Genomic DNA, 60,000 nt, shown 5'->3' with positions numbered 1-60,000 from the left:
AACGATATACACGAGGTTACATTATACATACATACATACTATACACATTGCAATTTTGTGGTATCGTGTTTGGTCTGTCTCACTGCGAAGTATCTGGAGCAAGTGTCTTCTCCTATAGCTTCAGAAGTGTGACTGTAATTAAAAAGTTCGCTTGGCAGCCATGGGGTTTCAGTTTTAGTCACATTGCGCGGCAACCTGGGCAAGTGTCTTCTACTTTAGCCACGGCCGACCAATGCTTTGAGAGTAGATTTGTTAGGTGGAAACTATGCAGAAGCTCGTCTTGTGAGTGAGTGAGTGAGTGTGTGAGTGAGTGAGTGAGTGCGTGCGTGCGTGCGAGCGTGTGTCTGTGTTTATGCATATGTGTGAGTGTGTGTGTGGTAGGTCTGAAACTGATTGTCCACCCCCACCTTTTTTCTCAGTCTTGGCTCACGAGATTAATCTTATTTCTTCGTCCTTTTTTTCAATGACGGCGTTCAGCCTTGAACGAGCATGATCAAAAACATTCTAACTATGACCACCATTTCGTTTGAGGCAGTTTTATCTCAAACTATATGATCCATAATCTCTTTTATTTCTTTTCAGCATATTTTTAGGTCGAAGTGTGTATATTTTAGAGAGATTTGGTCGCTACTTCAAGCGGGTCAATCAATCACATTGAAGTTCGCTCCCAAATTATTAAGATTGTGGCTAAGCTGGGATAAACTACGAGTAATTATCGTTTCTCCTAACAAGATTGTGATGTACTTATTTGGTGTTAAGCCGAGCAGAGAAATGGCAGAGTCTGTTTTAGCTTAAAATTTATCCCGTCAAAACAAAGCTTTAATTTCTTATTCTTTTACTTCTTTCCGTGATCTGACTGCGGCCATGTTGGAGCAGTAGAACAAAATCGATCCCAGGATTTATTTTTTAAGCCTAGTACTTATTCTATCGGTGTCTTTTGCCGAACCGCTTAATTATGGGGATGTAAACACACCAACACCGTTTATCAAGCGGTGATGAGGAGACAAACACAGGCACAAAATCACACATACACACACACACACACACACACCTATATATATATATATATATATATATATATACGACGGGCTTCTTTTCGTTTCTGTTTACCAGATCCACTCACAAAGCTTTGGTCGGCCCGAGGCTATAGTGGAAAACCCTTGCCCTAGGTGCCACGCAGTGGAACAGAACCTGGAACCATGTGGTTGAGAAGTAAGCTTCTTACCACACGGCCACGCCTGTACGTATGTATATTATTATTATTATTATTTTTATTATCATTATTATTATTATCATTATTATTATTATTATTTTCAGATGCTAAGATAGCAGCTGGCAGAATTTGTTAGCACGCCGGACGAAATGCTTAGCGGTATTTCGTCTGACACTGCGTTCTGAGTTCAAATTCCGCCGAGGTCGACTTTGCCTTTCATCCTTTCGGGGTCGATAAATTAAGTACCAGTTACGCACTGGGGTCGATGTAATCGACTTAATCCGTTCGTCTGTTCTTGTTTGTTCCCTCTATGTTTAGCCCCTTGTGGGCAATAACGAAATAGGTATTTCGTCTGTAGCTACGTTCCGAGTTCAAATTCTGCCGATGTCAACTTTGCCTTTCATCCTTTCGGGGGTCGATAAATTAAGTACCAGTTACGCACTGGGGTTGATGTAATCAACTAGTCCTCCCCCCCCCCCCCAAAAAAAAAAAAATTCAGGCCTTGTGCCTATAGTAGAAAGGATTATTATTATTATTATGATTACTATTAAGGCAGTGAGTTGGCAGAATCGTTAGCCCTCTGGACGAAATGCTTAGCGGTATTTCGCCCGTAGCTACCTTCTGAGTTCAAATTCCGCTAAGGTCGACTTTGCTTTTCACCCTTTTGGCGTTTGTAAATGAAGTACCAGTGAAACACTGGGGTAGAGGTAATCGACTAGTACCCTCCCCCAAAATTTAAGGTATTGTGCCTTTAGTAGAAAGGATTATTATTATTAAATATATTGGGTTTAAAAACGCTAAAAGGATTAAATAGTTTTTTCAAAAAGAAAAGAAAAAGCAGTTGATACTGTCAATTTCCCTAGAAAACTATTACTGAACGACATTTCAGAAAATACAAAAGGATGACTTGTGAAAGGCTTCCTGACAACCTCATTGAGAAAAGAATGAAGCAATATGCTTAGTTTTGTGGATCGAGTTTATCTTTTGAAAGACAATGTCTAAGAAATAGAGTATACATACATACATAATACATACATAATACATACATACATACATACATACACATATGTGTGTATGTATGTATGTATGTATGTATGTATGTATATTGTTGTTATTTAATAGCTGAGTCATGGAGGGAGGGCGTAGTCTTCTTACTTACTGATGCTGCCTCGTGTAGCAGACATTCTTCGCCGAGATACGTTGCTTGTAGAAAATAGTTTTACTAGCACATGTAATTTGGTGAGACCTAAGATATTATGAATGAGTGAAATTGCATAAAGTCGTTTAAAACGAGGAGGAGGAGGGGGGCGGAGGGGAGGAGGGGATGGGGAGGAGGAGGAGGCGGAGGCGGAGGCGGAGGAGGAGGGGAGGAGGAGGAGGAGGGGAGGAGGGGAGGAGGGGAGGAGGGGAGGAGGAGGAGGGGAGGAGGGGAGGAGGGGAGGAGGAGGAGGGGAGGAGGGGAGGAGGGGAGGAGGAGGAGGGGAGGAGGAGGACGCGGAGGGGAGGAGGAGGAGGAGAGCGCGACATGATAAATTATATAATGACATGGGAATTTATTGCAGTGAAATTTAACGGTTTAAAACAAGAAGGAAAGCATATTCGGTTTTCATATTTCCAATGAATTTGCCAAAATTTACAGCAAAGAAGATTTTTGAAAATAAAGTATTAAAAAGAAAATAAAAAGTATAAAATCTATCAGATTTAAGGTCAGAATGTCCAAATCTTTATCAATCCAAATAACGGTGAATTCCTCCCATTTATGTCTTCATGTTCTTATAGGAAAAAGTGAAAACAAAACTTTTCTAACTGTGGCACACTGTCAGGAATTAATGTATGTTTATGACAAGACTGCATAAACTACTTTAAAGACCCTGCCTTCAGTGACCTGGCTAATACTAATAAAATACAATTTTGTCAATGCGAGGAGCCATTTCGTCGGTTTCTGTTAACTTATTTTCCATCCCCCGCCCAGAAGCCTTGCTTTCTAAGCAAATCCTCCTCTCAAATAAATTTCAGTTCTCCGACTCCAGTTATATTCTACTTTTCTTCCATTCCTTCTGTTGCTAGTGTAGTCTGTTACTCTAAATTTCTCGTTCCAGCTCTTGTCAATTCCAATTTCTCATAAATCTACACTCCACGTTTCGTGGCATAGTGGTTGTGATAGGAATCCCACCATACTGTATATATATATAAATATATATATACTTAATGCTAGTCTGTCTACTTGGTATTTTTTCCCTCAAACCTCTATCTTCACTCTTAGTCAATAGTACACTCACAAGTACGGCCCCGACTTTCACACTGGATACAAGAAATGCAAAGCAATACTTTAGTCTGGACTTAACCGCGATGGCTGAAAACAAAATAAAAGATCAGCCATAACCTAATTTGCTGGTTTAGTGTTTTCCGTAACTGAAGGGGAATAGTACAGCAATATCTCATAACATGGAGGCCATACTTGAAGGCTATCTTCGCATTGTAACATCGAAGACACACAGAGGTGGTTTATGTTGCCAGCTCTGGGCCCATAGATGTAACTAAGGCTCTGCATTATAAACAAACGAAACACTCCTCAGTCATTACGATGGCTTGGCGAGTAAATCTGCACTTCAGTTTCTGTTTTAGGTTATGCTTATTTCATTTCATTTATGCTGTTAATATCTTAAGAAACTCTTCCTCCTGTACAACTGTGCTTGTTGGCACTTTTAACAGTATTCACTCCAATGCAGATGTTACAATCCTTCATTCCTTCTTAACTTTCCGTTCACACACGTCATCCACATGCAACCCATACAACACAAGCCAATCCTGTATTGCCTCTGTGGATACACATCTCTAAAACATCTTTTAGTGGAGCTCATGACATTCTTGACTCCTTCAATGGCACAATCAGAAGGGGTATTCATATCAAGAAAATAATCTCTCTAATTTTAATCTCTCTGGTTTTGAACATCATGCATTCAAAATCCCTAAAGTCGCAACAAATGCCGGCCATCATAATCTGAGATAATCTCAATTGGAGATTCCATATAACAAAGTTAAAAAGCTACAACTCAAAGACAAGCCTTTCTCTTCAGAGCCAGAAACTGTTTCAGTTTTTGTCTCTCAGCAAAGATCAAATAAGATCCATGTTGTAACGTCGATCCGGGACTGTCTTGTTGTTACGCATACAAAAACATCTTTAAGGCTATGTAACTTAAATCTTTGGCCCAAATATTTGCTATTTCCTCTCTTGGCCTATGTTACGGTTACCACTACGGCCTCTGAACAATAAAGTTTCTCTTTCTTCATCAATCCCCAGTCTCACCTTCTAGGTTCTGTAATTACCACTAAACCCAATCCTTAAACAACATAACCATCTAGAAATCCACCACCACCACCACCACCACTACGAGTTATTTCCTACTAATGTTCATGTTGAACATAAACTGCATCAATTTTAGAATCCCAGAGGACCTCAGAAGGTCATGGTACAACTTCTTTCTTCTGACTAACTCATAAAAAGAACCCCTGAGATCTAGTGATTGGTGAAAATAAACCAAGCATGAAGTAACCCTCCCTTCTGCTGATTACAGGGGAAAATAATATCTAGCAGAGATAATTATTTATAGCAAGAGGAAATTGGCCCTGTGTGAGTTAACTATTTGCTAGAGACAGACATAAGCCGTACAAATGGAAGTGTAATAGCGACTCTGAAAATCCTTTCAGCTAAATTTCACTGAGTAATAAACTGATAATCTAAAATGTTAGATGTTAAGCAGCAAATTGAAATCAAAAGACACGATAAAGATTACACAAGCTGTGTTGTAGTTTAAACTCGGATCATCAGATTTATAATCAAAGGCATTTTATCCATGATCAATCCGTCTTAAATCTAATCTGCTCTTCCTTTTTCTAAAACAAAAGAGTGTGACTGACTGAGGAAAGTTTGGCTGTTATTTCAAGCAGATCAAGAATAAAAGTTACTTTTGTTGGTTTGTAACGTGTTTTTTTATATTGGGCCCCTAGACCCTTTTCCTTCCTTTCCCGGGCAAGTGCTCAGCGTGCCTGTGCCTTAAGACTTCACTACCCATGAATATACAGATAGATTTTCTGAGTCATAAATTATAATTATTTCTACACACACACATTATATACATTGTTGTGTCTGGGGAGAGTCATTCTCTTTTAGTGCCTTATTATTTAACATACTCATCGGTAAAGTTTCCACTCATTTACTTATTTATTTTTCCTATAGGAAGACACAAAATATGCTTCAACACACGAACTCACATAAAGAATCTTGGAAACCAAATCCAAAAACGAAGTATGTATATATATATCTATATATAATGAGAGGTATTGGTGTCAAGAAGACCCAAAGATGTCAGGTAATGCTGAGTAAGTGCCATGGACAGACTAATTCTAGCACTTCTTTATTTGAAGATTATTAAAACAAAAATTCAAAATTACTGAACAAAACTATTTGACTACTGTTGCTTTTTGTTAAATTGACATTAGAGTGCATAATGGTTCTGAGATCAATATATTTATGTTATATTGAACGTCTAGCTGATTTCAGAAGAACCATAGTTGCCTACACCAATGAAGAAATAGAAAATGAATAAAAGTTTGTTTGGCACGCTCTTCACGCGTTCCAAAGAATTGGTTCTTCTACCGTTCTTAAAAGATTAATGATGTAAGATCTCTCCCAATGGTTCATCTTTGTGATGGAGTTTAAATGGAGCGACGTATTAAGCAGTTCTGTTGCTTAGCTCCGTGTTAGCTCTGGTATTACAGGTCTACATTCAAAGGCAGCCATGGCCTTTTATGTAAATGTATCTCGTCTTCATTATCCAACGTGTAAAGCAGGCGAGTTAGCAGAATCGTTAGCTCGGCGGACATAATGCTTAGCGGCGGAATTTCTTCCGGCTCTTTAAGTTCTGAGTTCAAATTCCGCCTAGGTCGACTTTGCTTTTCGGCATCTCAGGATCGATAAAACAAGTATCCGTTGAACACTGGGGGAGGAGGGGGGCTCGATGTAATTGACTTACCCCACTCCCTGTGTATGAGTGTGTTTTAAGATAATGTCATTTGGGGGAAATTTGCTGCTATATTTAGTTGTTTGTTTGCACACAATATACGAGAAACATTTTATTTTACCTCATGACGAAACACGGTCGCTGTATTTATTATGACTTGTAGATTTCCTATTTTCTTGTTAATACCCCGCCCACTTATAGACGCCTCTGTAAATGTATACATGTGCAACTTATAGTCTCTGCTAAAGTTACAGTAATAAAATACAAAATATAATTTAAAGTGGAGAAAAAATTGTAATCATACAATGACTGACAGTTTACTGCGTTAGCGACATCAGATTAAAAAGTTTTGTGAAAATGAGAGAAAACCTTAGGTTGAATGAAATTTTGAGGCGAGCTGACAGAATCGTTTAATTTTTCGAATGCTTGTTCTGAGTTCAAATTCCGCCGAAGACGACTTTGCCTTTCATCCTTTCGGGGTCGATAAATTAAGTACCAGTTGCGTACTGGAGTCGATCTAATCGACTGGCTCCCTCCCCACAAAAATGTCAGGCTTTGTGCCTAGAGTAGAAAAGAATCGTTAATTTTTCGTCAGTCTCCGAGGTCGATTTTGCCTTTCATCCTTTCGGGGGTCGATGAACACTTCGGGCGTGGGGATAATGTAACCACCCCCCTATAGGAGAAACGAATATTGCGCTTCAAAAATTTATTCTTCGCCACTATTTCCTTCGGAAGCAATCACATGGGCATATGCAAATTAACGATAAAGGTTGGAGTCTACAGCTTGGGACTCCAACTTGCTACAGATTAGTAACCAAGACCGACCCCCAGTTGTAAAAAGGTGTGATACAACAATTAGCGAAGACTTTCTTAACTTGCACTGTGTGTTCTATCCAAAATCTGATGTTTCGATGGATCCAGATGAGTTAAGACGTGTACAATTTCTTTTGAATGTTAAGTTTAAAATGCTTGTATGCAAAGGAAATCTGAATGTAATGATGGCGCACAATGGGAATCAAACGGAAGTTAAAAAATCTACCTTTTTGGTTCTCGAACAGTGATTCTCAACCGGGGTCCATATAAGATTTTGGGGTGTACACAAACAAAACAGTAAACTAGAATCCGGAAAATTATTTTAAGGATCCATGAAAAAATTTTGCTAAAAATGTATTTATTGCAAGATACAGCTAAGTTTCTTTCTCAAACGTTTTACGTAGTTCAACCTACACAAGTGTATGTGTGATAAACAAAACAGGAATTTTGGAAGAAGTCACTTTAAAAAGTTTTTAAACATCAAATAGCTATGGGGTCCATCAGAATAGCAATCAAAGGGATCCAGAGATAAAAAAAATTGGTCGAGAAGATGCAGGTGTCCTTTATCTTCGATCACTTCATCTGCTGTCCCTTAAAAAACAAAACTGATAAAGGACGATACATTTTTTAAAAGTTTCTTTCGTTCTTGTTCAAATCTCATTGAAAGTCATTGATTTCATTGTTCCCTGGAAATATGGAAGTTATATAGAAATAAGTTCCAGCTAAGAGTAGCGATGTCTATTCTTTTATAACCTTTCAGTTGCCTATTTGTAGTGTTGTGACACTAAATAAGAAATTATTCTTCGGTAGCGAGAACAACATGAACGTCAATAATTCATTTTTCCTCCGTGACTGTGGCTTTGTGTCACGTCAAAATCCATAAACAGTAACAAAAAACCTAACCACCACAACATCGAATTTTCTCTTCAAAATCTGTGCTTAAGAAGACTCAAGTCAAATGAGATCGCAGTCGTGGCTGATGCTGAGACACGTAAAAAGCGCCCACTACACTCTTGGAGTGGAAGGGCACCCAGCCATAAAAACCAAGCCAAACCAGACTGGAGCCTGGTACAGCTCTCCGGCTTACCAGTTCAAGTCAAACCGTCTAACTTATGCCAGCATGGAAAGTGTGTGCTTTCAGAAATAAGCATACACTTCCTTTTAACTGCTCCAAAGAAGCATAAAGGATGTTGCAGAAGGACTCAGCTGTGAATGCTTCTTATAACAGAAGCAGCTAAAAGCAAGGTTGATTATACGACGACTCTTCCTTTATCACTTAATTCATTTTATACTCTCTACTCGCTTAACCCTTTACTCTGAGTTCTAACTGCTGCTTGCTCGTATCGTTATGCCCAAGTGAAATCACACAAACTTTGCTATGGTTGCCTCACTGGATAAAAGTTTCACCAGCGAAATAACTGATACTTTTTCAGCCATAAACAAAATATCTCGTTGATGAAACCGATCTGGAAGTCAGTTTCAAACAGAAATGAACGACGACGATGAAGCTAAACCTGACGTAAGAGTAGGGGTTTTGTTAGTACACTGGTTCAGAGCCCGGAGAGCCTCCAAGACCAGAAAGTTTTCTTCCAGCTTGCCAGATTTCTCCGGGAGGCCCTGTTTAGGGATATGTAGAGATTTTTGCTGCTGTTTTATTCTTCATGTATTGCTCATCGGCGTAAAGGTGAAACCTTAGATCTGATGAAAGAGAACAGTTAATTATATCGACTGTAGTACCAGACAGGTCACTATTTTAGCAATCCCGAACGATGAAAGGCAAAATTGACCCCCAGCAAGACTTGAACTCCTTCGTGTAAAATGGAACACAGAGATTATTCTGCGCTTGTTGAAAAAAAAAATATTTGCAATTTCGTTGTGAAGTCGGATTTCTTAAAGAATAATCATATCGAGTATTTCATGTTATGCGGACACAATTTTATGTAGCTTTCAATAAGACATTTACCGGCGGTAATGAATAGAAAATGTGTTTTTGAAAAGGTGCCTTGTGCGGCATCTTCAGCAAGTGTCTTGTACTTATAGCCTCGAACTGACCAATGCCTTGTGAACAAATTTGGTAGATGGAAACTGTGTGGAAGCTCGCTGTGTGTGTGTGTCACACCGCTTGACCACTGGTTTTGGCTTGTTTATGTTCCTATAAATTAGCAGTTCGGCAAATGATTCCGATAGAATAAATACCAGACTTTAAAATATGTACAAGGGTCCATTTGTTCGACTAAACCCTTTCAACGGATGCTCCAGCATGACTGCAGTTCTACAGGGTGTCCATAAAGTCTGGGTACATGGGAATTAACACATACTTTAAGAAATTATTATTTCTTATATTTATTTGTTTATGTTATGATTTTATTTACTCCATGTACCCAGACTTTGTGGACACCCTGTATAACAAACAGTTAAAAGAAGAAAGGAAGAGAAAACCGCGTGGAATATTATTTGCATGACAGGACCAGAATTTTGGAATGCGTGCTGTTGGTGTTATTAGAAGGAAGTTTGACTGCTCTTTCTTGCAGGCCAAACCACCAGGCAGAGATTCTGTCATTAATGTACTTTTTTCTATTGGCAGTCAATAAAGGCTGACGCTGACTCAAGTCGATGACGACAAACATTGAAATGAATTGTTACAGGTGACAAACAGCCCACGCTAACCTACTTTTTAAAGTAAGTTACAATAAATAATATTCCCGTTAACTTCCCTCACATCGCACTTAACACGCACTATGTTCATACGAAGGCAAGTTAAGCCAGTTAGGCTCCGCTAAAACTATTGTGCAAAAAAAGTGTTAACTTTTGTCCTACGAACAAATACTGCTTAACAAAATTATAAATCATTTCCAGTCGATATGCAAAAGTGTAGATTGGAAAATGAATAACATAGGCGAAGGCGTGGTAGCGTGCTTATTTCCCAACCACATGGTTCCGGGTTCAGTCCCACTGCGTGGTACCTTGGGTAAGTGTCTTCTACTATAGCCTCAGGCCAACTAAAGCCTTGTGAGTGGATTTGGTAGACGAAAACTGAAAGAAACCCGTCGTATTTTTACACTTACACACGTTTGTGTTTGTCCAACGACCACTGATTGACAACCGGTCAGTGGTGGCTTGTGTATAGGCACTGCGGAACTGCAACACCTATTTCCACTCGATATTATCGATAACATTCAATATAATGAGTCCTTTTTTTTCTTTAATTCTTTCTTTATACTTGTACATTATATAATCCTTAAGCTAATGTTAGTAGCCATTCCCTAGTTTATGAAATAAATACAAAAATACTTGTATAGAACTGTGCGCTTCACAGTTACAGAGACGGCTAAAACATTTTTGAAGCAGCACCCCCACTAATTTTATCTATGAGCCGCCACTGCAACCGGTGCTAGTGTGTTTATGTCCCCGTAACATAGCGGTTCGGCAAAATAAACCAATAAGTACCAGGCTTTAAAAAAAATCAAGTACTGGGATCGATTTGTTCGACTATAAATTCAAGGTGGTGCCCCAGCATGATAAAAAGAAAACTTTTGTAATTATAGATCGCAGAAATTTACACAATCGCTAAAGCAAATATATGAATGGCATTGTATTGATTAGAAAGAAAAAAGAATTATCTCAATCAGACCAGAAAATGCCATGCTTTCTTCACTTTGGAACGGATTTCAGGTTTCTGAAGAATCTTTTTCTACTCTAGGCACAAGGCCCGAAATTTTGAGGGAGGGGGCCAGTCAATGAGATCGACCCCAGGACGCACCTGGTACTTAATTTATCGACCCCGAAAGGATGAAAGGCAAAGTCGACTTCGGCGGAATTTGAACTCAGAACTCAGACGAAATACTGCTAAGCATTTCACCCGGCGTGCTAACGTTTCTTATTTCTTTATTGCCCAGAAGGGGCAAAACACAGAGAGTACAAACAAGGACAGACAAAGGGATTAAGTCGATTACATCGACCCCAGTGCGTAACTGGTACTTAATTTATCGACCCCAAAAGGATGAAAAGCAAAGTCGACCTCGGCGGAATTTGAACTCAGAACGTAACGGCAGACAAAATACCGCTAAGTATTTCGCCCGGCGTGCTAACGTTTCTGCCAGCTCACCGCCTTAGGTTTCTGAAGAATAGAATAAAAATTAAAGACGTGGGCATGTGGTTAAGACGCTTGCTTCCTAGCCACATTGTTTCGGGTTCAGTTCCATTCTGTGGCACTTTGAACAAATGTCTTCTGCTATAGTCCTGGGTCGATCAAAGCCTTGTGAACGAATTCGGTAGTGGGAAACTGAAAGAAGCTGTGTGTGTGTGTATGCTTGTGTTCCTAGTCTTGACATAACATTTCCGATATTCTGTGAAAACATGTCTAGTCATGTGTGGATAAAACCCTGTTTGAAAAAAAGGTGAGAGTTGATGACAGGAAGAGCATCCTGCTGTACAAAACATGCCTCGGGAACCCATGTAAGCATGGAAAAATGGGCGTTAAAACGATGGTGGAGATGGTAGTAGACTAACAAACCTAAATCATTCAACTGAAAATTGTTCCATCCTGTCCCAGTTTGGACACGGATCCTATTGTCTAAACTACAATATTTTCGCTTATTCCATTATCCATGGATTATGGACATTGCTCTTGCAAAGGGGATATGGTAGGAAGCACTGAACCCTAGTTTAAAATAGACTTATGGTTCAAAAACTTTTTATATGGATTTGTTTTGCCTGATACAGAAGATATAAATCAATAAAGGATGGAAGCATTTTTTAAATAATAGTTTTTGTTAAAAAGGACATTAGCAGCGTAAATAAAATAGTGATAACCGGAAATAAGAAATATGGTTGAAGATTAGATTTCAGGAGAACTTATTTCTTAACAACACCCAGCTCTAAATCAGAAAATATAGGAAAAAAAGTGCTATATAGAAGTTGAAAATGGCGCTTTCATTTACATTGTAATACTTGAACACGTCATAGAGTTGATGTATCCTGGGATCATTTGGTGTTTCGGGTCTCAAAACATATACCCTCAGCCAGGCGACTTCACCGAGGTTGATCAAGCTTAGCCCCGTTTCCAAGCTGCATTCTGCTGATCCCCACCACACAATCATCGCTTTCCACCCAAAGCCACTTAGATGGGGGTTTTTTAACAGCCTCTACGTTGTTCTCGATGGTTCTTCTGTTCACTAAAGTAAGGCATATTTTTACGTACAGAGAGGAATAATTATTAACCCTCTTTAAATTAAAATCTGGACCCAACAACACCGTCATTAAGATTAAGGCTCTTAATTAGAGTCGAGCTATATGTGCAGATCTCGCATTCTACACTAGACTTCATGCCATCGTCATCACAAATTCATTGAAAACATTGGTTTCTTTTTATAAGATGCATTCAACCGGAACAGAATGTCAAGGTACAGAATCAAATAGATACATGAACGACTGTTTTGAAATACGAGTTCCTGGTGTTGTGCTTCGGGAGCTAATCGAAGGTTGACTCAGTGATATTCAAAGAGAGTCAAATCATTGGAAGTTTCATTCAAATATTCGAAGTTACTGAAGAACTCGTTGACATGTATGACATAATCCGCTTCCGCTTTGTCGAAGATTCTAATAACGGACAAATCAGAGCAAAGTCTTAAGATTCTTCTGTAAAAGGAAGGGCTGTTGAATTTGAACGAGTCTGTGCTTGAATTTAAGGAATTCTTTTATTATTAACAGTAAAACGAAAGCTTTTGAATTCTCTGACGAAGTATCTAAGAAAGAGCAAACTCATGTAAACCCATCCCAAATGTTTCATAACCAAAAGTAAAATTGTTTCAAATAAAGTCAAGATGCAATGAATAAATAAATAAATGGAATGAAGTTCACTCGAATATTTGTTTTTATTGAAAGCCATTATTTAGAAAAACAATGTTTCATACAAAATAAATATGAAAGAAATAAAACAATAATCTCATAAATAAAAAGAAAACTTACCGCGAACATCATGGTTGCATTGTTAAAGGTTGAAATAAACTTCTAGATTTTAAGTTCTAGCGAAGTAGCTGTGTGAATTAGGAGGGCAAGAATTTCATTTGAGATGTTCTGTCCTTTCAATAATGAGGTTCGTTATCATTTGAATGGAAGGGGGAGATAAATACTAGATCTCTTTGCAGGCGACAGGTGTGGTCGATAAAATTGATGTTAAACTTCTGCAGACTGGGAGAGAATAAGCAAATAAGAAAACTGCGAATGTGGGTAGGAAGGATTTGTTGAAGTTTGGAAATTAAGGTTAAGATGGGATGTCAAATGACAGAGAAGTGATAAATGGGTGCGTTGGGTGGGCGTTCTTAAAGTTGGTATATAGCTTGGTACTTCAGAGAAAAGCCATTATGGCGTCGGTGATAGTGAGTGAGTGAGTGAGGAGTAGGGGGACAGAAGGAGGGTGAGGAGAGAGAGGAAGAAGAATAAAGAGGGAGAGAGACAGAGAGATGATAGGAAATATGAAAGGGAGAAGAGAGAGAGAGGAGTAGAGTGAGAGAAAAGGCGGCTGGACAAAGAGAGAAAGAAGAATAAAGAGAGAGAGAGAGAAAAGCATGGGAATAGCGAGGAAGAGGAGCAGAAAGAGTGAGAAAAGGAGGGGTGGACAGAGAGATGCTAGAAGAAGGGTTAACAAAAAAATAGAAATTGGAATATAAAAAGGTGCTTAACGGGAGAAAGATAAGTAATGGGAAAGAAAGGGTTAGGATTACAGAGGATGGGAGAGGGAAAAATAGCACGTCAGCAGAATAGTGGTGATAGGGTATTGGTAAAGGAGAACAAACCAATCAGCTGGATGGTCTTCTAGGATGTGTATGTGCGTGTGTATGTGTCTGCATGCGTGCATGTGCGTGCTCACCCATATGGACAGTATCTTGATATAGGACAGTATCTTGATATAGGACAACGCTGTGTGCGGAAGTGAGAGAGAGAGAGTAGAGAGAAAGAGGAGAGGGAAGAGAGAGAGGAGAGAGAGAAAGTGGAGAGAGAAGAGGAAGAGAGAAAGAAGAGGAAGAGAGAAAGAGAAGAGAAGAGAAAGAGGCGAGAGAGAGAAGAAAGGAGAAACAGAAAAGAGAGGAGGAGATAGGAGAGAAAAGGAAAGATATAAAAGAGAGAGAGAGATGACAGAAAGAGAGAGATGACAGAAAGAGAGAGAGGGAGAGGAGACGGGGAGAGGAGTAGAGGAGACGGGGAGAGGAGGAGAGGAGACGGGGAGGGAAAAATGTGTACGTATAGGTTTGAGTGTGCGCGCGCGTCCCCACATGGTAAGAAGTGATGGCATAAGTTTGACTAAAGTACAAGAGGAGGAGGAGAAAAACAACTGAACCTGGGGCCCCCGGGGTGGCTAGAACAATTATGAAAAGATGGGACAATAAAAACTGTTGTCCAGATGTATTATTGTTGTCCACCGCCGCTATATCACCTCTACACCATGAAACAATGAAAAAACAGTAAGAGTAACCCAGATATTGCTGTAAAAATATACACAATCTTTATGTCTTTATGATTCTTCTTTTCTTTTTTTTTTAATTAGGAATGAATCGATAATTAATTATGTCTATTTTCCGACATTGCTACTGTTGGAATAAAGTTCAATAACTGATTGGAGAAAAATAATGAATAAATAATACAAAGATCGATTTTGAACAACGACAGTATTTTCCTCTTGAAATTTGTTCACTTGATGACGGTGTAAAATCGGTAATTTCCGGTGACGTTGGTAGTTTGAGATCGGTAATCTCCGGTGATATTGGTGGTTTGAGGTCGATAATCTCCGTTGACGTCGGTAATATTCAACTACCTCTATACCTTTGTCACTGATAGTAATGATCACTCAGTGACTGGGGTATAGGGCAGTTGATAAAAACCCGTAACAACGATAACAACAGCCGTATCTTCAAGTAAGCGTCGGTCAAGGAAAAGACGACCAAAGTCTAGCGATAAATTCGTGATCCAGTACCGAAACTTATATTCCGTTTTCAATCCAGTTGCCATCTTAAGAGTTACTAAATTGAAATACAGTTTAAAACAGAAAAAAAAATAAGACATTTCACTCCATTACATTGAGCAAACTATCAGAGAGAGAGAGAGAGAGAAAGCAAAAGAGATAGAGGTATAGAGAGAGAGAGAAAGAGAGATAAAGGGGGGGGGGGCACCGGATGATTACGACTAAGGATGGTTCACACTAGTTGTTCTGTGAATGAGCTACTGAGTTGCTTTAAAGACAAGCGGCGCCAGGTCAAACACGTCCCAGACACTCAAATCACAATCACTTCAATATTTTTATCGATGGTGGCCTAGATTCACAGTCGCCTCTTATTTTTACACCAGGATATATGTAAGCTATTGACAATTGTGTTGCCAGGAGGTCACATTGTACAGAGCCTAACTTCCAGATTTTAAGATACGATAAATTGTCTAGTCTAATTTTTCTTTGTCACAGATACACATTACAAAATCATTGTTTACTATACACACAACCAGGATATGGTCTTTTCCCTCAATCACAGTACGTAATCTAAAGTCGCTGATATTTTCAGTGGGATTTGAACAATGAATTAGTATATTTACCGGTTCGATTTCCAGCCGTTACCAAATGTCGTATTCCTAGATGTGTACACTATCCAAGACTGGATTCTAATTAGAAATCTTTATTTCTAAACAAACTGCAGCGTTGGCTTTTTTTCTGTGGCTTATTCAGAGAAGGAAAGGCAACACCAATGACGATATTGCGGAGCCTCCAAGATTAGAGAGGGGGAAAATAAGAAACTACAAATTATAAATTACCTTCTGGCTAGAGGCCTAGGAGTCGGGAGGTGTTAAAACGAAAAACAGACTTAGAAATTTATAATTGGCAAGTCGGCTTTCTTGTTCAATTATATATTTATCGATGCTAAAATTGATATCAACTCGTCAATACTTACAATTAAAATAATAAGATGACGAGAACAAATTTGGACAAAGCTGAAAGGTGGATAATTCGTACCCTGCCACCATAGCTGTTATATTGCACTCCGCAAAGCTTAAATTAAAGATTCCAGCTACACAACTGTAATTAGATAGCACTGGGAATAGTTAAACAGTGGGAGCACTAAGTAAAGAGTGTTTTGCTAGTTGGCACCGATGAGCTCAAATTCTTGTGGGAACAAAATCTTAGAAAAGCTAGGATTATGATGAGAAAGGGGAAGGGAGGAGAAAGGAGAGGGAAAAGAGAGAGGGTGAGATAAGAGTCAGATAAATCGCTTAACCGCCTGATACCCTGAAAAACTGGTAGGAAGTTTCCGAAGACAGTCACAGCTTCTATCCAGTAACTACAGTGAATAGGAAAATGGGGGGGGGGGGAGTTGGATGGAGTGAACTTGGCATTCTTTAATAGGCCTACCCGACAGTTTGTTTTTCATTTGCACCAAAATTTTGTTGCTGAATTCTAAAACATTGGGGAAAAAAATGAATAAACAAGTAAATAAAATTGCACATTCAAACATTCCTTTATGGCTTTCAATAGTTGAAATTACGAAACCACTCCCAGAAGTTAAAGTTAGTAGGGTCATGTTCTGAAGTTAATGTCAAATGACTTAAGTAATGACAAGGGCGAAATGGTAAACGAGGGAATTTGAAAAGAAATAAATATTAGAAAATAAATAAGGCGGGAAAAGTAAGCAATTCACAGATTTAAATCTTATTTTGTATTTTGAGAATTAAGTTTCTTAAAATTCGAATTGTTTACGAAAATCTGGTAGTCCATGAGATGAAATTAACTTCCCCATGAATACAAACGGTTTGAGTAAATAGAGGCACAGGACTAAGGAATATAAGCAGTAGGTTAGGTGAGAACAGGAATCAGCTCATATAAGGTGAATATGCCTTTCTTTAGAATATTAACGATGGATTTATAGACAGAAGCATCCAGGAGAAAGAGAAATGCGAAGTTGTGGCGTTTATGTTTTCTTTCCAAATTAATTAGCGATATGAGTAATATGTAGCTATCTGAAAACGTCTCGCCAGTTCTACTAACAAAGAGTTTTCATCTTGCTATAAGAGGCACGCTATTTATTTCAGTAATAATATCTGATTTTTGCACAAGGCAATCAATTCTGAGGATGGCGGGTTAGTCGACACCATCAACCCCAGTTTTGGACTTGTTCTTTATTTCATCGACCCCGGATTTGAACTCAGAATACAAACCATCGGAACAAATACCACAAAGCATTTTTTTCCGACCCTCTAACGATTCTGCTAGCTCGCATTTTATATATATATATATATATATATATATATATATATATACACATACATACATACATACATACATACATACATACATATATATATATATATCAGTAATAACGTTTAACAAATGTATTAACCTTGTCATGTTAATTTTGGAGTGGGTAAGTGAAATACATTATTTACGACTTTTAATTAATTTTGAAAATAAGCAAGAATTTGGTGGGATTTAGTAAAATAGAATTGCGATTAGTAATTTAGTGTTCGAAATATGAAAAACGTTACCTAGAATTATGTTGAAAGGTTTTAATTTAGATAAAAAACATTTCGAAAACAAATTTTTGTTCCATTGAAACAGGAACAGTTTCATGCGGATTGTTATCAAAAGTGTTAATGCAAAATGGTTTTATGTGACTTGCCCAAAGATAAGATGCAATGCCTTAAGAAAGACGAGCTCAAGATCTGAACCACAGAACAATAATATAAGGTAAACATTTGTGTACTGAGATTGCTGCTCTATTCGATCTCCAAATGCTGGAGTCGAGGTTTCAGGTTGCGGGGCAACTCTGTAGTGTTTCGTCCCCTTCCACTGCGACACAGGAGCTTCCTAGGACTACCCACCGATGGTGACAAAACTCCCACACAGCAGCACGAGCTCCGTCGAGTCAAGTGTTGTGACTTTAGACTAGATGTTTCTACCATCTTCGATGCTCGTTCTTGCTACACCACTGGTCTTCTCTCGAAGATAAACTCATGATCTAAACCCACCCAACAATAATTAGATAATTGTTATTTGTACAGATATGAAAGAAGGACTAAGAGAGGAGAGAAAATGCTTTAGTTGTGACATTCATATTTTTCAGAAAGGCATTAGTAGTGTTAGCAAAATAAAACAGCTCAAAATCGAGAATCTAATCAAAGCCAACTTGTGGTCTACGTGCTCGTAATATATTATAACTCAAGGCCCTTTCATTGTAAAACGAAACAGTTTTATTTCATCCAGACATATCATGCATGTCTTAAACACGATGATAATGCAAGATGTTATGTTTAGATTAACCCTGATCAAGCAGACTTGTGACAAAAGATTTTTTAGCCATGACTATCTCATTTTTGTGAGGTAATCTAAGACTACATTCTCTATTCTATTCCTTCTTTGAAGAACGATGGTGTGTGATTTGAGAAATTTGACAACTATTTTTAGCTAGTTGCTTTTTCATGGGCTCCTGACCGCGGGGCTTCGTATGTCTTATAGATTTGTCAATCTGATAAGGGTCAGTCAAGGGTTAAATATATAACTCAGAAATCCTCTGTGCAGTCGCTCAAGCCTCTTTAAATAGCAGCTAAATTTCCTCATTTTACATTCTACCGTCTCAAATTTGGAAAGGACGACATTGGACAATGTAGTCCTATATATGTATATATATTGGACTACAAGGTAAACTGGGAGAAAACTGTCTAGAAGGCAGTGTTTATTTTACCATGATATAATTTAAAATATCAAAAGAAATACTGCAAGTTTACTAGCTTAGGCCCATATTTTAAGGGAAACAAGCAGAATTCTGAATTTTGAAACAAAATTGTAAAGACATTTAGTTTTAAAATAAGACAAGCTTAAACATACAATGCAAGCATACGCATGTACATACATACATGTGTGTAGACAAATGTGTACTTATACGATATATATATATATATATATATATATAAATAAACACTTTTTTATAACATACATTTAAAACAATGTCATGCATAGGATATAACCACCCATAATTATGTGTGCGCATGCATATTATATATGCATGTGCAAGCATATTATGTGTGCATGCATATATAATTAGTAGCACGGATACAAACAATCAAAGTCATTTACATTTTGAAATGATACAAGGCCACCACTACACCCTTATTCGGATTTTGAGATAACGAAGAATGTCTTCTAACAAAACATAAGACTTAGAAAATCAAAAAGTAATCAAACATCTTTTATCAACTAACAGCAGTCGCATCAGTTTGTCTTAGTATTTCTTTTTTCTCTTTTTTTTTTATAGAAAAGAAAATGAAATTTCCATTACATGCCATTAGGAAAAAATTTCCAAAATGTGTATCGACCATGCATAACAGAATAGAATAGAAATTATCTATAAATTCGTCGTTTAAAGCGTGCATAGATTTATATAAAACATTCCTGTAAAATACAGTTTACATTCATAAAATATATTCGATGTTATACTTCTATGTGCAGTCATAGGCAAAAGTTGGTATTGTGAGACGTGTGTGTGTGTGTATTTATTCAACCTAACATACCTACTCAATCCTAAATATCAATAAATTGCTTTCATACATTTATTTATTTAGTTAGTTTCCTTTGTTTATTTCTTAAGTGTTTTCTTGTTAGAAGCCATTAGTTTTTGTCTGTGCAATTATTAATTTATTGTTAGTATTTACCGCCAAGAATACATCAACCTCATTGGCTAATAATGTGATGACGATTAACCATTTCGTTCTGAGTAATGTCAGCTTTTAATTTCTTTGTCGCAAGACTTGCGTGCTTCAAATGACTAATAACAAGCAATAATTTCTTTCTTTGCCACAAGGGAACCAAAAATAAATAAATAAATAAATAAATAAATAAAGGATGTTTAAAAAAAACAGGAAAAAGGAGTGCTCAGTGGTTTTTTAAATGAAATTATGAAAAATATGGTTTTATACAAAAATGTAAATAGATACTTACGAAAAGAAAAATACATGACCATACAGAGTAGATGGATGCATACCAAAATAGGACTGCTCTAAACATAAGACAAATATTTTCTGTCAGTTCTAGCCTGTAACTTAATAGACTGATAGGACGTTTCGCCCACGTCAAAAATAGCCAGCATCACACACACACATTTCAGAAACCCTTGCCCAAAAGGAAGGCTCCGCCACCTGACCCTCCTTTTATGTACTACTAACACTTGAAAGTTACGATGCAATAATAATACTCAAAGGAGAATAAAGGTGGTCTCACTAGAATAGAAAAGAAGAATTGTCTTCTTTTCCGAGTAGTGGGCGCCGAATAACATTTGCAGTGTCAGAAAGAAAGGGCACTCGAGAGAAAATTGGCTAAGCAGAATGAAAATGCTTTCGGGTCCCGGAAGGTGAAGAACTTTCAAAAACTGAAGGGGCAATGAGATTTTAGGCAGAGGTCAGGCAAATAGTTACAGGGTTTTTGCGAGCCCCGGTTGAGCAAGCCCTCTTATAAACCCTCGTCAAAGGCTCATAGCCAAGACTAGGGATGAGTATGATACATAACTGATACTTATTTTAGCAGTCACAGAGGAAATAGTAGCAAAGCCCACCCAGGTAAAGTCAGAAGGTACGTCCTTTATACATAGATATTTTGACCCTTAACTATCATTGCCTGCCTCATCACTACCCTTTATCTAAATGATTATTTCTAAACTAAGCATTTAATTAGCTCAGAATAATCGACTTAAATCCGAGTGTTTGACGGCTATTTAATGTATCAAGTGGGAAGTAGGTGATGTTAGGGTAAGTTGAAGACAAAGCTAGTGGGATTCACTAAGCATAGCTAGAGTGTGTGCCGCCTGGGGCGTCCCTTCCGTTTGTCTCCCCAGACCCCACAAAAAAAACATTGCCTAGAGTAGACCCAAAAGTGCTGCCAGGGGAGGACTGCCCCTACGCTAGTGGTGGGATTTGAATTTGGAACGTGAAGTGGTATAACTAAATTCTGCAACATTTTGTTCGGAGCTGGATCACCGTTTCGGCCGCAAATGAAGAATAATTTCTAAAATCAGTTTTTAAAATAAAAATGGTGATTTTCAACAATCGAAATTAACTTCTTTTTAATATAATTCAGTAGCTTATATTACGTAATATATAGCTAGTAAAGTTATCTTCTTGAATGTTTAATTTTTCAACTATAATAATTATTTCTACTATAGACGAAAGGTAAAAAATTTTGAGGGGGAGGGGTAGTCGATTATATCAATCTTGGCACTTATTTTATCAACCCGAAAGAATGAAAGGCAAAATAGACCTCAGACATTTGAACACAGAACGTAAAGGCGCAGTAAATAATAATGATTTCAAATCTTGGCTCAAGGCCAGCAATTTCGGAGGATGGAGTAAGTTGATTACATTAACCCCAGTACTCAACTGGTACTTAATTTATCGACCCCGAAAAGATCAAAGGAAAACGTCAACCTCGGCGGAATTTGAACTCAGAACGTAAAGACGGACGAAATAGTAATAATAATCCTTTCTGCTCTAGGCACAAGGCCAGAAATTTTGGGGGAGGTGAGGGCCAGTCGATTATATCGACCCCAGTACGCAGCTAGTACTTAATTTATCAACCCCGAAAGGATGAAAGGCAAAGTCGACCTCGGCGGAATTTGAACTCAGAACGTAAAAACGGACGAAATAGTAATAATAATCCTTTCTACTATAGACACAACGTCTGAAATTTTGAGGGAGGGGACTGGTCGATGATATTGACCCCGAAAGGATGAAAGGTAAAGACGACCGAGATGGAATTTGAACTCAGAACAAAATGATACAATTTTCTTTGTTCGTTTTGACGTTCTCACGATTCTGTCGGTGTAAAAGTATTCATAGTTCTTTTTACATAGTTTATAAATGAATGACTACGAAATATTCACGAAGTACAGGAGTGACCCCTCAAGGGAGTAATGAATATTAAAATCCCAATTAACCTAATTCACAAGCAGAAATTAATTGCCTTACGAAGCTAGTTTACTTCCCTTATGTTACTTATGTCTTTGAGATAGGAATGACGACCACACAATCCCATTTCCTTTCGTGATAAATTTTTAGGCACGTTTAAAGTATGCATAAATTTATATATGTCTGCCGAATAAACATTGACAGGAAACTTTAAAAGGATTAAACACAGAAAAACTGGACAGAAAGAAAATAAGTGAAACCAACAATAAAGCCTATACGTGGCTGCACAACCTGCTAAAAATGACAGCCAGATCTCCTTCAAACCACATCTAACCGCCTGAACAAAGAACACTTTGGATAATGCAGTCTGGAGAACACTAGACATAATAAAAAAGAAAAAAGAGATGGTCACGTTTTTTTTTTGTTTTTTTTAAATCATAGGCCTATTCGATCAGGACTGAAATGGGGTCAAAAAATAAAGGAACGGATTAAATTTCATCGCATCCTTCCCGAAACCGAGAGCAAATCTCACAAACAGTAGGGCCTTTTTTTTCTTTTCTTTGTCTCCGATATCGCTAGTCCAAGAGAAAATTGACAATATGTCAAGTAAAGAATGTCCATTATAAGAAAAGAATATATATATAACTAAGAAATATGGTAAAATAGTCACACGCTAATTGCTTTTATGTACTGGATCTTTGCAGAGACTGTCCTACCTCATCACAGAGGTCCTTTCGCTTCCAAATTTTTCCCGGTTTTAGCTGATGCCACAGGAAGTAAACATGTTACACAACTGCATGAAATAACTAACACACAGGTATATCGGTATCCGTGTTTTGTATATGTAATAGATTATCCATAAACTATCCATATTATGTCATTAATCACACACACACACACACACACGGCATAGCTTGTCAGGTCTCATTATACATCATTGTACTTAACGACAGCCAATGATGAATTGTGACAGCTACAACTAGAGCATTACCCCACATTGCACCTCTTGACATCTGAACCGAGACCTGACAAAAGAACAGGTGTCACCGAAAGAGGAGGGCCTTATTAAATACATACACTCACAATGCCGTATGTTATTTATTTAAGCGCCAAACCAAACCTAACTGGGGAGAAATTACTTTTTAGTATTTATTTTATGAAAGAAAAAAATTCTATTTGAATGGGCCTAATTTGTCATAAACACAACATTAATTATCATCACAAAATTTTGTTTCTCTGTACGCAATGAAATCTGTAACATAAAGTATGCGGCAAAGAAACTTCCCATATTTTACACGACCCTTGATGTGGCACTAATAAAATTAAGAAAGTAGGAATGGTATCTTCATGCTGCTAATATCTTACTGATTTACTTCAGTTACCATTATTGTTTGGAGCTGTGCATATTGTACATTTATTGTTGAAAAATTAGTCAACCTATAAAATGCAGGGAGGTTTTTATTTTATTTTACTTTTTTGCATGTTGAGATCCCAAAGGGAACCTTTAATTGCTATTGATCAATGGGATACGTGAAAAGGTTTAACTTTGAAATCAACAATTCAAGACGTCGAATTTTTTCTTCTTTTTTTTTTTGTTTGAAGTAAAAAAAAAAAGGGTGGGGGGTATATTTCAAGTTAAAAGCTTCATACATCATGAGAAAGAAAAAGGGTATTTATTTTTTTTTCCTAATGTTTTAAGTATTTGTGTTTCATACAACGGACATTTTTCAGAACTTTGCTACGAGACAATGGGCTCCTAATCCGAAACCTCGATAGAATATGAATGTTGTCAAATCCAGATCTTACGCAAGGGGTATTTGCAACAAGATGGCAATCAAATCGAAATCTTGGAACTTAGAATGAATGCATAACAGCATTCATTTGAAAACACCAATTACAATTAAGAAAATGGATTAAAGTGGATAACCAAACAGACATGTAGCCAAATGAATGCAATCATTCGCCAAACGGATTCCATCTCACTAGTGTTGCTGTTTAGCCCTAGGTCAACCCCGGTTCGCAGAACCTATTATAAACGTCGGCGCAACAAGGAACATCACGTTTTTTCTTTTAATTTTTTTCAAAGCATCCTTTACGTTAAAAGGGTATTTTAAGAGAAATTTAGCTGCTATTTTACCGAATCGTACAACCTGTTTAGGGGTTTCCTCGTTGGCTCGAGCCTGTTGGTTTTCACAAGGAAGAATATCTCAGATTTCGAGTATATTCGAAAACCTTAACATCAAGTCTAACTATAAAATGAAAAAAAAGGTTAGCCTTTACTCTCAAGCATGTATGAACTGGTGGATTGTTCCATACTTTCGCTAATTGTTTTAGGTGCCCGTATAGTTGCGAGTAGACATAGACACCCTCTTGGCCTCTTTGCTTGACCCAGCGAAATATCGAGGATGCAATAGTTGAAGGGAGAGAAGACTGTACCAACAGTCGGCTGGTAGTCATTTTCGGCTGAATAGATTGAAACAACGTGAAATGATGCGTCTTGCTCAATGGCACATGGTAATAGCCTGGCTCGGAAATCGAACCCACGACCCTGATCATTAGACCACCTATCATTTCATGATAGTCGCTATTAATTGCAGTCACATACCAATGTCCACTATTATAAAATGAAGCACTAAAGTGTAATAGTGATACAACATATATCTACCTTCAGCGGCCCCTCCAGTGTCGCCTTACAATGTATTATTGATATAGGATGAAATACAGAAATATTTAAGAAAACTACTTCTGAGGTATGGGACTTCGAAGGCAGTTATTCCAAAATTCTGCCAAGATATTTTCGTAAAACAAGCCACAAAGGACAAGTGTTGCTAAATGAATCTACCTCAGTACATCACTGGTACTATCATTTTTCTGGCAAGGCAAGAAACAGAGTTGTTAGATTATCGGACAAAATACGCTGCAGTATTGGTTTGGGATTGCTGTGCTCCGAGTTCAAACCCCATACATTACTTTTCATTTTTTATTTTTCGAGGTTTATAAAATATTACTCAAAAACTGGGATAAAATTCTTTCCAACAATCTCTCTTTTTTTTTCTCGGTACCGATTATATTCAAGAAAGGAGCACTTCCACTGTTATCCGCACGAATCCTTTATCAACCCCACAATCATTTTGCGAACTTGATAAGGAAAAAAAAAACCCAATTTTAATGGCTACAGAGAGATGATACGTAAACTTAGGTAATATTTGAACTTGTATTGCAAGAATGCAAGTATTGAACACTTGATGTATTCCGTCCGTTGCATTACCGTTTCTGCCACTCGACCACCTTAATGTACAACTACTCATAGCGGCAGCAGTAGCCACAGCAGTAGCAGAACTAGTAGCACTAGCATGGATAGATAGAGCAGAAGTAGTAGTAGCGATGATAGTAGTAGTAGCAATAGTAGAAGTAGCAGTAGTAATAGTGGTTGTTGTAATAGTAGTAGCAGTAATAGCAGTAGTAGAATATCATCTGTTCATTTGTCCAACAACGGAGTCAATGGAGACACACTGGAGTGAGTTCAGTCACTAGTAATTAACATAATTTGTTGACAGTGGGGCAAAGAGGAGAACTATAATTGTTCCATATCTAGCTGTTGTTGTGATTGTTGTTCGTAAGAGTGTTTACCATTTGCCATCACACTGAATAGTTTGCAATTAAATTATTTATGAATTAAAGATCACATCAGGGCCGATGACATCTGGTTTCCATTGCTTCAAAGACTAATAAAGATATATATATATATTTGCGTAAAAATCAATCAATCACGCACACACAGATACAAATGGCCGAGATATTAAACTATTGGCTTAGAAGTTAGGGGTAGATGTTTTACTGCATCTGGGGTTAAAGACATTTGATTCTTCGGTTACTATTAATCATTAAACCAGAGTCAAGCTGGTTGAAGAAATTCTGGATCAAACCTGTTTTAGCCGAAACCCTTCGGTTTCCAGTCAGCAGAGGACCAAGTGGAGGCAGTCGGTCTTCAGATCGAATCAAGGGAGCCACCACTCACTACTCCGAATTGGTTTCAAAATTGGCACAAGGCCAGCAATTTCAGGGGAGCGACTAAGTCGATTATATTGACTCCTGTGCGAAATTGGTACTTAATTTAATCGACCCCCCCCCCCCCGCGAAAGGATGAAAAGCAAAGTCGACCTCGGCAGCGTTTTGAACTCAGAACGTAAAGACGGACGAAATGCCGTTAAGCGTTTTGCCCGGCGCGCTAACGATTCTACCGGCTCGCTGTTTTACTCCAAATTGCTAATACTATTTGTTGGTCGCAACCCTGGACAGAAGTGTCACTGTTTTTCGGTGAAAGGGTGAGATTTGAACTCAGAAGCCAGAAAAGCCGGAACAAATGTCACCAAGCATCCAACCTCGAAAAGATGAAAGGCTAAGTTGACCTGGGCTGAATTTCAATTCAAAGCAATGTCGTGGGACAGTGTATCCAGCTCTAACGTCTCTGCCAATTCACCGCCTTTAAAATGTAACTAGGACGGCATCCAACGTGCTCTTCCTACTTCGTAATCTGATAGCAAACTAAAATTTAAATTTGCCTGTTAATTCTAGCAGGTTGAGCAACCGGATAGAGATCTCTCCCCCATTGGCTCGTTTATTTCTAAATCTCCTACTAAACAATCACGAAGTTATAGGTATCCGAGTGCAGAGAACCTAGAAATTCTAATTAAAAATTAGATCCGAAGTGAGGAGAGAGAAAAAATATCTGAAGTATTATTTCTGGTCAAGGGCGACAACTCCATTTAAGTTTTTTTTTTTTTAAATTGGACGTCGTGCAAATCTGATTCTTGGCAATGTGGTGACAGCTCCGAGTAAGTTTCAGTATTATCAAACCTCATCAGTAAAACGTAGTTTTCTGGGATAATTAACCCCATCTCAATCGAAGGCAGTGGACGTTAGTGCGTTAGATCGAATACCTTGTATTTATTTCAGCACTATGCATTCTGAGTTCAAATCTCGCCCGGTTACCGAAAAACGGTGACACTTCTGTCAGAAGTTGCGATCAACAGATAGCGTCAATGAAAAACACTTTCCTTTGTTCGACTGGCAGATCAACCACCACGACCACCATCATCCCTACATATCCTTGATCGAGCAGTCTTATAATAAAAAAAAACAAACAAACCATGACCATCCTGTCTTGTTTTGTTTTTTTGCCAGCAAAAGCGTACCCCCAAACTATTATCCCTTTGGTTTTATCAATAGTCTGGTTTGACACGCTGCTATTTCTAGCAGATTTAGCGATCACATAGAAATTCCATCGATGTCTCTTATGCTTAACGGTTACAGACCGGACATTTACACTTTAGCGTACAGTTTAACCCTAACCCAGATCAGGACATTTCACAGTGTATAGACTATGGATACTGCGGTAGACCGCACGCTAAAGTAACACTGGTAAAAAAATTACATCATAAACTGAAATAAAAGTAAAGAAAAAAACTACAGAACCTGGAATGAAGTACTGTCCCTCAGTGTGAATTATTTGTTAGAGCGAAATCAGTTCCAAAACCTACACAAGGCAATTCCTACTTTAACAACAGAATATAAATTATTGGTTTCTTAAGTTTTATGTTAGTGGAGGTTTCTGTATTTTAAGAGAAAGGGAAATGAAAACTTGCGATATCCACGAATTTCCTGAGGGTATTGGTAATAAAACTGGGGCGGAGTAGCTTCAATCGGGAATTGAAATTGTTGGGCGGCTAATCTCGCCTTAAATGGACGCTCGCCGGGCGGCAAACCTCGCCCAAATCGAACGCACAACGGGCGGCAAACCCCGCCCAAATCGAACGCAACCAATCGAAGTTTTCTATATATTGATTTCTTTCGATTATGCTTTGGTCGGCAGCAGAGAAAAGCAGAATAGTGATTAGATCTTAGGAACAAAAGGTATGAAAATATTGTCGTTTGAATAGTTAAAATATTGGTATCTTTATCGTCTACAAAGGAAGAAAAATATATAAGAAAAAGTCGATTCCAGCAAGGCTTGAACACAATGAGGTACCTCACTTGATCAGATCCCCTAAAGCAGCGAGTCTGTTTTGTCATGGCCATACCCGCTGTATGTAGGCACAGACATAGCTTAGTGAAGGTTACTTTAGAATCACAAAATCTTAGCTTCGATCCTAGTACGTGCAGTCTTTATCCCTCGGATCCACTCATGCCTTGTGAAAAAGAGCAATTAGATGGGCGGAAACTGTGTAGAAGCCCGTTAGATGGATTGTACCGGCATAGCAAAGGTCCAGTCTCGTTATATATTGTGTCAGGCCGATTCGTGCTAGGAAATACATTAAAGGTACGCATTTTTGTTGGATAAAATTCTTTCCTTTCGTCAAAATTTCTCCTTCATAGTCCTTTGCACTAAGTGGCGCCTGGCTTTGTTTGGGACTTTCTTAGATTAAAGAAAAAGAATCCGTTACGTATTCGACCATTTAACATGTACGACGTTGAAATAACTTATCGAACAACTGAAAGCTCATCGTCGAAATTGAAGGAGGACCTTTGTTCTGTTGCGTTTTCTTCACGCCGTTTAACAACGATTGGATTGCAATTTTGAGCAATGAATAGATAGAATAATTGTTACGACCTGATTTGAAAACACATGAAAGGGAACCGACATCGGCACTCAATAACGATTAACATAAACACGATAGACTGAAAACCAAGTAAACGTGACCCTGCACCAGCTGTTCGCTAACTGAATACAACAAGGAATTTATCAATCAGCTTTTGTTTAAAGTTAACGTATATTTATATCAGTGAATGATCAGCTTCAAGTTGGTTTTTACGTACGTTTGAACAATTCAAGTTTAAAATTGGTTTGAAAGAAAATTCTTTCAGAATGGAATGAAATTTATGATAGAAAAGTAAGATTAAAGCTTTTGAAGATGTAATGTAAAGAAGGAAGTCGGTAAGAGAGAGAGAAAGAGTGAGAGAAAGAAAGGAAGGAGAGAATGAGAAACAAGAGAAAGAAAGTAAGTAAACGAAAAAAAAGTGAAAGACAAAGAAAGAAAAAAGTAACAAAGAGAGAAAGATAAAGACCAAGAGAAAGAAACAAAGAAAAGGAATATATATGCATGCATATGTGCGCGCGCGCGCGCGTGCGTGCGTGTGTGTGTGTGTGTGTGTGTGTAAAATAATTGGGTTAAAACGCCTTAACTTCAGTTAACCCCTTTCTACTTCGATTACTAATTAATATCAGTAGAATCCATTATAAGGGACAGCATTCATATTCTACAGAACCTGACGTTGTACTTTTTCAAAAGATGAAAACCAGTAATTCTTATTCCTTAACGATTAATAAAGTAAATGTAAGATTTCTTACTAAAAAGTTGAGCGAGGCTAGGTTCTTTAGCCCTTGGTCAACTTTGACAGGACAAACTTATGATCTGTACCTTAAAAAAAAAAATTGGCGGTATCTAATCTTAAATTAGCCAATATACTCTTGTTTAAGTGCGGCGAGCTGGCAGAATCGTTCGCAACGCCGGGCGAAATGCTTAGCAGTATTTCGTCTGTCTTTATACACTCCGAGTTCAAATTCCATCATGGTCGATTAAATAAGTACCAGTAACGCACTGGGGTCGATGTAATCGACTTAATCCCTTTGTCTGTCCTTGTTTGTCCCCTCTATGTTTAGCCCCCCCCCCCCTGTGGGCAATAAAGAATTAAAGGTACTCTTGCTTAAAACTCGAGTTCCATTTGAGGGGGATTAAGCTACTGCTTTGAGCCGGTCGTCGAGCAAGACTCTCCAATATATACAGACTAACAAAATATGATTCGGGTACTTTAAATACCCATTGAATAGGGACGTTATTAGTTGGCTCGTCGGACAAAATGCTTAGCGGCATTTCTTCGAGCGCTTTATGTTCTCAGTTCAAATACTACCATTTTCTTCCTTTCGAGATCGATAAAAGAAAGTACCCGTCAAATACTGGAATCTATGTAATCGACTAACACCCTCCCCACCCCTAGTTACTGGTCTTGTATCAAAATTTGAAGCCATAATTCTAAGGACAGTATGTTTCAGCTTTAACTCTCATCTCTCCAGAATGGGGCTTTCATCAATTGAGTGCCATTCGATTAGTAATCCCTTTTCCTATAAATGTCTGGCCCTCTGCCTATTCAAAGTACGAATAACTAACTCTTAGATAACAAATGTGAAGTCAACAAAGGATCAGGGGACCTGCTAGAAATGGGAGTCAAATCTCATTTAAATCACATCCTACACTCTGATAGAAAAAAGTTTAAGATGGGATGGTCGCAATTAGAACGACTGGTTAAGTTTGTTTGATAAGGATAGACAGAGGAATAAATAAAGAACAGGGTAAGCACAAAGCTAAAGATATTTAGCAGAAGAAAGAAATGTGATTCTATGACATTCATCCCTTTTCGAGAGTGTTATGATGTTATCGGAGATTGAAACTTGGATCGACTTTATTGATGTTGCTTGTTGTCTGTACCCAAGTCAGCCCAGATCGGGTTTTGTTTATATATAATTAACTATATTCACTATATAGTCATTATATATCAACGACTATGAATAGTCTTTCTTTAAATTAAAATGAAACTTGAGGGAGATTTAGCTGCTATTTCTAGCACGTTGAGTAACTCAATAGCAGCTCTTTCGGTCGGTGTTGAATGGACTCGAATTTAATCGTTTTACCAAACATCGGACGGAGTTTTGGAATAACTGTCCTTCGAAGTCCCATACCTCATGAAGAAAGGAAATGGTAAAGATGGGATGGGGAGCAACAATGTAAAAACAAATAAATAAATTGAACGAAATTTTTGGAAAAATATTTACCACACTCGTAACTGCCATTGAAACACAGGAATTTAAAAAAATCTGAAGTAAAAACTACTTTTTCCCTTTCCCAAGAGGCACGGGACTTCGAGTTTATTCCAAAGCTCCGTCAAACTGTGGATATCAGAAAATAGAACCTTTTAAATCTACCTGGACGTTTTTAATGTTCTTCTAAGTACTTTTATAACGTGTATATATTTTAAAATGTTAGATTTATAACTATTACGCAAGACGATTCGCTGATCACATTATGCTTATACATACACATACATATTGAGGAGTCGTCGAATTGTTTCCCTCGCTCACAGCATTGTTTGAAAAGAAAAAAAAGGGCTTGGCGAAGTTGGCGGTAGAGTAGATGTTTCCCCCTCCCTTCCCTTCCACCCCGATCTTTATCTTTCAGTATAACTCCCACACGTATTCGTTGTGTAGTTGTTACACAAAACACACCCATTTAACACCCACATAAATATTTGAGGTAAAGTTCAAATACTACTCCGCTATCAATAACACACTACTTTACTTCTCTAGATACGCGCTAAGTCACCCTGCTCGCCCACATAATTCAAACATTCACACACACACACACAAAAGCAAATACCATTATATCAAATCTAATCGGATATCACAAGTTAAAATGTTGACAATAACTCTGGCGAATATCTTGTAATGAAGCCGTATTCTTCTTTTACAATAAGCAGGATCGAATCATGTGATGTTCTAATGGGAGACGAGAGTTGCATCAGAATTTCTGCTACTAATGACAACCAAACGGTTGGTTCTTCACTTAAAAAGCGATCCCCCACTACTTATACGTTAATAATATAAACAGAATTCATATATATATATATATATATATATATATATATATATATATATTAGATGTAAATATCAAATTATTTAAAATTGAGTGTGAAAATATTTGCAGTTAAATGAAATAAGAGTTTCTTTGAATTTGTTTTCTAAAACATGTGTCGACAATCGCAACTGATTCCGTACGTTTTATGGGATTAAAAATAAACTTAAGTGTTTTATCTTCCAGACGATATTTTAGATTGTTGATTGTCAGAACTCTGAATACCAACTTCCAATCGTTTCTAAGTTAGAGGGGATTTTTTTTTCTTCTAATATTTAAGGAAATTTCTTATATCTGCCACCCGTATTTTCTATTTTCCAGTTGTATTTACTGATACATAACAATTTATTGATAGTAGCAAACTGTATCTTAATTCAGTTAAGTTCTATATCTTAGCGATACTCCAAGATATAATTCTAAAAGGCTTTCCCTAACAGTCCAAAATAACAATTAAACTTCCTTAAATACTCAATAGTATTATATATTTATCAAAAGATGAGCAAAAACGGCACTTTAACCTGCTGTTTATATCAGCTGTAGATTTTAAAAACGAGTGATGAATTTATAGGTTTAACGAAATTACATTCAAAACGGCAAAACACATGTGTTCGGTTATTTTACACACTTTCGTTCTTTTCTAAGCTACTAAAAATATTTAGATATTTTTTTAGAACACGTGTAGTATCAAATATGTTACAAATACACACACTTAGTTCTCGCCAATTTTTTTTTTTTCTTTTGAAGACAACTAAAACTTAAACAACGGACGAAAGCATTTTAAATAAATTTAATGTAACGGTATGGAGTGAACTGTACTAACGATAATAAACGAACTGGAAAATTTCCTACCTGCGTTTTTCTTATATAATCACATTATGTAACAGTTCTAGATAGAGTCAATCAAGAGTAGATTTGAAGAGGATGAGAGAAAAGAAAAAGTATTAGAGAAAAATATATGGAAAATATAAAAATGAACTATAGCCTTCGAAAAGGGACTTTTGAAAATAGTTAAAAAAACAAGGTAAAAAGTCTGTACAGCGTGATATAAGATTGTGTCACCGATTAAAGAATATTCGTACGCTGAAAAATATTGTTATATAATAAAAGATAAAAACACCTCACCTGTTATTTGTTTGGAGGCCATCGTAACATAAAGAGAAATGCTGTTTAGGAAAGAAAAGAAAAAAAGATACTGCATCATCTCCGTATGTCAATGAAAACTGCCGTCAGTCAGATACCCACGTTGGACTTTCGCTAAGTGTTTGCTACAACATCATGTAGATTGTAAAGTACTACGCCAGCAGCTCTGTGTCGACCAATGCCAACCAGGTTGTGTAGTTTAACTGGTTTTATTTGGTAAGCTCCATCATAGTTTACTATCGTGGGCTACCCCCCGCGTCTTACTCGGCTCTGACATCATAACGTTATATTTATAACAGCGGTGGAATTCCCTCGCTGTCCAAACGGTATGGCGTTTCTTTATCACATTTCGTCCTCAAAATTAATCGTGTATAAACATACGCACACAGCTATATGTATATATAGACACACACACACTACTATATATATATATATATATATATATATATATATATATACATACATACATACATACAAGACACACACACTACCCTCACGTAGTTGAAAAGTTGTAAATATAAACCATGGCCTATCCATAATCAGTTACTGAATCAGCTGAATCAGTTATTAATTCATGAATACCACCGGCTTTTTTTTCTTTTTTTTTTTCGTGGTTAATAGAGTAAAATGTTCAAGTTTAGCATTACTATTAATTACGAAGGCGGCGAGCTGGTGGAATCGTTAACACGCCGGACAAAATGCTTAGCGGCATTTCGTTCGTCTTTACGTTCTGAGTTCAAAATGCTGCCGAGGTCGACTTTGCTCTTCATCCTTTCGGGAATCGATAAATTAAGTACCAGCTTCGCACTGGGATCGATAAAATCGACTTCTCCCTCCCCACCGCCATTTCACGCCGTGTGCCTTTAGTACAAAGGATTGTTATTATTGTTCGCGTCGCAGCTGACTGGCAAACACTTAAAACCTTCGACAGCCCAGTTCACGTAATAACAAATAGTTACCACTGGGAATACAATTCAGCTGTAAGTAGAAAGAAACTGTAATAGTGACAAGGAAAAAAAAAAGGAGACAGAAAAAAAGGAAAGACAAAAAAAAAATGGAGAAAGAAAAGAAAAAAAAAACTCTTCGATACCTTGAAGAGCTAAGTTCAAATCGTTCCATGGATAGCTGATAGACAGGTTAATTTATTCCCCAACCTTGTTACTAAATACACAGAATAACTGGAAGTGTGATATTCCACAGGTGGTTATCATGTTTTATAAGGTTATTAAACATATTCTTTAAAATCTTTCGAAGACGTACATAGATGCGGGTCAAGGAAGTTGAGTTGACAGAGTCGTTAAAGTGTTGAATAGGTTGCTTTGCGGTATTTCTTCCGTCTCTTTACGTTCTGAGTTCAAATTCCACCGATGTCAGTATTGCCTTTCATCCTTTCGGGATCAATAAATAAGATTTCACACCCTGACTGAAGGTGATTCTTTTCTTTCTTTCAGAAATCGCCTGGGATCAGTCCTGGAAAATAATAGACACCACCGGGTCTAAAAATGCCTAAGACACACTGTAAGTCACGAGGATGCCTCTACGACTCCAAAGAGTAAAGGGATCACGGGAGTAAAGGGATCACGTGCGTGTATGTGTGTGTACTTGATCCAACAACCAGTTTCACTTCATCATCCGGCTTTCTCGAGTAACTTAAGTGGAGTCTACTCTGTTACAAACATTCAGAGCCGGCCTCCAGTCTGAGAATAACTCGACGCTTTCGCTCCCTGCTGCTGTAACCAGTGAGTAGTGGAGGTCTTCTCAACCTCTCCTCCTCCACTCTCGGAAGCACCCCTAAAAAAAGATCACGTGTGTTGTCTTTCCACGAACTAAACTCTATACGTGTGTGTGTGTGTGTCCGCGTACATGCGCGCACGTGTGTGAGTATGCGTGTGTGCGAATGCCAGCTGATTAGTTCAGAATGAAATTCTGTCGCCTTCACGTTGAAAATGTGTGGAACGTGGAGAAGACAGTGCGATAATGGTCGTATGTAGAAAATTACAATTTCTCCATGGGATAGGAAAGAGAGACAGAAAGCGAGAGAGTAATGTGGACGAGAGAGTAGTAGTAGTAGTAGTAGTAGTAGTAGTAACGAACGAGTGGCGTCTCTCGTATTACGTCATATTCATTCATAAAGACCGGTTACCTTATGATTTAGTGTGTATTATTCCTCGGTGTAGTTTTTTCTGTTAAAACTACTACTACTACCACCACCACCACCTTCACCACTATAACAGTCGTGCCGGCCATAAACAATATTTATCGAGAGATAAATTTCGGAATGATTCGGCACATTCATAACATTTCATACATACCAACCGGGTGGCTAAAGCACCCACCTTGTGAACTTTCTAGTTTGTATGTATTCGTCGTTCCTTCTTTCTTTTGTTCTAGTATGTGATCGCCTGACACGATGCCAGCCAATTTTTCAGCAAATCAAAACCAGTAGTACTGTTTCGATATCCGGTTAGAAGCATTACGCGGCTTCATTTGGCTGCCATCCCCACTGCCATCACCCGTACCACAAGGACATTCAGGAACGTAGTTTTAGTATTATTATTATTATTATTATAAAGGCGGCGAGCTGGCAGAATCGTTACCACGCCGGGGAAAATGCTTAGCGGCATTTCGTCTGTCTGTACGTTATGAATTCAAATTCCACCGAGGTCGACTTCACCTTTCACCCTTTCGGGGTCGATGAATTAAGTACTAGTCAAGTACTGGGGTCAATGTGATCGACTTACCCCCTCTTTCAAAATTTCAGGTTTTGTGCCTACAGTAGAAAGGATTATTATAATTATAATAGGAGAAAATACCTTGCAATGTTTAATTCCGTCTCTTTTGCGTCTGCGTTGGAAACCCCACCAGGGTCCACTTCGACTTTCATCTCTCCGAGGGTTAATAAAATGAATACCCGTCAAAATTCTAGGGTCGACATGATGGGCAACACCCACCTCTAAAATTTGTAACAAGTCTACCTATGCTGGAGGTAACTATTTTCTTTTGCCTTCAGATTGGTGACTCGACAAATAATTAGAACATTGGATAAAATGCTACGCAAAAATTTGTTCCGGCATTTTACGTTCTGAGTTGAAATCGCACCGAGGCCAATTTTACTTTTCATTCTTTCGGGGGTCGATAAAAAAAACCCACTAGGCAAGTACTGGGATCTGTGGTATAAACTAACCCTACCCCTAAATTATGTTACCTTGTGCCTAAATTAGAAACATAAACATTTATAAATGGGGCGGTGGATTAGCAGAATTGTTAGCGCATCGACCAAAATGTCATGCAGTATTTATTCCGGCTCTTTGTATTCTGGGTTCAAATCGCACTAAAGTCAAGAGGTCAGCTTTGCCTTTTATTCTTTCGGAATTGATAAAATAAAGTACCAGTTAATTATGGGGTCAATATACTCAACTGGTTTCCTCCATCAAAATTACTGGCCTTACAACTAAACCAGGAACTATCATTATCAGCAAACTGGCAGAATCGTTAGAGCGTCGAAATTTTCTTTTAAGGTACATCTTCCGATTCTTTACATTTTTGGTTCAAATTCTGTCGAAGCCAACTTTAACTTTCATCCTTTCGGAATCAATAAAAGAGAAAAAAAAAAAAAAGAAAAAATGGTCAAGACCTGAGATCGAAGGAATCGACTAGCATCCACCCCTCCCCAACCTCAAAACTGCCGGTCGTGTGACTGCGAACCGGTTTCAAAGCCCAGTAGGAACCACTTCATTTTTACTCGTCTTACTAAGGTATTTGGAAAATTCATGAACGATGCAACATACATAGGAACTATGTAAACCTATGATCGATAGAATATGCCAGGTATAGTTCTTGTGATTACATCAGTTACGAAAGGCTATTGGAATGGTAAAAAAAAGAAAAAAAAAAAAAAAAGACGACTCACTCGTGTACCTAGTCCCTATTCTATCAGGGATCGACTATATCATTTCTTCCCCCACCAGCAACCCCCCGGATGATAGAATAAACACTATTCGTTGCTATACTCTTCAAATCACCGCCACGTAATTGTGGTGTTGTGCTTACGTTAAGAAATCATTCACAAATTACGTTCGGTTTTAAATCTTGCTGAAATGAGGAGCCCTCAACAGGGTTCTATAAAATATATTTTAAAATATCACTTAAATCATATGTTTGATTTAATCGACTGTCTCTGACCTTTCCCCTATAGTTTAAGGCGTTGTGTCAACGTTAGAAAACATGAATATCAAATACGAACATGAAAACAAAACAAGCAAACACTGAGTGAGATAGTAAGAAGAGAGAAATAGTAAAATAGACGAAAACGAGCATAGACATACACGTACAAGAATAAGCTTAAGAATATATAGAGAAATACTTCGAAAGAATAATACTTACGGTTTGATTTTTAGTTTTGATTTCCTGTTAATATTATTAATATTTTTTTTTAAGTAACCCGAAAGATTACTTCCAACAAATCCGGCTTTCTTTAAAATGAATATAAAACAAAGATGTGTAAGAAAAGAAAAATAATGTGTGTATATATATATATATATATATAAGCAATGTTAATTCTCTAAATGAAGTATTAACAGTAACTGCACGATAAAGTGTAGTATATTGCCACTTAAGTGTGGCTGACCCCTAGTAAAAGCAACAGTAACATCCACCCCTAGGGGTCAGCCACACTTAAGTGGCAATATACTACACTTTATATATATATATATATATATATATAGTTTGAAGTAAACTTGTAAGGGTATATTTTTCTAATTCCTTGCTTCAGTCAGAACTGTCCAAAGTTTCCAAAGCTTTTACTGTCAGCTGGCAGACTCTCAGGTATATATATATGTATTATATATGTGTCATAGGGCCCGCTTACATACATCCATACATACATACACCGCCTCACATCGTAACTATTTCCCGCTCTCTCTCTCTCTCTCTCTCTCTCTCTCTCTCTCTCTCTCTCTTCCCCTTTCTTCTTCCCTTGTGGTTACATTCTTTCTATTGTTAGTAATTGTTTAAAAGACAAGCCTACATGATGTGTTTCTTCAATAAATCGCTGCGCCACCTGTGACGGAACGTCCGTGACTCAACAGGATTTTGTCGACCCGTTTGTTTATTTGTTTGTTGATTGCCGACTGCTTAATTATTATTATTATTACAACTCATATCTTTACAACAGTAGCGACATCAGTGAATGGAGAAAAGACCTAGCATGCCATAAAATATAAATATTTTATATATGAGAACAACTTCACACACACACACACTATTATATACACTCGCATGTATATGTATATATACATATCTTTGTGTATATGAATACATGTATGATATACATAAAATATACATTATATATATATGCATATATATATATATATATATATATATATTAAACACGCATATTATATAATATACAAGGCCAGACTGGGGCACGGCCTTGAAGTATTTAGTCAAACAAAGCGACCCCAGTACATATTTTCCAAACCCAGTACTTTTTCTATCGGTTCTTTGGCTGAACCGCTAAGTTACGAGGGTGTAAACAAACCAACATTGGCTGTCAAAGAGCGCACACACACACACACACACATATATATATATATATACACATACACACGGGGTACTCGGACTAGATTTGACAGTTTGCATAAAAGTAAAAGAAAGCAATGTCTCATCCAAAAGTGAAGTATCTTTTTAAAAAAAATAACGAGATATCAACTAGTTTCCCAAACTTTTTCGGGCTGTCGCCCCCTTGAAACCCGGGCCACATCCCTAACACCCCACCCCACCATCACAGACACTTACTCTTTCTGAAGCAAATTCAAAAATAACTGTTTTTCAAAAATAAAACTTAACCTAATGAACCCATTCTTGTGTTGCTTTTACACGCATAGCAAGGCGACGAGCTGGCAGCGACTTTGCCTTTCATCCTTTCAGGGTCGATAAATTAAGTACCAGTTACGCACTGGGGTTGATGTAATCGACTTAATCCCTTTGTCTGTACTTGTTTGTTCCGTCTATGTTTAGCCCCTTGTGGGCAATAAAGAAATAAGAAACGTTAGTACACCGGGTGAAATGCTTAGCGGTATTTCGTCCGTCTTTACGTTCTGAGTTCAAATTCCGCTGAGGTCGACTTTGCCTTTCATCCTTTCGGGATCGATAAGTTAAGTACCAGTTGCGTACTTGGGTTGATGTAATCGACTGGCCCCTCCCCAAAAATTTCTGGCTTTGTACCTAGAGTAGAAAAGTTTTTACATGAATCGCTACCCCATTATCATCCAACTTTTTACATGAATCGCTACCCTATTATCGCCTCACTTTTCTCCAACGCTCCCTTGGAACTTTCCACCGCCTTCAGAGGGGCAATGCCATCCACTGAACTAGATTATGGGAACCACTGAACTAGTTTATGGCTGACAAATAACAAAGTTTATTCAAAGTAGCCGCCCTCACTTTCCACCTCAAGACGGCTCGGGAACCTGGCACATGCATTGTTCACTGTGTCCTTGGGAGGATCCTCCAATACCCTCTTGTTCATGGCCACCCGCTCGTCCTTGGTGTTACAGGCAGAGTGATTGGCATCTTTATCAACTGCGACCCACATATAGTAATCCATGTGATTACATTCGGTAGGATTAGGAAGCCAGAAATTGGGGCTGGTAAAGTCATAAAAATTCTTCGACAATCACTTCGGGCTCTTTCCAATGGTACGGCAAGGAATCAAATCCTGCTGTCTCACATATGGCCTTCCAGCAATAACTTTCTCTAACCAAGGTTTGACATCTCCAACAGTTACACATAGCCATCTGAATTGAATCTAAGACCCCGTTCAAAGATGTGGGTGGCATGACGTCACGCTCACTAAAGGTACACCCAAAGACCAACACATTTAGGGCAACTTGGTTTTCACAAAACGTAGAACACGTCTTACAAATCTTTGCAGTGTTCACAGAGCAGCAGTTACGATGTTGGCATACTGATACTCGGCGCGAATTCATGATACAATATTTAGATGGCTTTCATGTCCGCTAACTTTTTCTCAACAACTTTAACCTTTATGCTCTCCAGCGCCCTCGACTGTTTATCAATTTTATCAATACATAAAATTGTTTCTGAAAAAAGAAGACATAAGAAAATCGTCCAAATTAGCCCGAACACACACACACACGCTCTCTCTCTCTCTCTCTCTCTCTCTCTCTCTCTCTCTCTCTATATATATATATATATATATATATATATATATATATATATATATATATATATATATATATATATATATATATATATACACACACACACACACTTTCTCTCTCTTTTCTCCGTCGTAAGCGACGTCGAGGGTTCCAGTTGATCCGATCAACGGAACAGCCTGCTCGTGAAATTAACGTGCAAGTGGCTAAGCACTCCACAGACACGTGTACTCTTAACGTAGTTCTCGGGGAGATTCAGCGTGACACAGTGTGACAAGGCTGACCCTTTGAATTACAGTCACAACAGAAACAGGAAGTAAGAGTGAGAGAAAGTTGTGGTGAAAGAGTACAGCAGGGTTCGCCACCATCCCCTGCCGGAGCCTCGTGGAGCTTTAGGTGTTTTCGCTCAATAAACACTCACAAGGTTCGGTCTGGGAATCGAAACCGCGACCCTATGACCGCGAGTCCGCTGCACTAACCACTGGGCCATTGCGCCTCCACAACACACACACGCACACACACACACACACACATATATATATATATATATATATATATATATATATACGATAACATCCACATGTATGTGAGTGTGTGTGTACACATATCATTTATAAAATACAGTATTGTATTCTCATATCAACTACTTTACGAATCTGTTTCATACCAACTGTCTTCTACTATAGCCTCGGGCCGACCAAAGCCTTGTGACTGGATTTAGTAGATGGAAACTGAAAGAAGCCCGTCGTATATATATATACGATAACATCCACATGTATGTGAGTGTGTGTGTACACATATTTATTAAATACAGTATTGTATTCTCATATCAGCTAATTTACGAATCTGTTTCATACCAAGGGTTGAGAAACACCCCGGCAATTATCAAAAAAGGGTGAAATGAATGGCAAGACGTGATCTCCTTTCACTCTTCTCTGATGATTGTCAAGGTTTTTCTCAACTCCTGGTGGGAAACGCATTGCTAAATTGGCTGATATGAGAATATATTGTATCATATTAACAATATACCCACTCTGTTAACCGAAATATGATTGCCTGTGTCTTTTTTCTGACGCACAAATTTTTATGTAACTATATATATATACATACTCATATGTATATACGTGTGTGTGACTGTGTGTGTGTATAATACATACAGTATGTGAAAGCGGATATGTAAAAACCCAGATAATAACCTCTGCCAGCACTCAAGCAAATCCTGGTTAACAGGATGCATAGAAGGGAAAACGATCCACTAAATCAAAATTGCCCACAAACTAAAAATCAACCGCAGAATATTACATAAAATGTATAAACGAATGAAGACCTTGATATTTTTGTAAAATACTCAAACACAAATATCATGTCCTGTACCCAGATATGCATCTATATATATATACATGTAGATGTAGATATGTACATACATGTACGTATATATGCATATACTCACATATTATTTGTATTATTACATGATCGAACGCACGCGTCATCTTTGCAAGTAAGTTTTAACTTTATATTTCTGACGCGACTCTATCTATCTTTGTATCTTTCTCCCCCTCTCGTTCTTCCTTCTGTTGTTCTTCACTTCCCCCTTCACTACTATATATTTCTCTCTTCCTCCCCGTCTCTCGTTGCTCACCTATATTCTACTTCTTCCCCTTTTTCCTCCCTCTACCACTCTTTCTTCTTACCTCTCGCTGGTCACGTGTGTCCGGCTACTTCCTCCTTTTCTATCTTGGCCATTGCCAAGCTCGCACGAACTTTTTTCTTCTCTCTTCCTTCCAGTTCGTCACATCACAGCGTTCAGTATGCAGACATTTTTTTTTCACGTCTGGCCTTATGGCCCTGCTTCTTTATTATCACTGTTTCGTTTTCCTGTCTTGTTTTCTGTTCGCCACTACATTCCTCCGCGTTACAAATTTAATTTGTTTCCGCGGGAAGAGCCATTCTAACAATGCGTCCTGCCCTAACTCTTCGAAACGCTTAGTTTTAGAATGGTGGCAGCTGATGAAAGAAATATTCTCTATGTGGCCTGTGTGTTTTCTGTCCTCTATTTATGTTCTGTTTCTCATTTTGTCCACGTTTTTTTGTAACGTCCTGTACCCAGATATGCATCTATATACATGTAGATGTAGGTATGTACATACATGTACGTATATATGCATATACTCACATATTATTTGTATTATTATTTATATATATATATATATATATATATATATATATATATATATATGTATGTACGTATGTATGTATTAAATAAAATGAGACAACAAAACCAAAGCAGTGTAAACTTTCTAGGACATTTATAAAGAGAGAAGTAGTCTTACACCTGTTTCGGGGATATAAAGGATATCCCATCGTCAGAGACGATGTGAGAGAGTTAAATAGAAGAAAATAGTAGAGTTCAATACCAGAAATATATAAGAAATATAGTTCAATAAAGGGAAATATGAGAATAAAAATAAAAATATATGTTGGATGTTTTCCCTTTATACTTCCTATATATCTCCCTTTTCAAAATAACTTCTTATGTCGAACTCTACTATTTCCTTCTATTTAAGGATGGGATATCCTTTAGATCCCTGAAACAGCTGTAAGACGACCTCTCTTTTTATAAATGTCCTCGAAATTTCACACTGCCTTGGCTTTGTTGTCCCATTTTATTTAACATATACACGCTCACACACGACCCATGTTAGACTCCTCACTCGTACTATTATCGAACCGGGAGTCTAAAAGCGGTCCTTCCGCAGCACTTACATAGCCTTACGTGCATTTTGGTTGTTGTTCTGATACCAAAACTTCTCATATTAAATATATATGTTAGCTTAACTTCACTTTTTAGCGTTCAGACTACTCTGTCAAATTTAATACTCATTCACATTGTTACGAAATAAACCGTACGTTATCTTGTAGCTTTGAGATTTCGATGATGTCTTTGTTTATTTTTAGAATGACATTGTAGGTAAGTGTGAGCGGTTGGTTCTGGTCAGTTTCAGCATAAAACGGGTAGAATATTTGGGTTTGATAAAACCTGTTTGAATGCTAAAATGTTAAGCAAGGCCTTCGACAGAGGCGACCACAACATTCAACCGTTCACTTGTTAACATTATCCAACATTAGAATCCATGGAAAGCTACTACACTGAAGTATTTTCTGATAAGTGAAACCCAAAACGTTATGATCGATGGAATTCACTGAAGTCCACAAGGGGCTGTTTTGGGTCCCCTTTTCTTCATAGTTTAATCTAAATGGCATCACAAAAGTCATCAAATAGCAAAATATAACTATTCGCAGATAACCCAAAGTTTCAGAAAGTTGCCAACGGAAAAGTAAGCCGAAAACTGCAGTCTGATCGGTGTTACTTTAGAGTGCGGACTACCACAGTTTCTATAGCCTACATTGAGGTAATGATCTGATTAGAGGTTAGGGTTAGGAGTAGACTGCACACTAAAGCGTAAATGACCATGTGGGCCGCATGCGAAAGTGGCACTGTCTGATCTATATGTGTTGTAAACCAACTGGCAGGGAAAAAAACATGCTGCTAAACGAAAGGATATTTAATCTTTGGAAAAGAATATAAAGTTAAACCGTCATAATCGATTCTCTTAAGATGATTGTTCATCGTAACTAACAGTATCAGAGAACTAGGAGTAATTGTGGCCAAAACAAGCCTGAGCTTCAGCGCCCACTTCAACAATAAAGTTGATATGGCTCACAGGATGAGCTCCTGAATGGATCCTCGGGAATTTTCTGTCCACAGAGCCTGATGCCATCAAGCTTCTTATCTCCTTTTTTAGTCATACGTAGACCATTGTTGATTCCTTGTGGGCTCTCTATATCAAACAAAGCATTATGGAAATTGTGACTATACTGAGAGCAAATACAAAAATAAATAAACTGTGGTGAGAAGTTTACTTCCCAACTACATGAATCTGGGTTCAGTCCCACAGCGTGACATCTTAGGCTAGAGTCTTCCGCTGTAGTTTCGGGTCGACCAAAGCCTTGTAAGTAAATGTGAGTGTAAGTGGTTATACATGTGTGTTTAGCCCCAAAAGACTCAGAAACGGTGCATCCTCGAGAAAAACTAATTTGATCTTCGAAATCTGCATCATGAAGGAGAGATCGTCCATAAATAATAATAAAAATATATAATTTTCTTCGAGAAATAACTTATCTTTTAGATTGACAACTCTCCCACTCTTTATCTTTCATCACCAATGTGTTTCTCTCTATCTATGTATGTATATGTCAGAGTGACAAAGAAATAAATAAGGTAGAAGGTGGTCGTGGGGTGTGCTAGAAACAACAGCTAAATCTCCCTTAAATCACACATCTTTTCTCCTGGAAATTATTTTGAAATTATAACCAGAAACAAATTGCAGATTCGGACTGTCCATATTTTAAAACTATGATTTAAAAAAAGAATTGAGAAAAAAGCCGAAATTTTAGGATTTATAGAGACGCGCAGTTAATGAAAAAATTTAAAAGGGTTACACTATTGTTTTTAAATTACGTTTCATTCTTCTGTTTGAAAATAAAGGAAGTCAGGATTGTAACGGTGACTGCCATTTCCAAAAGTTTTATCTTTTTTTAAACCTTCAAGGATTTTCTGTCCTTTTTAAGTGCGCAGTGCAAAACAAAATTGACCAAAATCGGTATTGAGAGGAGGAGGGAGATTTGAAAAAAAAAAAACTCATAAATTTTCCCAAATATATTTCATAAAAAGCTTCATTTGTAAGGTTGTGGGGAGAAAAAAATTGAAAAATCTCCGTCAAAACGGAGAGGATCCAACTTAAGTGGGTGTACCATCCCGGAAAGTTCGCCAGTAAAAATTACCCAGTAAAGATGAGATGCTCAACTAGTATGTATATATATATATATATATATATGAATAAAAAATTTTAAATATTAAAAAAGTGTTTTGTATGATCGTGTATAGGAATATATTATTTAAAAGAGTTCCAACTCTATCTGTTTTTTATGTTTTATTTATATTCTTATAAATTAATGTGGGATATAGAATATGGAATATATAATATAAATAGTAAAATGAAATGAAGTATTGAATGTCTTATTGAATATATGAAATATTGAGTATTAAATATAGAGTATTAAATATATAAGGACTAGTATACTTTCCTACCTCATGGCAGTCTGACAGATGTACTGTAGTTGACTGGCTGTTCTTTTGTCTTTTATTCCTTTGGACAGCAGCAGTAGGCAGGAAAGTATACTAGTCCTTATATATTTAATATTCTATATTTAATACTCAATATTTCATATATTCAATAAGACATTCAATACTTCATTTCATTTCATTTTACTATTTATATTATATATTCCATATTCTATATCCCACATTAATTTTATAAGAATATAAATAAAACATAAAAAACAGATAGAGTTGGAACTCTTTTAAATTATATATATATATATATATATATATATATATATATATATATATATATATATCTTACTATAATGGGCGTTATATCCGTGGGTTCCCTCTTCGCGGTCAAACGGTTGGACCAATGGTCACGATGTTTTTCGGGATTACGAAGGAGGTAATCAAGAAGGATTTTAGCGAAAAAAATGTGAAAAAGTATGTTATTTAGTGGATATTAAATTTTGTATTAATAAATCCCCTTTGTTAAAATTCCGGAGACGAGGATTAACTCTGTATTCACCACCACTCCCCGTAAGTTCGTGAATTTAAAGGGTTTAGATTTGCGATACTATCCCTTTATTTCCCATCGGAGAGGGACAGATTTGCTATCTTACTATAATGGGCGTTATGTCCGTCTGTCTGTCTCTTCGTCTGTTCCCTTTTCACGGCCGAGCGGTTAGACCAATGGCTACGATATTTTTCGGGATTACAAAGACGGTCGTGAGGAAGGTTTTTAGCATTAAAACAAAAAATCAGAAAGTATGATTATTTCGTGAATATCGATTTTTGAATTGATAAACCATCTTCGCATTTTTATTAAAAATTCACCGACCACGAGTAACTCTGGGTTTTCATCGTATAGTTCGTGGCCCCATCGTAGATACAAGCGGGTTGCGAGGACGGTTAATAGCGAACATAAAATGGATAAAGTGTGTGTCAGTATATAGTGTGTGTGATTATTTAGTGGTTATTGAAGTGTGTCAGTCTTGAGCAGGATTCGAAACGGTTAATCGAAGCGGCTGTTGTTTGCATGTCAGTTTTGTCAATCAAAATAACCCATGGTACCAGAACATCCAGACATTAGTCGTATAGAACAGTGAAAGGTAAGTCTTAGTTTGATTTTTTGCAACCCTAAAGATTCCGCTCGCGTATTCGCAGAAAACAAGGCACAGGGCCAGACTTAAGATCGAGTTGGTGTATTTTTTACCCACTGCGATGTTTACACAAGACCGGTTATACGTCGCTATGAGTAGAGCAACGGACTCCAGTAATTTGATAATTAGTGTCAACCAAACAGAAAATATCGTCTACAAAGAAGTTTTGTAATCATATTGATAGTATCGAAAGGAATATGATTCATTATTTAAGCAAGGAAATTTGTGAACTTTGAATGTATAAGTGTATAAGCAAGCGTAAAATAGTGTAAAGAACTAAAATAAAAGTATATTTAAATAACATTTTTTTCTTAATACTTTTTGCGTAGTGGTCGCAGGAAGCTCTGGCTTTCGTTAGGAGTGGTCCACACAACCATTCATGATACTGGGAGCCTATTTCAGTTCGAGAGTGAATCGTCATCACATGTCACATAGTCACAAACACATGTAATATAGCTACAATAGATTGCTGTATCACCAACAATAACGTAATTTCTCTAAGACATAACCCAGTAATCTATCAAGCCCATTTACACATCTCTCAATACATACTGCTGTTATGACACCCTTCCCTCATTTTATGGCTTCATCGTAGATGGGTAGATTTGCTAGTATATATATATATATATATATATATATATATATATATATATACAAGCAAATCTACCCATCTACTCATCAAATATCTCACCCTGAGATATTTGAACCTTCATGAGAAACATGGTATATGTACCATCATGACGATCTTGAAGATTCTCTTTCGTAGACTATGTTTAGGACTCATGGAGATAAATGCTTTGTACACATGCTTTGAAGAGCACAGCACCAGCATTATTGTCTTTGTAATATTTGACTGCCAGATGTCTTAGTGATCGTAACAGGTTCTCCAAACCAGCTCCTTGTACGTCAGAATGGTCTTCTTACTGTCATCTACATAAACCTAAGGTATTTCAAGTCACTGACCACATTGAGCTGTGTACCATTCTAAAAACGAGCATAAAATTGTAGATTTTTGAAGCTAGGGTGGATGGGAGAGCATAATTCCTCTGTAATACTATGGAAGTAGAATAATTAAATACTTTAGGGGGACAGTTGGTTTGTTCCCGTTACAGATTTCGTTACATAAGTACTACAAGTATTTCTGGAAGAGTAAAGACTTTCTGATGACGGCTGCGACGTTTGACTTGCTACTTGGTTTCTTAATCCTTTCAGGCATTTTAAAACCTTTTTCGTGGTAAATGGACCAGTCGCAATCGGCTACCTGTTAGTTTGTGGATGAAGAAAGGTCGTTGTCAAGATTAGTGTTGCGAAACCAGACATCTAGACGCTAGTCCATGGTTTCCTTACTGTATGGATCACTGGGAAAACTCTCTCAGTGATCTATACAGGCACAAACGCACTCACACATGTATAAAGAACGACAGAGAGAGAGAGAGAGAGAGAGGTAGGTAGGGTAAGAAGAGGGGAGGTAAGAGAATACTAAGATCAAATATACACATCACATGCATTCCGTCAGAACTACAAGAATCACTTCAACATGTTTGTCGCAATACATCTGGAAATTCAAAAATAGAAGACCTAACAAAACTTCAATGAAATTTAATCATGCCATTGTAAATGAGACACATTGCTACATAAGATGTGGCACTTAGGGAAAGGTACCACATCTTAATAACAACAGATATTTATTCCTCTATAGAGAAGAAATCAGGCATAAGACGCATAACCTCTCCTTCTGAAAAGAAAGAAAGAAAGAAAGAAAGAAAGAAAGAAAGAAGATTTCCATGCTGAAAATTTGAAATCTAAACAGAGTAAAAAAGCCTATCAAAATCAACTTTTTCTATCTGGAGTTATCTTTCCTTGGTTCCAAACTTGCCTTGAACAAATGATGTAGACTAATTTTTCTTTGCGAGGAAAAGACACACACATAGACGCACACATAGACACACAAAACACACACACACACACACACATACAAAAATACGTACATACATGCACGACGAACTTCATTCAGTTTCCGCTTTCTAAATCCACTCACGTGACTTTGGTTGGCCTGTGGCTATAACAGAAGACACCTGTCCAAGGTGACACGCAACAGGATTGAACACGGAACCAAGTGGTTGGGAAGCAAAACTTCTTACCATACAGCCACGCCTACACCTTCAGTCATGCAGCTGCCATCATGCTGCACCACCACCGTGAATTTGTACCCTTTCCACAGCACTCTTCCTATGTACGTGCGCACGCGTATGTGCGTGTGTGTGTGTGTGTGTGTGTATGATGTTTATATTCGTGTATACACTCACACACAAATAAATGTATGACTATATTAAAATATAAAAGTAAATATGTATACTTAATATTTATATACAACAGACGCACATATGTATGTATGTATGTATGTGTATGTATGTATGTATGTATGTATGTATGTGTATGTATGTATATGTAAGTACACACACATACCCACATACACACACAATGCACACACATGTGTACGTATGTAATGACTCCGTAAGCAGCTGTACTCCGCTTTACGAAGTCATCACACTCTAGTAGTTTAATAATCAGTGTCTATGGGGAGTGTAATACCTATTGTGAGTAAGCAGTCAGAAACGTGGTGAGCGTTAGACATATGACTGATCGTCGACAAACCTCATTACAGTGAAGATGTAGTCGTAATACGCGAGGAGTGTTAGCTCTCTAAACGTTAATGACGAAATAAGTACCTTGATAGTTCATCAACTTTGATACACGTCTCGTATTTCCAAAACGGTGTGATTCGCAGCTGGCTTGATATGATGTCAGCCAACAAACCGAAGTGGGTAGACGAGTTGTTTGTCCTGGCCGCGACATTTGACTTTACGGTGTCTCTTTTCACTCTTGACTACCGAGCTGTGAATTAGTATCGCGTAGATGGGCAATTTTCGTTTGTAAGTAGCGGGTGTGTTGTGCAGTTTAACGAGCGTTTCATGTTTATATGATGCTGAGCTCAAACTACTGCTTCCGGTTAATTGTATATAACAAAGTATCCATCGGTGTGCAGATGTTGAGTTCATCGGGTATCGAGTGATCAGCAGTTCGAAACTTGGCACTGTCATATCGTGGTATATATTTCCCAGACGATTTTTCTCAACGGTTGAGTTCACCTACCTTTAAGTTATTGTTGTTTAGCCTCAGGTTAATCTCGATCCAGCAAACCTTTTATCAAATGTGTTTCAGCTATGATCATCGTTTCATTAATCAGACATTGTTAATCCAACGTGTCCTTCATATTTATGATGTGATCTGCAGTAGGTTTTACTGCTAATTCTAACACACCGTAAGACTGCGTTCTGTAAAGGTGGGAAACCTCTTTTTAGTACCAAGAGTGAACTACAAATTCCTAAAAGCATGTAGAAGGTGTCTCTGATCTGAGAAAAATAATGAATCGTTAATTTAAAAAAGATTCACCGGTCGGTGACGTCTCTTGATCTTTTCGTCTTTTACTTGTTTCAGTCATTAGAGTGCGGCCATGCTGGGGCATCGTCTTCGAGGATTTAGAGGAATAGATCGAAAACAGTACTTACTTTTTAAACCTGGTATTTATTCACTCGGCTTCTTTAGACGAACTGCTAAGTTACAGAGACGTAAACAAACCAGCACAGTTGTCGAGCGATGGTGGGGGACAGACATACTCACATTAATATATACATATATGTATGTGTGTATATATATATATATATATATATATATATATATATATATATATATATATAATACATGCATACATACAACGAGCTTCTTTCAGTTTCCGTCTACCAAATTCATTCACAGGGCTGTGGTCGGCTCGAAGCTATAACAGAAGTCGCCTAAGGTGCCACACAATGGGACTGAACCTGGAACCAGTGATTGGAAAGCAAACTTGTTACCACGCAGCCACGCCTTCGCCTATATGGTCACGCGTGCGCCTATAGATCCACATATGTGCTTATGTGTGTGTGTGTGTGTGTGTGTGTGTGTGTGTGTGTGTGTGTGTGTGTGTGTGTGTGTGTGTGTGTGCATGCGCTCGCGCGTACATGCGTGCAGATCTGTAGTGAGACTAAATAATCATCTGAGACGGCATAGACAGAATGTCAGAAATGCTACTGACGACGAAAATTGGCTCAGGACTTGGCTGGTACTTTATTTATCAACCCTGGAATCACAAAACGCAAATTTGACCTCAGCTGGATTTGAGCTTAGAACGACAAATGTCAGAACAAATACTTCAAGATATTTTATCCAATGCACAAACGATTCTACCAGACACAAGGTCAAACATTTTATGAGAAGTTATGGTCGATTAAACTGATCTCAGTGCTTAGTTACAAGGCTTCAGAAAGGAACCCTATCAGGGAGTACACTTCAGAAAAGAATCATATCAGGGGGTACAAAGTATCTCTCGGGCCCAAATTCCTATTGTGGACTTTAATCTTTTATATATGCAAATAATTTCTGAAACCTAAGAATGCTTTCGGACCCGGATATGACACACCTTTTGCACCTCCTCTGATAAGCCTTGATTGGTTGGTATTTATTTTAGTGACTTCGAGGTATGAATGAAAGGTCAGGCAGGATTTGATCTGTCGGCCCTGATGGGATTTGAACTTAGAAAGTAAAAAAAAAGAAGAAACCCTAAGTAGATATCGATGTCAAGTTTTGGCACAAGGTCAGCAAGTTTGGGGTTGGGGATAAATCAATTACATCGACCCCAGTACTTAACTGGTATTTATTTTGTCGGTCCCGGAAAGAAGAAAGACAAAGTTGACTTCGGCAGAATTTGAATTCAGAACATAAAGACGAACGAAATGCCGCTAAGCATTTTACCAGAGGCGGTAACGATCCTGACAGCTCGCCACCTTAACTTAAATAAATATCACAAGATATTTTATCCGTTGCTCTACTGATTCCACAATTCAACCACCATTTTATCTCATGATCCGGTGTAGGGCCTCTATCGGTCTAATTTGAGGATGCATTTGTTCATGTATGTATAGGTCTAGGTAAGTTGCTTTGAGGCAGTTGTCCACGCACGCCAGCGACATTTATCCAAGGGAAAGGCCGCCATCTTGGGTGTTTACAGAGTAGAACCACTGTCATAGCAGGGGTTGCTTTAAACACAAAGGAGCGAATCAGCTACCGCAAGGCATCTCATTACTTGAAGACAAATCAGCACAACGTTTGGATTTGTTCCCTTAAAACAGGAGACACTACTTTTTAAATTTAATTTTCTGTGAAGTTTTTGTCGCTTCCTCTCCTTCATCTCTTCTGTTTCCGCCTCTTCTGTTTCCGTCCCACTAAAATTCTGCCAAGCTACCGCCTGGATTGGTCCTTTTTTATTGATCACAAAAGGAAGAAAGACAAAGTTGATCCGAGCGGAATTTGAACTCAGTTCGCAGAGTATCAAAACAAATACCGCGAGGTAATATCTCCAACGACACTGCCAAGTTGCCGTCTCGTGACATGATAGACATCTCCCGGACTAATTTTATAAACAAAATCAACTGGTTAATCTTTAGTGATCACAAACATCCATGAACGGGTAATGAACCCTATCAACTTCCACGTATGTGGAATCAAATTACAACGTTCTTGACTTTGTAAAGGACATTAGCGGAATCTGAGATGTATGGAAGTATCTACAACTGAGAATTGAACACAAGTTGTTTACCACCACCAGTAATCTTAACACCACGGCTACTGCGGTGCTTCTTATACAAGTACTATTTCTAATGTTTGTGTAATAGGAGTGAAAGCCACGTCAAGGTCATTAACCTGTGGGTAAGAGGGTCGTTTCGCTGGCATTAGCGGGATGGAGAAGATGCGTGAGGCTGGTGCGGGCTAAAGTACTTATTGAAAGTTGAAAGGTCAATGTATTGCTGGAGGACTACATGCGGAAGCGGGTTGGCAGCTTGAAATGAATGGTTGACTTTCAAATCAGAGAAATGTTGAGTAATGTTTGTTATTAGTGTTTTGTGTGGGGTGCGTACCTAGAGATTAGATAATAATATTTATAATCAGAAATAGGAAAACAAGTGAAATAAGCCGGTTCAAGTGGAAGTAGATGCGAGCATTAAATTCTAAGTAGACGTCATTACCATTTAACTCCAGATCAACTCTTATCAAGCAGACCGATGATCAAAAAGCATTCCAGATATGACACTCCCGTCATTTTTGTTATTTTGCTTTTGTTTTCATATTTGATATCTCTAGAATGTGAAGGCGTATGACTTAGTAGTATTCCACTCACAATCGCAAGGTCATGAGTTCGATTCTCGGCGGCGCCTGGTGTCCTTGAGCAAGATATTTTATTTCACATTGCCCCAGTCCACTCAGCTCTCAAAAATGAAAGTACTTGTATTTCAGAGGGTCTGCTTTGTCACATAACGTGTCATACTGAATCTCCCTGAGAACTATGTAAGAGGTACGCGTGTTTGGAGTTTTCAGCCACTTGCTCGTTAATTTCACGAGCATGCTGTTCCATTGATCGGATCAATACTCGTCGTCGTAACCGACGGAGTGCCAATTGTTTGTTGTATATGTAGAATCACATTATCTTGTGTGTCCTTTATTTTTAGGAGGTGAGTTGTAATTTTAGGGATACGCGACTACTATTTCTATCAGATCAAGCGATAACACAGAAACTCCGTTTGGTTTCATTCTAGTAAACACTAATTAATACAGAGTAAAACAATGCTTCGTTGATGTGGTCTATTAAGGCCGAAACATGTCCTAAGTTGTAACAGTAATTACCAAAAATCAGACTCACTCTCTACTGCATGACCACCATTTAAAATTAATTTCTAAGGTGACGAGCAAGCAGAATCGTTAGCACACCGTGCAACATGCCGAGTCGGATTTTGTCTGTATTTACGTCCCGAGTTAAACTTCGGCAGGGGTCAGCTTTGTGTGTTATTCTTTTGGATCGATTAAATAAGTAACAGTTGATCACTGGGGTCGATGTAATCGACATAGCCCTTTCCCCTGAAATTGCTGGTCTTGTGACAGAATGTGAAACCAATATTAATTTCAGTTTTTAAGGCGGCAAACTGCCAGAATCGTTAGTGTGCCGGACAAAATGCAAAATGCTTAACGGCATTTCGTCCGTCTTTACGTTCTGAGTTCAATTCCCGACGGGGTTGACTACATGTTTTATCTTTATCAGGGTGGATAAAAGAAGTACCAGTTGAACTCTGCAATTGGTGTAATCGGCTTATCTCATCCCCTGACATTGCTGGCCTTGTGCTAAAATTTGAAATCAACATTAATTTCAGTTTCAAAGGGGAAAAAAGGATGAGAAAAAGAAAGAGTGACAGAAAAGACGGAAAGAGACAAAAGAAAATAGGGAAGGTGGGCCTTCTCATAGTCCATCTTGACGTATGAATGGTAGATTTTATTGGATAATAACAGAGCGTGTACGAGTTAATAAACCCTGGTTTAGATTCTCAAGAAGACTTTACTTGCCGCAATGTACGCAAGCATACACAGAACACTCGTTAGTCATATAGTACACCCACTACTTGAAGTTGCGAGGTCGTGGTAAGTTATACTGGGTCTCTGCTGTTAAGTGTCTTTGTTATGGACAGTGCACCACACCAGAGATACATTAAGGTCTATTGATCTTCGGTTGGTAGTTTGACACTCGAGCAACTCAGCCGACTGTATCTCTCATTAGGCTTTCGATAAGGTAAAAATTATCGATTCGGTTAATTGCTCTCTTTTTTTGCTGTAGTCAAGGAGAGAGAGAGAGGGCTGTTACACTTTATAGAGAGCCAACAGCTGTTCAGAGCTAAAATGTACTTCTTCCTATGTAATTCTATCATACGCGTCACCTAGATGTAGCTGTTTGTATACAGATATGTTGCTGCTAAAGTTGTTGTCGTTTTGCCCCCTGTAAGCTTCGATTGAGCAGATGTAGTACGGTCATCAAAAGCGTTCCAACCATGACTACCCAGTTTTTTAAAAGTACATGTAAAATTATATCATTCATATGCCATTTCCTTTCGAATAAGATATGATTTGAGAGATATTTAGCTGTTGTTCCTAATAGAATGAACGACTATGTAGAGGCTGCCCTTGTTTTCACCTAAATTTTTCTAGAGAAAGACTTATATCGTGTGCTGGGAACGACTTATCCTACATTCAATGCTGTCAAGCTATAACTAAGTTCTAATGCATATAGAACTTTCGGTAATTTTTTAGAGTAGCACCCACACGGTTTTTACTAAGAAAAAAAAAACTCGGATTTTCTGCGTGGAATCAAGTACCCTGACCTCCTAATATGCTGCAAATCCCTTAAGTCTTGGAAATTTCACCCACCCCACCCCCATTGATCTTTGCAGGGTTAGGGTTTTAGGGTTAGGGTTAGGGAATTTGTTTTGCTTAGTGAAAATCATGCTGGCGAAAAGATCAATGGGAGTGGGGGTGGGTGAAATTTCCGAGGTTTCCACCTCACCCCACTCCGTTTTTCGAACCCCAAAAAGGGTTTTGTAGCATATTAGGATGTCACAAGAATTCATTCAACGAAAAACAAAAACAAAAATTCCGATCATTCTGGGACGGGGGGAGGGTCTCCCCACCACCTTTGTCCCCACTTTTTCCGAACCAAAATAAGGGATTTGCAGCATATTAGGTCAAGGTATTTGATTCCACGCAAAAAATTCAAGTTTTCTTTTTTTGTTTTTTTTTTTTCTTAGTGAAAATCGTGCGGGCGTTACTCTGAAAAATTACCGAACTTTCAGGTGTACATCTTGGAACTATTGTATTTTTAAAGAGAAAACCAGGGCCCTTTGATTAATTTTGACCACGTCTTGAATATGAAGGTCCCATATTTACTGGACGTTGTGAACCTTAAGATTGTTTGTGAGTGGAATAATTTTAATTGGTGAATATTTGATAAAATGCAAGAGGTGAAAAGTTGTTTTGTTTCTTAATACTAAGCAATGTTCGTGTTTTTTATCTAAGAACTTCATTGAATATAAAGTTCTAATTCGTTGCTTAGAGGTTATGGGCCTGCTAATCGAAGCGTGGGCGGTTTGGATCATGTATAGATTAATAAGTGAAATATATCATCAAAGAAGAGGAAAATGCTACACAAGCCATGACAAATAGAAACAAAGTAGAAGAGAAAACGAGAAAGAAAAAATTATGTTTAGAACAAGAAAGAGGTGATAAGTAAAGCAAGTCATTGTTAATGTCGACTATACCTCTGATGTCGAATACTTCCAGATGATTATTGTTCCTTGATTTATGCTATGGAAAACTCCACGTTTATGAACTGTAAAGGGGTAACAATCTAACAAATAAAATGGAGCCCTGTATCTGCGATGAAGGAAATGTAAATCCTGATTCACTATCAACTCATCCCGACTCAAATACAATGAATATAAAGTTTCGAAACAGCTTTATTTCACAAGCAAACGGCTATTAACAGAGCTGTAGCAGAAAAGTTTAAAAGTTTTGTTCAATTCTAATTTCTCTGGTTGATTATGAACTCAAGAATAGATTTCTGAATAGAAAACTCCGAAATAATCACCGAGAAAACTGACTCAATATGGTGGATTTATTTACAAAAGATTTATAAAATATCCAAAATAAATTGTATGTATTCACAACTGGATTTAGAAATTTACAAAATTTGAAATCATATGTTTCCGAATAAAGACAAAAGCAAGGTTTGCATTGAAAGCAAACTACAGCTTCATTGAATCAATGGAAAAAAAAAAGGAGGCATCTCATACCACTTAAACCTTAACCTCGACACGGGTCCTCTGAATGGATCTTCAAATGCGACCACTCACGTCCACTGCTATATGACACGTGATTGTGAACAAAGACGCACGGCTTATTGGTTAAGGTATTCGTATCACGATCATAGAGTCGTGAATTCGATTTCTAGCGGCTTCTTGCGTCCTTGAGCAAGACACTTTATTTCACGTTGCTCCACTCAGCTGGCAAAAATTAGTTATACTCGTTATTCGAAGGGCCAGCCTTGTCACATTCTTTGTCACACTGAATCTCCCTGAGAACTGCGTTAAGGATACGTGCATCTGTGGAGTGTGCAGCCACTTGCATGTTAATCTCACGAGTGTGCTGTTCCGTTGATCGGATCAACTGAAACGCTCATCGTCATAACCGACGGAGTTCCAGTTGGTTAACTCATCATTCTTAACGAACAAAACATAAACTATTTCAATACTAACTAATAGTTCTGAGAGAATATTTTATTTCTGGTGTGTGTGCTTTAATTTAATAATGATTAATTTAATATAACTTCATAAAATTTTTTTTTAATATTGATCCTAAGCTAAGGGTGCAAAATGTCATGATGCTTTCAACTCTGCACTTTCAAGACAAAGATGTGTAAATAGTTGACAATGAGTAAAACCGAATATCTCGAGATTTTTTTTTTTTAAAGAAACTAAGAAAATATAAAAAACTGAAATGGAAATTATCCCGAACTTACCCCAAAATGTGAACGTTTGAGCAACTACTTTAAGTTCATAGCAGCAAAATTGAGTATCCTTCATTCTTTATTAAACGTTTCGATTTTATCATTTAACTAACAGACTGCAAATATTGATCATTAGTTACATATAAACAAATATATGTTGCTTTAATTATTATTTATTTACTCGCTTGAAAAAATATATTCTTTGCATGTTTCTTTTTTCCTTGTGTAAGGTGACTGAATTAAGCCCATATTTTGGTAAAACGGTTTGACAGGAAACGCTATCTTTAATTCAAACAGAAATATCTAAGTTAAAGAAATTATTGGTCTGGCGGTACATTTTTCTCCAAAAACTAATAGAAAGACATCATACGAAAGAATGATGACCCATGCAAAACACTTTTGAGTTGAATTAACAATGTAGCTAAAGTGCTAAGATTATTATTTCACAATCGTTGAATGCTATAATGAATGCTTTAAGGTATGGATGCTGCTATGAATGCAAATTTGAAGGCTCCCGTGATGTTATTATTGTTTTAGAATGAGTGCTAATATAAATGAGGGTTTTTTTATTTTTTTATAGGTGATTGAGATATAACGGATGTTGCTATAAATGCTCCTACGAATGCTAATATAAATGCTGTATTATGAATGCTATTCATAGTATAGCATTTATATTATGAATGCTGTTCATAAGATAGCGTTAATATCATGAACGCTATTAAGGCGGCGAGCGGGCAGAACCGATACGTTAGCGCGCCGGACAAAACACATAACGGCACATTCTAAGTTTAAATGCTGCCGAGGTCGACATTGCCTTTCATCCTTTCGGGGTCGATAAATTAAGTATCAGTTGAGCACTGGGATTGATGTAATCGACTTACCTGTTCTCCCGAACTTTCTGGCCTTGTGCCGATGCTTGAAATTAATATATTATGAATGCTATTGAGGATGCCCTTACGAAGACGCATGGCCTAGTGGTTAGAGTGTTGCACTCACGAGATCGCGAGATCGTGGTTTCAATACTCTTGAGCAAAATGCTTCATCTCACGTTGTCCCGCGATCACTTCGGTACCTGACGCGTGGAACACCGTACACCTGTTCAGGCAACGTCGATTTGATGGAGAAATGAACAGCGCACACCATTTGATCACTATAAACGACAGGAGAGTCCTTCATTATTACGAATAGAAATTATCATTTTTAAAAAAAAGGAGCTCTCCGTCAGTTACGACGACGGGGGTCCCAGTTGATACGATCAACGGAACAGATTGTTCGTGAAATTATCGTGCAAGTAGCTAAGCACTTCACAGACACGCGTACCCTTAACATAGTTCTCAGGGAGATTCAGCGTGACAGAGTGTGACAAGGCTGGCCCTTTGAAATACAGGTACTACTCATTTTTGACAGCTGAGTGGACCGGAGCAACGCGAAATAAAGTGTCTTGCTCAAGGACATAACTCATCGCTGGGAATTGAACTCACGACCTTACAATCGTGAGCCGAATGCCCTAACCACTAAGCCACACGCCTTCACAGAAATTATTATATATACTACACAAACAACTTTTATTAAACCAAAAGAAAATTTTTAAATGCGATAAAATTTCCAAGGCACCTGCATCAAATAAAATAAATTCTTGTAATAAGGGAATATCTGCAACGGACTGAAGGTCTTTGAGGTAATTCAGTAAAACAACTCTAATCTATCCACCCATCCATAATCTTCACCCATTGTTCCTAGGAGGGGCTGGCAGTGGAGCCCTTAGGCATCTTCTCCATAGATCTTATCAGAAACAACCGTCACGAGACTTTCCGGCTGGGTTTTCAAGCGAACCGAGATAATGGTTATTATCCAGCCAGCTCGTTCTTGCTCTAACCATACGTCTCCGGCTCGACCCGGAAAGACTCTCTGATCTCCGATCTACGCACCTTGTCGAGTAACAACTCTAATCGAAAATCCACCAAAACCAAAATGTATTTTGATAAAACTTTGTGCACATGTTCACGATAAACTTTCTTATAATATTATTCAATGACTCCGCCTTCATTTTCGACAACTGCTTCAATACAGGACCGGAATCGTCGATATGCCTGGACATCACCTGGACAAAGGTGACCTTCAGTGAAGATGTCGATTAGCAACGTTCCAAATACAGTTGTTCATGGGATTTAAATCTAGCGACTTTGGAAGCCACGAATTTTGGTGAGACAGTCTTTTGTTGTTGGCACTCCGTCGCTTACGACGTCGAGGGTTCCAGTTGATCCGATCAACGGAACAGCCTGCTCGTGAAATTAACGTGCAAGTGGCTGAGCACTCCACAGACACGTGTACCTTTAACGTAGTTCTCGGGGATATTCAGCGTGACACAGTGTGACAAGGCTGACCCTTTGAATTACAGGCACAACAGAAACAGGAAGTAAGAGTGAGAGAAAGTTGTGGTGAAAGAGTACAACAGGGTTCGCCACCATCTCCTACCGGAGCCTCGTGGAGCTTTAGGTGTTTTCGCTCAATAAACACTCACAACGCCCAGTCTGGAAATCGAAACCGCGATCCTATGACCGCGAGTCCGCTGCCCTAACCACTGGGCCATTGCGCCTCGACTGGTGAGACAATCTACTCAGCTGAAAATGACTAGCAGTTTCGTAACGGTGCAGTTCTTTCTCTCTTCCGCCGGCTGTCACATGCTCAATGTTCTACTGAGTTAAGTGCGGGAGGATCAAGAGGGTGTCTGTGGCTGCTTGCGACCAGACAGGTACCTAAGACTAGACAGGTACAATGAACGAAAGCATGGTACACGCTACCAGATCATACATGTGTGCGTACCTAGGAAAGAGAGAGGAAGATAGAGAGAATGAGGAAGGAGAGAGAGAGAGAGAATGAGTGAGTGAGTGAGTGAGTGTGTGTATATGCGTGTGTGTGCGTATGTGTGTGTGAATGTGTGTTAGAGCGGGAATGTGAGTGTGTAAGCGTGAGCGACTGCATATGCACACGAATATTTATGCATGAAAATGAGTGTGTGCGTGTATCTGTACGTGTGTATTCTTTTATTTGCCGGTGCGGGTCTGTGCATTTGTGTATGTGTTTTCGTACTATCTACGTGTGCGTGCGTATATTAAACTGCACCACTCAGTTCTTTTACATGTATGCAAATGACTGCGTCAATATGCTTCTCTTTTCTTTTCTATCCAATCATCTCTTCTTTTTTCTCTCACTTCCTCAT

The 60,000-nt window shown here is 38.0% G+C and overlaps 1 protein-coding gene and 1 long non-coding RNA gene across 8 annotated transcripts in view; one reads left to right on the top strand and one right to left on the bottom strand.

The window, feature by feature from the left end:
* LOC128247278 (uncharacterized) overlaps nucleotides 1-5,726 on the top strand; it is a 152,210-nt gene extending 146,484 nt beyond the window's left edge. Inside the window, exons 2-3 of one of the 4 annotated variants that reach the window (XR_016241204.1) lie at nucleotides 1,114-1,244; nucleotides 5,451-5,726. The gene's annotated coding sequence lies outside the window, so the exon portion shown is untranslated. The remainder of the gene's footprint in view (nucleotides 1-1,113; nucleotides 1,245-5,450) is intronic. The other 3 variants (XR_016241203.1, XR_008263635.2, XR_016241206.1) reach the window with 3 other exon arrangements.
* Nucleotides 5,727-12,901: 7,175 nt separating this feature from the next.
* LOC149136732 (uncharacterized) lies at nucleotides 12,902-37,402 on the bottom strand. Of its 4 annotated transcripts, none has more exons than XR_016241209.1 (3): nucleotides 37,182-37,402; nucleotides 32,781-33,776; nucleotides 12,902-15,062 (listed from the first exon to the last, which is right to left on the bottom strand). It is a non-coding gene; the product is annotated as an uncharacterized LOC149136732 (long non-coding RNA). The 4 variants fall into 4 exon arrangements; XR_016241208.1 differs by lacking the exon at nucleotides 37,182-37,402 and adding an exon at nucleotides 20,018-20,075 and having other exon boundaries at nucleotides 32,781-34,291; XR_016241210.1 differs by lacking the exon at nucleotides 37,182-37,402 and adding an exon at nucleotides 33,889-34,291.
* Between the last annotated feature and the right edge of the window lie 22,598 nt (nucleotides 37,403-60,000).

This window comes from Octopus bimaculoides, chromosome 3 (assembly GCF_046866305.1).
Source record: "Octopus bimaculoides isolate indiv1 chromosome 3, ASM4686630v1, whole genome shotgun sequence".
NCBI lineage: Eukaryota > Metazoa > Mollusca > Cephalopoda > Octopoda > Octopodidae > Octopus > Octopus bimaculoides.
This window is presented reverse-complemented; position numbering and strand designations above follow the sequence as displayed.